General features: G+C 43.4%; 1 long non-coding RNA gene across 3 annotated transcripts; it reads right to left on the bottom strand.

Moving 5' to 3' along the window:
• Positions 1 to 32,480: 32,480 nt before the first annotated feature.
• Positions 32,481 to 48,727, bottom strand: LOC140465596 (uncharacterized). 3 transcript variants are annotated; one of them, XR_011955126.1, is made up of 3 exons: positions 48,675 to 48,727; positions 41,707 to 41,811; positions 32,481 to 33,214 (listed from the first exon to the last, which is right to left on the bottom strand). It is a non-coding gene; the product is annotated as an uncharacterized lncRNA (long non-coding RNA). The 3 variants fall into 3 exon arrangements; XR_011955127.1 differs by lacking the exon at positions 48,675 to 48,727 and adding an exon at positions 47,515 to 47,586; XR_011955128.1 differs by lacking the exon at positions 32,481 to 33,214 and adding an exon at positions 40,504 to 40,666.
• Between the last annotated feature and the right edge of the window lie 23,362 nt (positions 48,728 to 72,089).

Genomic DNA, 72,089 nt, shown 5'->3' with positions numbered 1-72,089 from the left:
GGCACTATAGACATGTGGAGACTGTTTAAGGAACAGTTGTTGCAAGTGATGAATAAATATGTCCCTCTGAGACAGGAAAGAAGTGGTAAGATAAAGGAACCTTGGATGACGAGAGCGGTGGAGCATCTCGTCAAAAGGAAAAAGGTAGCTTACATAAGGTGGAGGAAGCTGAAAATGTGTTGCTGGAAAAGCGCAGCAGGTCAGGCAGCATCCAAGGAACAGGAGAATCGACGTTTCGGGAATCAGCACTTCTTCAGGATAAGGTAAAGGAGCTAGGGTCAAGCTCAGCTCTACAGGATTACAGGCAGGTGAGGAAGGAGCTTAAAAATGGTCTGAAGTGAGCCCGGACGTGGCACGAGAAAGGCTTGGCAGAACGGATTAGGAAGAATACAAAGGCATTTTAAACTTAGGTGAGGAATCAGAGAATGGTCAAAGAAAGAGTAGGACCGATCAGGGATAGCATAGGGAATTTCTGTGTGAAGTCTGAGGAGGTAGGGGAAGCTCTAAATGAGTTTTTTGCTTCTGTCTTTACGAAAGAAACTAACTTTGTAGTGATCTAAACCTTTGAAGACCAGGTGTGCTTGCTGAAATGGATAGAGATAGAGGAAGCTGATGTGCTGAAACTTTTGTCAAACATTAAGATTGACAAGTCGCCAGGCCCAGATCAGATTTGTCCTCGGCTGCTTTGGGAAACGAGAAATGCAATTGCTTCGCCACTTGCGAAGATCTTTTCATCCTCGCTCTCCACTGGAGTCGTACCTGAGGAGTGGAGAGAGGCAAATGTAATTTCTCTCTTCACGAAAGGAAATAGGGAAATCCCCGGCAATTACAGACGATTCAGTCTCACGTCTGTCGTCTGCAAGGTGTTAGAAAGGATTCTGAGGGATAGGATTTATGACCATCTGGAAGAGCATGGCTTGATTAAATGCAGTCAACACGGCTTTGTGAGGGTCAGGTCATGCCTCACAAACTTTATTGAATTCTTTGAGGATGTGACTAGAAAAGTCGATGAGGGTCGAGCTGTGGATGTGGTGTATATGGAATTCAGCAAGGCAATTGATAAGGTTCCCCATGGTAGGCTCATTCAGAACGTCAGGAGGAATGGGATTCAGGGGAACATAGCTGCCTGGATGCAGAATTGGCTGGCCAACAGAAGACAGTGAGTGGTAGTAGAAGGAAAATATTCTGCCTGGAAGTTTGTGGTGAGTGGTGTTCCACAGGGCTCTGTCCTTGGGCTTCTATTGTTTGTAACTTTTATTAATGACTTGGATGAGGGGATTGAAGGATGGGTCAGCAAGTTTGCAGATGACACAATTGTTGGAGGTGTCGTTGACCGTATAGAGGACTGTTGTAGGTTGCAGTGGGACAGTGACAGGATGCAGAGATGGGCTGAGAGGTAGCAGATGGAGTTCAAACTGGATAAATGTGAGGTGATGCATTTTGGAAGGTCGAATTTGAAAGCTGAGTACAGGATTAAAGATAGGATTCTTGGCTGTGTGGAGGAACAGACGGATCTTGGGGTGCAGGTACATAGATCCCTTAAAATGGCCACCCAAGTGGACAGGGTTGTTAAGAAGGCATACGGTGTCTTGGATTTCATTAACAGGGGGATTGAGTTTAAGAGTCATGAGATCTTGTTGCAGCTCTATAAAACTTTGGTTAGACCGCACTTGGAATACTGCGTCCAGTTCTGGTCACCCTATTATAGGAAAGATGTGGATGCTTTGGAGAGGGTTCAGAGGAAGTTTACCAGGATGCTGCCTGGACTGGAGGGCTTATCTTTTGAGGAGAGGTTGACTGAGCTCGGACTTTTTTCTTTGGAGAAAAAGAGGAGAAGAGGGGACCTAATTGAGGTATACAAGATAATGAGAGGCATAGAAAGAGTTGATAGCCAGAGACTATTTCCCAGGGCAGAACTGACTAACACGAGAGGTCATAGTTTTAAGCTGGTTGGAGGAAAGTATAGAGGGGATGTCAGAGGCAGGTTCTTTACACAGAGAGTTGTGAGAGCATGGAATTGCGTTGCCAGCAGCGGTTGTGGAGTCAGGGTTATTGGGGACATTTAAGAGACTCCTGGACATGCATATGGTCACAGACATTGAAGGATGCATATATGAGGATCAGTGGTCAGCACAACATCGTGGGCTGAAGGGCCTGTTGTGTGCTGTGCTGTTCTATGTTCTTAGGAGCTTCTTATCAAGAGAAAAAAGCAAGCTGACTTAAAGTTGAGGAAGCAAGAATCTGGCACAGCTTCAGAGGATTACAGGGTAGCTAGGAAAGGACTCAAAAATGGACTGAGGAGAGCTAGGAGGGGCCATGACAAAGCCTTGGCAGGAAGGATTAGGGAAACCCCAAAGGCATTCTACACTTAAGTGAGGAATAAGAGAGAGGGTAGGGATGATTATGGAGGGAACTTGTGCCTGAAGTCTGAAGAGGTAGGGGAGGCCCTCAATCAGTTTTTGCTTCAGTATTCACTAGAGAGAGGGACCTTATTGATAGTGAGCACACCATGGACCAGGTTAAAAAAATTGAACAGATTGATATTAAGAAAGTGGATGTGCTGGAAATTCTGGGAAGTATCAAGATAGATAAGTCCACAGGGCCAAACCAGATGTATCCAAAGGTTACTGCAAGAAGTGAGGAATGAGATTGCTGCACCCCTGGCGATGATCTTTGCATTCTCACTCTCCACGGTAGTAATACCGGATCATTGGAGGGAGATGAATTTTGTTCCTCTGTTCGAGAAACGGAATAGGGAATCCCTGGGAATTACAGACCAGTCACTCCTACGTCGGTGGTAAGCAAGATACTGCAAAGGATTCTGAGAGATGGGATCTATGACTATTTGCAAAATCATAGTGAGCATGGCTTTGTGAGGGGCAGATCGTTCCTCACAAGCCTTATTAAGTTCTTTGAGGGTGTGACGAGACAAGTTGATGAAGGTCAAGCAGTGGATGTGGTACCGATGGATTTCAGTAAGGCATTTGATACGGTTAACCACAGTAGGGTCATTCAGGAAGTTAGGAGGTATGGGATACAGGGAAATTTGGATGTCTGGATACAGAATTGGCTGGTCGAAAGAAGACTGCAAGCGATAGTGGATGGAAAGTATCGTGCCTGGAGGACAGTGACTAGTGGTATCCCACAGGGATTTGTTCTTAGGTCTCTGCTCTTTGTAATTTTTATAAATGACTTGGATGAAGAAATAGAAGGGTGGGTTAGCAAGTTTGTCAATGACACAAAGGTCAGTGGTGTTGCAGATAGTGTCGAGGGCTGTTGCAGGCTACAAGACATTGACAGGATGCAGAGCTGGGCTGAGAAGTGGCAGTTGGAGCTCAACCTGGATAAATGCAAAGTGATTCATTTTGGAAGGTCAAATTTAAATGCAGGTTACAGGGTAAAAAGCAGGATTCTTGGCAGTGGAGGAACACAGTGATCTTGGGATCCATGTCCCTCAAAGTTGCCACCCAAGTTGATAGGATTGTTAAGAAGGTGTATGATGTTTTAACTTGCATTAACAGGGGGGTTGACTTTAAGAGCCGCAAGATTTTGCTGCAGCTCTATAAAACCATGGTTAGACCACACTTGGAATATTGTGTCCAGTTCTGGTCACCTCATTATAGGAAGGATGTAGATGTCTATAAAACCCGAATTAGACAACACTTGGAATATTGTGTCCAGTTCTGGTCACCAGGGTGCAGAGGAGATTTACCACGATGCTTCCTGGATTGGAGGAATTATGAGGTTGAGTGAGCTAGGGCTTTTCATCCTAGAGAGAAGGAAGAGAGGTGACATGATAGAGGTGGACAGAGTAATGAGAGGCACAGGTAGAGTAGATAGCCAGAGATTTCTCCCCAGGGCAAAAATGGCTGTCACTTGGGTTCATAATTTTAAGGTGATTGGAGAAAGGTATAGGGGAGATATCAGAGGTGGATTCTTTACACAGAGAGTGGTGGGTGCGTGGAATGCACTGCCAGCGGTGGGAGTAGAGTCAGAGACATTAGGGCCATTTAAGTGACTGCTGGACAAGCACATAGATGTCAGTAAGTTGAGGTGTGTGGAGGTTAGGTTGATCTTAGATGAGGATAAATGCTCAGTACCACATTGTGGGCTGAAGGGCTGTACTGTTCTATGTTCTATGATCTCATTGCAGACCCAGAGGTATTTGTCAGGTGAATGAGACGCTCAAAATTTTCCCACAAACCCCAAGATGTCAGCAGTTAGCCTCATGAGACAAACAAAGAATTGGAACAGTCAATAGAGAGATCTGCGGTGCACCAACCAAAGAAGGTGGTTAGAATCTTATCATGTGACTCTTACACCTATCGTGTTGTTTCAGATATTTGGTTTGTCTCTAATATTATCCTATTTTGATTTTTGTAATTATTATTGGATCATAAGTCATCCTTCACTTGCTAAACAGCTGTTGACACTTTTGATCACCGCAAAGATTTGTTTTTTTATTCTGTCGACACTACACTCACACCATTTGTATCTATCATTTGACACTCTTAATTAACTGGAATTTTCTGACTAAAATCTCTTTGCATAAAAATTCTCTGTCTGTGTGCTCCCCTCAACTTTACCTGACAAAGGAGCAACACTCCGAAAAGCTTCTGATATCAAATAAACTTGTTGGACTCTAACCAGGTGTTGTGTGACTTCTAATCTTACTCCCCCCCGCTCCCCCAGTCCAACATCGGAATGTCCACAACACTGCCACTATTCAATTGTGTCAGTAGGGCTCCACCTATTGCTCCAAAACCACAGTCAACTACGCTCCGTTGTGAGATAATACTGCCCCGAACTCAGCCTGAACTGCTCATTGATCCCAAGGTTTTCTGTTTGTTCATTGCCAGTTCAGATCTCCGTGTTTAGGCTGCGCAGGACAGGAATCAGCACTGGAGGTGAGGCCTCATGTTGTGAAGCTCAGTGTGTTCTGAAGACTTGGCCCAGTGCAGTCTGAAGGCTAGGTGTTGGTATGGAAGGACTGTAAATTCAATACTTTTTAAAATGTTTTGTTCTTATGTTGGATGTTTTCCTTATTATTCTTTCAAATTTATATCAAATACTCAAGTATTTGTATCTTGGTATCTTGTACCTACAATGGCACCTAAGTGGCGACATTGCAAGCTTTTCTCTGCACTCATTCGATGACACAGGACAATATAGCTAATTCAATTCAATTTTTCTGTCCACAGTTTCAAAAAAAATTATACAACACCAGGTTATAGTCCAACAGGCTTATTTGGAAGCACTAGCTTTTGGTGCGCTGCTTTTTCATCAGTTGGTTGTGGAGTATAAGATTGTAAGACAGAATTTATAGCAAAAGTTTACAGTGTCACACAACTGAAATTATACATTGAAAATGTCTCTCACCTCTTAGAATGACCATGTTGGTTTCAGTTCTTTCATAGGTAAACCACAGAACTTTTTTAAAAGTTACATTCTCAAGTTTACTTTAAAATAGGTGCCACATTAGCTCAGATAATGCATTAAAGGTGTGAGATGCCCTGTGTGAGGTTGTCTGTGCCCCAATGTTCAGACTGATTCTAATCTAAAAAAAGGGAATTACAGAATCTTACACGGATTCATGCAGTTTTTGAGCAAAGTAAAATTCATTCTGCAAGTACAAATGCACCCCACAAACTTTGTGTGTGTGTGTGTGTGTGTGTGTGTGTGTATGGGGGGGAGGCGGCAGGAGTGTCTGTGAGAGTGTACATGTGTGTGTCTGAGTATAAAGGGGTATAAGTCTGTGACAGGGAGCGTAGTGGCTTCACTGTGGGTGTGTCTGTGGAAACATATGAGAGAGTTGGTGTGCACAAACTCTCCCTCATATATATACATAGACACAAACACACAAAACACCCCCTCTCATAGACTCACAGTGCTTCGAAAGCTAGTGCTTCTAAATTAACCTGTTGGACTATAACATGGTATCATGTGATTCTTAAATTTGTACACCCCAGTCCAATATCGGAGTCCAATTTCGACACTTCCAAATCATTCCAAATCTGTAAACAGATCTGCAACTTTCATAACTCATGATAATCACCTTTATTTTTCAGGCAAAATTAATGATTTGGTCTCTGGATGAAAAGATTTCTGTTTGAAGATCGATTACCTGAGAATGAGTTTTTTTTGTTGAATGGGACAAAATTCAGAGATGTCTCCTTCTTTCATAGCTCGATGTTTTCCTCATTCGGACAGCTAATACGTCTAAGTGGATCAAAAGACGGTGAGCCAAAATCAAGATTCTACAGACACTGGAATTCTGGTCTCAAAACAGAATATGTTGGAAATACTCGGCAGAAGAACATTTTGTGGAGAGGGAACTTTAGTGAAAATTTCAGGCTGCTAACCTTTAGTCAAAACTAGATGATGTTGGGATTTAACAAGAACTATATCACAGAAAAGAGAGTTGAGGAGCAGGCTTGAGGGCAAATGGCCAAGTCATTAACTACCTAACATTTCTGCATCAGAGAATAACGTTTTTATGTGAAGTTTGCAGGCTAGAGTGACTAAATGACAGAGGAGATGATGGTACAACGCAACATTGTCTAATAATGAAAAGTTAATAAATAAATGGGACAGGAAGAGAAGCAAAAGCCAGGTCCAGAGGAGGGCCAAGTGTGAACAGCATTTCCAGATCCTGTTCTTTAACAGAATGGTAATCATGGTGATTGCCTCACGTTTTAGTTATGAATGAAGGGTGTGGGAACATCACCAGAAGGTCCAAATGTCCATGGACATGAAGGATTGAAAGTGACAGAAGATGCAGCAAACAAATGGGGAATCGTACGTAAGCTTTTATTTCAAAGGGGTTTGTAGAATTAGACTGAATTCCCCTGGAGTACTGTGAGTGGTTTTCAGGGTGATATCAGCTATGGGGGACCATGAGCAGTTTCCAATGACTGGATTGATATGATTTAGAGTGGGTGTAACAAAGGGCCTCCAGTCTAGTTCTTGTGAAAAGGAGATTTCTGAGGAGGAGAAATTGAGTAAACTGGACTTATACTCTGCTGGAAAAGATCAACGAAACCACAGTGCTACTGGACAACAGGACTCTCTCTCATTAGAGAGAGACAAGTGGTGGTGGTGGTTAATCTGAGGGGAGGGAAGAAGTTTTAGATTAGATTAGATGATTTACAGCGTGGAAACAGGCCCTTCGGCCCAACAAGTCCACACCGACTCGCCGAAGCGCACCCACCCAGACCCATTCCCCTACATTTACTTTGCACCTAACACTATGGGCAATTTAGCATATCCAATTCACCTAACCTGCACATTTTTGGACTGTGGGAGGAAACCGGAGCACCCGGAGGAAACCCACGCAGACACTGGGAGAATGTGCAAAATCCACACAGTCAGTCACCTGAGGCGGGAATTGAACCCAGGTCTCTGGCGCTGTGAGGCAGCAGTGCTAACCACTGTGCCACTGTGCCACCGTGCCGCCCACAAAGACCACACCTAAGAAGGCACCGCTGAGATTAAGAAAGAGAATCCTTCAGGGTAACACCAGTTGGTGCAGGAATTGGACTCATACTGTTCGTACAACCACACAAACCAGCCATCAGCAAACTGAACTAACCAACCATCAACCTGTAGGATATAGAGGATTGGAAGGTGATTGAATTGAACTATCTGTCTGTTTTAATGAAGACGTTTGTTAGGAACATTGCTGAGCAAATGGTTTTCCTGGTTCAGGAATCTATGAAACGGTTTCAGAATAAGGCAATGACCATTTCACACTGAGAGATATATAACTTATTCACTCACACAGCTGTAAATCTGTGGAATTCTCTATTCCAAGGAGCTGCAGAATCTCAGGCACTGACTGTTTCTAAATCAGCATTGATATTTTTTTATACAGCAGGATTTAAGGGAGATTGAGATAGTTCTGTCTTCCAAAACTGAGGTAGAACTGGAGGAACAGGCTCTAAGGGCTGAATGGATATTTTCTTCTCCTCTTTCCATTGTTCATTTAACCTCAATCTGAATCCCTCATGCTGATGTATGTGGGAATTCAAGTTTTTGTGAGAAATCACTAAGATATAGGCCTACAAAATCATGCCCTAGACATTGTTTACAATTTAGAGTTAACTGTGGGCAGACAGTTTCGTTACAAAGATGTGTGAATGCAATCAGAGTTATCCTGTAGTTCAGTTCTATTGGGGAGAGTGACTTCACAAAAAAAAGAACAAATATACTACAGATCAGTCAGTGATTCATTGTGAATCAGCATCAATGGATACTGAGTATTCACAGCAGGGAGTAGGGTCTGAGAAGATCAATGGTTAAGGTTCCTTGAAGAGGAATTCCTTAAATACCTGACAGGTATAAACACCCTAACTATCAAATAGGTCAGGGTGAGATTCTCAACATTGACACAGCCTCATCCGTGAATTACAAAACAAACTTTCTCCTGTCAATATATAGCTGCAGGATTAGAGTGTTGTAGTTTTATCAGTCACCTTCAATTCAACTTGATAACTGGCTGAAGAGAAAATATTGGTCTACATGGAAAAGGGAAGGGAATGGGAAGAGCTCCAGTGGGACGGCACATGATGACATCGCACACGGGACCACAGAGCATCTTGGTCTGTAAATCAGCACCAATGGACACTGCGTATTTACAGCAGGGAGTAGAGTCTGAGAAGATCAATAGTTCAGGTAAAAAACAGATGATCACACGCTGTGATGGATGGCAGTCTCTGAGAGGGGGCAGAAAAGCATTACCACAATAGGGAATGAGGCATTTTAGTTGTGAGGTTAGTTTGGACAGTTTGGTGGAGTTTTATAGAACTGTACAAATGGCCAGTCGGTAAAGAAAGTTTTTAGTTTCAATTATCGGAAAAGTAATACTGGACAGAGATTCAAGATTTTGAGGACAATCTACGGAGTAGATGAAAGGAACAAATTTCATGCAGCAAGTGATCATGAACTGGCTTTGAATACTTACAATCAAAGATTGACATAGCCAGGTCCTAGTGAAGTGAATGATTCTGTCAGATATTGATTTTTTTTTGTTGGAATTTGCTGATGGCAGATCTTTTGGAATATTCTGTAAAAATACAAAATCCACCATTGTACACCAGCACAAACCTTGAGAAAAGACAATTATTTCTCTGGATTTGAATTGTTGGGTATAAATCTTCCCCTTATAACAGCATGTGAAAGGAGGTACAAAATCCATCCTATCAGTCCAGAATATATATTTACAACACGCCCAGGACAGCATGAATCAGGAAAGACAGGATAAATATACACTACAGTCTGATTGGAAATGGAAGCAATAACGGGCAATGGCTCTTTCCCTGAGGAGAAACTGGTGTTCAATGTTATATAGACTCACTTCTGGTCATATGAGTATGTTTTTCCTCATGTTTGAAAAAACATTCATGAAATAAGAAGGCCTGAAATTTACTGACAGAGCACAATAGGAGAATTGTTTAATATTTTCACTGCAGACAGATTAACAGTTCATTCAGTCAGTGAGAGAAGTTAGTCAGTTTATTAAAGCAAATTTAGTTAGGCATCGACTCCAAGGGTGACAAAGAATAAGCTGGGAAAGAGTCGTGTAGAACAAGAGTAGAGCAGAGGGAGCAACAACACAGCTGGCAAAATATACAAACAGCAAGTACTGGAGAAACTCAACATGTTTAGCAGCATTTAAAGAAAGAAAAACAAGTTTAGATTCAATTCCAGTAACTCCATGTCAGAGAAACATTTTGATTTGTGTCTTCTGTCAATTATGAATGTCACTATTCTCCCATCCCCACGTCCAATCTTGATCATTGGTGCTATTGTCCTGACCCTCTTGTTTCTCATCTGACACTTCCTCCTGACAGACAACTCAGAACTCCCTCTCTCTCCCATGCTAACCTATTTAATTCTATCACAGACCATCTCCCTGATTTCTACACATATTATCTCGCTCATGAATGAACACTGACACAAAGATTCATTTAGAAACCCACCTAAATCTTCCTGCTCCACACACAAATTACTGCTGTGGACCCTTACTCTTTCCTTCTTGATCCTTTAACCATCAACGTACTTGTAAAACCACTGAGCATTTTCCTTTATTTTACTTGCCTGCATTCATTATCCCCACCTTAGCTCTCCTCATCTCCCCTTAAAAGTTCCCTCTTCTGCATTTACCAGAGTGTGTCTGCTCCTAGTGCGCTCTGGCTAAATCAGGTCTGAGCTATTAAAATCCACCAGTTTAGAAATTGGATTTCAGATCCACCCTTATCATTTGTCACACAAACATGAATCTAAAAGAATTATACCAGACTGCAACATGCTCCCTGACTGGCACTTCAACCACTGGCTTTGTTCTATTAAGTTAAACCCATGACGTTGTGATCACCACGTCACTTTAAAGGTTACTTTGATTTGTTTTTTTTTCTCAACCACTTGATCAAACATGGTCTCTGATAAGGCTACTTAAACTTCCTTATCTTTACTCTGATTTCTCTGCCTGCTATAACCTGTGGCTTTATGACCTTGTTATCACACAGTTAGGAAAAATCCCAGGATTTACAGAGGAACCTCGGTTATCCGAACGAGATGGGTGGGCACTATTTCATTCGGATAATTGATTATTTGGTTAATTGATTTCCTCCGGGGCTTCTGCTCCCTGCTCAGGAGACGAGACAAAACCACACCACATGCAAAACCCAACCCACCCCACCACCTCCCATCAGCTCCCACCCCCATGCCCCCAAATCCTTCCACTTCCACGCCATCCCCCCACCCACCCCGTTGCTTCCACCCCGTCCCCGTCGACTCCCATCCCGCCGTCCCCGAACACCATACACTCCCACCCCACGCCCCCAACCTCCACACGCACACACATGCATACAACTTTTTGACAGGTTCCACCTCTGCCCTGTACAGGACAATGTTGGAGAGATCATCTGGGGAAGGGGGGTTTAGGGTACACCCCTGTGTAGAACTCCAGGAAAAGTGTGGGGGAAGAGAGAGAGTGGGCTGGAGGTCAGTCATTTAGAGACGGTGCCTGGACTGTCCAGGAATATTCTCAGCAGCATTTCAGTGAGCCGAATTCATTTTTATTCATTGTACCTGGAAACAAAAGACGCAATTAGCGTTGAAACAGCTCTTAGATGTAATGTTTCTATCCGGACCTTGAGATCACCTTCGGATAATCCGATATTTGGATAATTGATATTTGGATAATCGAGGTTCCTCTGTACTTCCCATAATACTTCAGTTGCCTGATTTTCCACTGGTTTTTCAACCATAGTAGGCAGCACTCCTATCTGTGATCTAACTATATAGTTACCAAGGACAAATTAAATTCCTGGAACCGAGATTTTCTTCAGTAGGCCTTCCACCACTTCTGTACTTTTCACCGAACACTCCAACCTCACTTTACGTAATGGAATACTTCTTGTCTCACCATGAATTTCACATATTAAAACTTTTTGTGGCAATTTCCCTTCTGAATTATATATCTCCCATCTCTCATCAAAGACTGATCTGCTCCCATATCTCTTAAAATTGTAATTTCGTTATTTTTTCCTGCCATATGCAAGTAACTGACCGACGGAAGTAAATGGTTTAAGAAGATCTGAAACCTTCTCCTCAACCAACCCCCGACCAGATTGTACATTCTGATGCAGCATTTTAGTCTCCAGGGAGCTTTCCTTTACCACTTCATCAAAATTTACTGGCTTATCCTGTTTTCCTACATCGTCTTCTCAGTGCTTTTTCTAAACCACCAACACTGTGACTTCATTACAGTGAAAATACCTGAGCTTTCTAACTTCTCTTTCCCCTCCATGAGTTTCCTTTTAACCCTGTGGTAAAATATTCTTCAATGAGATCTACTTTTCCCTCACCACCTCACAAATTGAAATTGATGCTGGAAGCCAAACTTTTGATTTATGAACCAGCTCATAATCATCAGCCATTTCAGCTGCTATTCTTGCAGTTTTAACTCTCTGCTCTTCCACATGAGTTTTCACTACTTCAGCAAGTGAATTTTTGAACTTCTCCAAAGTAATCTTCTCTCTAAGAGCATCATCGGCTTGCTCTATTTTTAATGCCCTGGTCCACCTATCAAAATTACTTTGATCCTTTCAACTCAATGTATGTTCGACCAGTGTCCCTCCTGAGAGTCCTGAAACATTGTCTGTCAGCTTGTGGCACAAGCTAACATGCGCGCAATTTGGTATTTTTCACCTCATTACAGTCATCAGATATCTCCTCTGATTGTGATAAAAATACCTCACTAGCTCCAAATTCTACTTTCACCTCTGCCCTTTAAGTCAACTGTCATAATTGTCAACTTGCAAAGTGCAAATTTTCTGTCTTTCTGCTTTTCTTCTCTCTGTCTTCTGCAAGGGCCTTCCCCTCCTCCTTTTCCTTCCTTTTAATTGCAATTCAAACTGTTATTTCCCTTTCTCTTTCTTTCTCTTCTGCCAATGCTATTCCTTTCTTTTCTTTTCCCTCTAATTCAAGCTGCTTCACTTCCGATTTTAGCCATGTCCAAAGATTCAGTTTGCATTTCTTACAGTGTTAAAAGCTGCACAATTGTTTGGTTAGGCCACTGTTGGAATATTGCATGCAATTCTGGTCTCCTTCCTATTGGAAGGATGTTGTGAAACCTGAAAGGGTTCAGAAAAGATTTACAAGGATGTTGCCAGGGTTGGAGGATTTGAGCTACAGGGAGAGGCTGAACAGGCTGGGGCTGTTTTCCCTGGAGCGTCAGAGGCTGAGGGGTGACCTTATAGATGTTTACATAATTATGAGGGGCATGGATAGGATAAATAGGCCAAGGCTCTTTCCCTGGGATGGGGGAGTCCAGAACTAGAGGGCATAAGTTTAGGGTGAGAGGGGAAAGATATAAAAGGGACATAAGGGGCAACGTTTTCACGCAGGAAGTGGTGTGTGTATGGAATGAGTTGCCAGAGGAAGTGGTGGAGGCCGCTACAATTGCACCATTTAAAAGGCATCTTGTTTGGTATATGAATAGGAAGGGTTTGGAGGGATTTGGGCCAGGTGCTTGGCAACAACCCAGAATAAAAGACTTACCATTCGTAGAGTCACAGAGTCTTACAGTACACAGACAGGCCCTTTGGCCATAACTGGTCCAGGTTGACCAAATTACACATCCACGCTAACCCCAGTTCCCTGTATTTGGCCCATATTGTTCTAAACTTTTCCTATCCGTGTATCAGTCCAAATGCCTTTTAAATGTTGTTCACGTACACCCCTCAACCACTTCCGCTGGCAGCTCATTCCTTATGCGTACCACCCTCTGTGTAAAAACAGTGGCCTCAGGTTCCTTTTTATTCTTTCCCCTCTAACCTTAAACTGAAGCCCTCTAGTCCTCGATTCCCCAACCCTGGGAAAAAGACTGAGTGCAGTCACCGTTTCAGTGCTTCTCATGATCCTATACACTTCTATAAGATCCCCCCTCAGTCTCCTCCACTTTAAAGAAAAAGGTTCTAGCTTGTCCAACCTCTCCCTACCACTCTGACCATTGAATCATGACAACACCTTTGTAAATTTCTTCTGTACTCTTTCCAATAACAATTTTAATGATGATTTGGAAGTGCTGGTGTTGGACTGGGATGGACAAAGTTAAAAATCACCCAACACCAGGCTATGGTCCAACAGGTTTCTTTGGAAGCACTTTCCCATAGCAAGGTGACCAAAACTGAACATGGTAATCCAAATGCGGGCTCACCAACGTCCTGTACAACTGCAACATAACTTCCCAAATTCTAAACTCAATGCCCTGACCGATGAAGGCCAGTGTGCCAAAAGCCTTCTTCACTGCCCTGTCTACCCGGGACTCCACTTTCAGAGAACCATGTACCTGAACTCCAAGGTCCCTCTGTTCCACTACGCTCCTAAAAGGCCATATCATTCACCATAAAACTTCCACCTTGATTTGACTTTCCAAATTGCAAGACCTCACACATATCTATATTTTCCATTTCCCAGCCCACTTCCCCAGCTGATCAAGGTCCTGCTGCAATTTCTGAGAACCTTCCTCACTGTCCACGATACCACCTATTTTAGTGTCATCTGCATACTTACTATATGTGCCTTGTACATTCTCATCCAGATCATTGATATAGAAACCAAACAGCAGTGGGCCCAGCACTGCTTGTTGAGGCACTCCACTAGTCACAGGCCTCCTGTCCGACAATCATCCTTCCACTGCTTCTTACCATCAAGCCAAGTACATATCCAATTTGACAGCTCCCCTTCGATTCCATGTGATCTAATCTTCCAGAGTAGCCTACCATGTGGAACCTTATCAAAGGCTTTACTGAAATCCATATAGACTACTTCTAGCATCCTGTCCTAATCAACCTTCCCGGTCACTTAATCAAAAAAAACTAACAAATTTGGAACAGCATTCACTCCCCTCCAGTCTTTCAGGACCTCACTGGTGGCTAACGATGATGCAAAAATATTAGCCACACAATTTCTTGTCAAGCCTTTTGCAGTGTTCTTGGCTTAAACTGGTCAGGACCAGGAGATTTATCCAACTTCATACACTGTCATACATCTAACACCTCCTCTACTTTGATATCGACCATCCACAAGATATGACCATTAACTTCCCCAAGTAGCCGCCTTTGAGTGCAACAATCCTAAACCGAACTTGGAATTATAGATTTTTATCCTGACCAGAGCCCATGTTTGTTGTGAACCAGACCAAACCCCATTAAAATATTTTAACAAGGTAGCCTAGACCCTAACTTTTTTCTTACTTTAAATGTAGATGTGAAGACCATGTTCCAGATGCAATGCAACTTGTCAAACTACTTGATGTTAGGCAAAACAAAAAACATACTTTAGTTAAAATAAAACAATAGAAAGAGAAAATTAGAATAACTTAACTGTTGGAAACTTAACAGAATAATAAATACAGTACCTATCAATAATTAAATGTTCCAATACAGTAGCATTCCATAAACGCATCCCTTGGCAAAAAAACACAAATTTAGTTATAGATTCTTACAGGTAGTTTGCCAATCCAGGAGGAAGAAACAGCAAGAGAAAATTCAGCGAGTGGAGCAGCCAAGAAACATTCAATGAAGCTTTCAACTCTTTTGAGACTGAAAACAGCTTTTGCTGGTACTGCAAATCCAAAACCCAGAACTCTGGATCTGTGAGAGTTGGCCACATCCGTTGTAAGGCTTACAATGGCAGGGGACCTCAAACCCATGGCATGTGCCTCTTGCCTGATGTGGGAGCTCAGGGACATGGCTGACGTTCCTGACTCTTACACTTGCAAGAAGTGTGTCCAGCTGCAGCTCCTGTTTGATCGCATGATGGCTCTGGATATGCGGATGGACTCACTGTCGAACATCAGCGATACTGAGAAGGTCATGGATACCACATTTAGTGAGTTGGTGACGCTGCAGATCAGAATTACTGAGGAGACAGTGAATGGGTGATCAAAAGACAGAGAAAGAGTAGGAAGGCAGTGCAGGTGTCCCCTGCTGTCAGCTCCCTCCAAAACAGATATACTTTTTTGGATACTGTTGGGGAAATGGCTCACCGGGGAGGGCAGCAGTTGCCAGGATTATGGCACCATGGCAGACACTGCTGTTCAGAAGGGTGGGAAAAAGACTCATAGGGCCATAGTCACAGGGGATTCTATTGTAATGGGAGTAGAAAGGCGGTTCTGTGGCTGAAAATAAGTCTTCGAGATCGTATGTTGCCTCCCAGGTGCTCGGGTCAGGGATGTCACTGATCGGCTAAAGAGCATTCTGAAAGGGAAGGGTGAACAGCCAGTTGTCATGGTGCATATGGGCACCAATGATTTAAGTAAAAAATGAAATGTGGTCCTGAAAGCAGAATTCAGGGAGCTAGGAGAGAAGTTAAAGAGGAGGACCTCAACAGCAGTGATCTCAGGATTGCTACCAGTGCCACGTGCTAGCCAGCGTAGAAATGAAAACGAATGGATGAACACGTGGCTTGAGAGATGGTGTAGGAGGGAGGGGTGCAGACATTGTGGGACATTAGGACCGGTTCTGGGAAAAGTAGGACTATTATAAATTGGACAGTCTACACCTGAACCAGACTGGAACTAATGTCCTTGGGGGAGTTTTTGCATCTGCTGGTGGGGAGCGTTTAAACTAATGTGACAGTGGGCTGGGGACCAGAAGAGAAGACTACTAGACAGTGAGGTGGAAACTGGAGACTGTAAGTATTACCAAGGGGAAGAGTAGGCAGAGAGCAGATGAACGCAAAAGAACTGGTGGTCTTAAGTGCATATACTTTCATGCAAGGAGTCTTGTGGGTAAGGCAGATGAACTTAGGTCTTGGATTAGAGCCTGCGTGTATGATGTTATTGTGATCACAGAGACTTAGTTTAAGGAAAAGCATGATTTGCAACTGGATATTCCAGGATATGGACGCTTCAGACAGTACAGGGAGGGAAGTAAAAGGGGAGGTGGAGTTGCATTGCTGATCAGGAATGATATCTCGGCTGTGCTAAAGGAGGACATGATGGAGGGCTTGAGCAGTGAAGCATTATGGTTGGAGCTGAGAAATAAGAAGGGTTACATTGACAGGGTTGTATTACAGGCCTCCCAACAGTGAGTGTGAGGAAGAAGAACAAATAGGCAAATAGATTATGGAAAGATGTAGAGGCAACAGGATGGTGATGATGTGAGATTTTAATTTTCCCACTTTGACTGGGTTACATGTAGTGTCAGAGGTCTGGATGGAGCAGAATTTGTAAGGAGCATCTGCTGTTTTCTACAGCAATATGTTAATAGTGACAAGGAAAGGGGCCATATTGGACCTGGTGTTGGGGAATGAGCCAGGCCAGGTGGTAGAAGATGTTGATGGGGCTTTCTTTGTGAATTGTACAACAATTAGAATACTCATAGATAAAGATGAGACTGGTCGTAAGGGAAGAGTACTAAACTGGGCCAAGGCTAATTATATCAAAATTAGGCAGGAGCTGGGAAATGGGGATTGGACACAGCTATTTGAAGGAAAGTCCACATTTGATATGTGGGAGGTTTTCAAAGATAGGTTAAAGATAGTGCAGGATAGGCATGTCCTGTTGAAAGCAAACGATAGGAAAGGCAGGATTCATGAACCGTGAATGACAGGAGAAATCATGCAACTCGCCAAGAAGAAAATGGAAACGTCCATAAGGTCCAGGTAGCTAAGAACTAAATGGGCCTTTGAGGAATATTGGGAGAGTAGGGCCATAGTTAAACGAGGAATCAAGTGGGCTAAACGGGGTCATGAAATAGCTCTGGCGAGCAGAATTAGAGTGAATCCCAAAGCCTTTTATTCTTATATAAGAAGCAAGAGGGTAAGCAGGGAAAGGGTTGGTAAACTAAAGGACAAGAAAGAAGTTTGTGTGTCAAACCTGACAAAATGTGTGAGATTCTGAATGATTACTTTGCATCAGCGTTCACTGAGGAACAGGAGGTGATGAATACTGAGATTAGAGATAGAAGTCTGTTTAGTCTGGATCACGTTGACATAAGGAGGGAAGATGTGTTGGGTAGGCTAGAGGATATTAAGGTGGTTAAATCCCAAGGACGAGATGGAATCTATCCCAGGTTGCTGAGGGAGGTAAGAGAGGAAATAGCTGGGGCCCTGACAGATATCTTTATGGCATCCTTAAATACAGGTGAGGTGCCAGAGGACTGGAAGGTTGCTCATGTTGTCCCCACTGTACAAGAAGGGTAGTAGGGATATTCCAGGTAACTACAGGCCAGTGAGCCTGACGTCAGTGGTGGGAAAGTTGCTGGAAAAGGTACTGAGGGATAAAATCTATTTATATTTGGAAAAGAATGGGCTTATCAGTGATAGGCAACATGGTTTTGTGTGGGGTAGATCATGTCTTAGACTTCTTTGAGGAAGTGACCAAGTTGATAGATGAAGGCAGGCCTGTAGATGTCATATACATGGACTTTAGTAAGGCATTTGATAAGGTTCCTCATGGTAAACTAAAGGAGAAAGTGAAGTCACATGGTGTGCAGGGTGTTCTAGCTAGGTGGATAAAGAACTAGTTGAGCAACAGGAGACAGAGTAGTAGCTGAAGGGAATTTCTTGAAATGGAGAAAGGTGACCAGTGGTGTTCCACAGGGGTCAGTGCTGGGGTCACTGTTGTTTGTAACATACATAAATGATCTGGAAGGGAGCATTGTTGGTCTCATCAGTAAGTTTACAGATGACACAAAGATTGGTGGAGTAGCAGAAAACATAGGGGACTGTCAAAGAATACAGGAGACTATAGATAGACTGGAGAGTTGGGCAGAGAAGTGGCAGATGGAGTTCAATCCAGGTAAATGTGAGGTGATGCATTTTGAGAATTCTAATTCCAGAGCCAACTATACCGTAAATGGAGGAGTCTCGGGAGAAGTTGATGAGCAGAGACACCTGGGAGTTCAGGTCCATTGTACCCTGAAGGTGGTTTCACGGGTGAATAGAGTGGTCAAGAAGGCATATGGTATATTTGCCTTCATTAGACAGGGTATTGAGTATAAGAGCTGGCAGGTCATGTTAAAATTGTACAAGACTTTGGTTCAACCACATTTAGAATACTGTGTACAGTTCTGGTCGCCAATTACCAAAACGTTGTGGAGAGAGAGCAAAGAAGGTTTATGAGGATGTTGCTTGGTATGGAAGGTGCGAGCTATGAAAACACGTTGAGTAGGTTAGGATTATTTTCATAAGGAAAAAGGAGATTGAGGTCTACAAAATCATGAAGGGTATAGACGGGGTAGTTAGAGGTAAGATTTTCCCAGGGTGAGGGATTAAATAACGAGAGGTCACGCATTTAAGGTGAGAGGTAAAAAGTTTAAGGGGGATATACCTGGCAAGTACTTTACACAGAGGGTGATAGGTGCCTGGAATGCATTGCCAGCAAAGGTAGTAAAGGCAAACACAGTAGATTCATTTAAGATGCGTCTGGACAGATGCATGAGTCGGTGGGGAGCAGAGAGATACAGTTGCTTAGGAATTGGGCTATAGGTTTAGACAGTGGATTGGGATCAGCTTAGGCTTGGAGGGCTGAAGGGCCTGTTCCTGGGCTGTAAATTTTCTTTGGGAGGCAGGTAATCGAAGGAACCATTAAACCAGTGCAATTTGCAAAATAGGCAGCACTGGTTGTACCAATTGTGAATCCTAGTGACTCAGTTCACCTTTCTGAGGATTTTAAGCAAACTGTAAACCACTTCTTGCAGCTGAATAAGTACACGATTCCTCAGATATAGGACTTGTATACAAACTTTAGGGGGAATGAGCTGCCTTCACGAAGCTGGACATGAGCCATGCGTACCTGCAATTGCAACAAGATGAGGGGTCTCAGAACGATGTCACAATTAATGCCAAAAAGGTACACACTCTCATAATCTCTCAAATGCACAACCACACTCACACTCTCTCAAATGTGCACACAATCACTGTCTCAATGTGCGTGCGCACACACACACACACACACAAGCTCTCTCAAATGTGCACACTCTGTCTCTCACACAGTTTGTGTGTGTACGAGAGACTGAGGACAATTATTTCATTCAAGATGCTTTTCTGTCAAAATAAACCCATCCTCAGCTTAAAACATAGATTCAAAAGGGAACGTCACACCTAAAAATCGACAGTGTTGTGCTGGAAAAGCACAGCAGTTCAGGCAACATCCAGGAGTAGGAGAATCGACATTTCAGGCATGCGTCCGAAATGTCAATGTTCCTGCTCCTCAGATGATGCTGTGCTTTTCCAGCACCACACTCTCGACTCTGATCTCCAGCATCTGCTGTCCTTTTTCAGAGTTGATTCACACCTAAAGGTGTCTAACCTGAGATGTCACCTCTTGTACAATTATAAAACTTTAATTATCTAGGGACAAAGACTTGAAAGAACTCTGGATTTTGCATTTTAATCAGTAGTCCAACTCCTAACTAATTAAAGGATTCAACAAGGACAGCTAGTTTTAAAGTTATTAACATTTTGCTTATAAACCACTATATCTTATACCTCTCTATCATACCACACCTGAGGTAGGAACAGAGCTCCAAAAGCTTGCAATTTTAAATAAACCTGCTGGACTATAACCTGGTATTGTTTGATTTTTGACCTTGTCCACACCAGTCCAACTCCTGCATCTCCACATCCTTCTTGCTGTAATAGATTCCCTGAACAAAATTATCACATCTCCTCTTTTGTCATGTCCGCTTTCTGACATGAAGGCTTTGCTGGCAGCTCAATATTCTACGATACAATGTTTATGTGACAGCAATGCAGGCCCATCAGCCTTGAACAAGAAGAAAACCTTATTTCACTGTGCATAGAATTCCAATAGTGCGCAACATATTCAGCATTATGGGCTGTCTCTTATTCCTGATGTGCTTTCTGCGAACTACCAATTTTTTTTTCCTCGCTGGCCACAGAAACGTCTGTCTGCACCTCGGACTAGAGAGTTACCAAACACAATTGATCTCTTGGAACTCAACGTACCCCTCATTGCATTAGAGCCAGTTTCGATACCAGAAACTTGGCTATTCGTGCTACATTCTCCTGTGAATCGATGACCCCCAACATTTTCCAAGACAGCATTCTTGTTTGAAATGGGGATAGCCACAGACGACTCCTGCACGAGCTGTCTACCTCGCTCCCCTTCCTGGACCTCTCCATCTCCATTAGTGACGACCGACTTGACACTGACATTTTTTACAAACCCACTGACTCCCATAGCTACCTGGATTACACCTCTTCCCACCCTATCTCTTGCAAAAATGCCATCCCGTATTCCCAATTTCTCTTCTCTTTGACCTATCACCTTCATCTCCTCCCCCACTCACCCATTGTCCTCTATGCTACTCTCTCCCCACCCCCACCCTCCTCTAGCTTATCTCTCCATGCTGCAGGCTCACTGCCTTTATTCCTGATGAAGGGCTTTTGCCCGAAACGTTGATTTCGCTGCTCGTTGAATGCTGCCTGAACTGCTGTGCTCTACCAGCACCACTAATCCAGTATTTGATTTTCAGCATCTGCAGCCATTGTTTTTACCTTGTTGATTTTAACCCTACTGCGAATCCTCTTGCAAGGATGCCTGCTTGAAGAAGTTTTCCTCCTCTCTCTACAAGAATCTCTGGGAGTCCCTCTCCCGCTGCAACTCCCAGGTAATTTCCTCTGCTCTGAAGCTCTTCAACGATGTTGTGAAACAAACTCGGTACCACAGCCACATTTGCTTCCTCAGTGCTGCCTCCGTAACCAACTCATCCCACACGGACTCCAGACCACCTTTAAACCAGCAGAGTTCGGACCCGAACAGGACAAACAGTACAGACTACAGATTCAAAAACACCAGCAACAGTTCTCCTTCAGGATCCTCCGCTCCACGCTTGCAGCAATGCGCCGGCACCTAACCTCTCTACAGTCAGCCCTGCCCCAGCTGAGGGCCACACTCTCTCAGAATTGCAAAGGACCCACTCTGTACTACATCCTCAGGAGAATTCATACTCTCAAAAAACAGTATTTCAATTCCATCTCAAACATCAAAAACTGTAAGTACAACAAACTTTTATCCACCCACCTCCATAACCAGCGCTCCTCAAACATTCCAGAAGATTCCCCTGGCCTCGGAAACGCCATTAGCCATGCGGCTGACGCAGCTACCACCCCCACGCTGAGTGATGATGTCACTTCCGCCCACATCATGGCCACTCCCACAGCCACTTCCGCCCCTCACATCATCGCTGATGCCACACGCTCAGTGACTCCCGCCACCCCTACTGCCATGATCACCACCACTTCCGCCTCCACCAGCGCCACTCACAAGCATTCTGCTGACACACCCCCCACAGACCCCACTGTCACCTATCCCCACACCCCAGAACCCCGAGGGCAACATCACCCCAGCTCATGCCTCCACCCCCATTCCCCTCACCATCACACCCACTCCAGGTACTGGCTCCGACCCCACTCCCAGCTCCACACCCACACCAGATCGCAGCTCCCGGCCCTGCCGAGTTTTCACCATCCCCCCAGACCTCCCCCTCACTGAGGACGAACGATCAGTCCTCAGCAAAGGACTCAACTTCATCCCCCTCCGTCCACGCATCAATGAATTTAATACACGACGTGACATCGAACAATTCTTCCGTCGCCTCCGCCTCCGAGCTTACTTTCACAATCAGGACTCCCGCCCACCTTCCGAGGACCCCTTCGCCCACCTCCAACACACTGCATCCACCTGGACACCCCGCGCTGGCCTATTACCTGCCCTCGACTTCTTCATTTCCAACTGCCGCTGGGACATTAACCGCCTCAACCTGTCGTCCCCCCTCCCCCACTCCAACCTCTCACCCTCACAATGCGCAGCCCTCCAATCCCTCTGCTCCAATCCCAACCTCACCATCAAGCCAGCGGAGAAAGGGGGCGCAGTGGTAGTCTGGCGCACTGACCTCTACACCACTAAAGCCAAACGCCAACTCGAGGACACCTCTTCCTACTGCTCCCTCGACCATGACCCCATCCCCCATCACCAAACCATCATCTCCAAGACCATACAGAACCTCATCACCTCAGGAGATCTCCCACCCACAGCTTCCAACCTCATAGTCCGGGAACCCCGCACTGCCCGTTTCTCCCTCCTTCCCAAGATCCACATGCCTGACCACCCTGGCCGACCCATTGTCTCAGCATGCTCCTGCCCCACAGAACTCATCTCTACCTACCTTGACACTGTCCTATCCCCCCTAGTCCAGGAACTCCCCACATACGTTCGAGACACCACCCACGCCCTCCACCTCCTCCAAGACTTCCGTTTCCCCGGCCCCAAACGCCTTATCTTCACCATGTATATCCAATCCCTCTCCACCTCCATTCGCCATGACCAGGGCCTCGAAGCCCTCCGTTTTTTCCTCTCCAGATGTCCCCAACAGTACCCTTCCACTGACACTCTCATTCGTTTGGCCGAACTGGTCCTCACCCTTAACAATTTCTCCTTTGAATCCTCCCATTCCTCCAGACCAAAGGCGTAGCCATGGGCACACGTATGGGCCCCAGCTATGCCTGTCTCTTTGTTGGCTATGTAGAACAGTTGATCTTCCGTAATTACACCGGCACCACTCCCCACCTCTTCCTCCGCTACATTGATGACTGCATTGGCGCCACCTCGTGCTCCCGCGAGGAGGTTGAGCTATTCATCAACTTCACCAACACATTCCACCCTGACCTTAAATTTACAATTTACCTGGACTATCTCTGACACCTCGCTCCCCTTCCTGGACCTCTCCATCTCCATTAGTGACGACGGACTTGACACTGACATTTTTTACAAACCCACTGACTCCCATAGCTACCTGGATTACACCTCTTCCCACCCTATCTCTTGCAAAAATGCCATCCCGTATTCCCAATTTCTCCGCCTCCGCCGTATCTGCTCCCAGGAGGACCAGTTCCACCATTGGACACACCAGATGGCCTCCTTCTTTAGAGACCGCAATTTCCCTTCCCATGTGGTTAAAGATGCCCTCCAACGCATCTCGTCCACATCCCGCACCTCCGCCCTCAGACCCCACCCCTCCAACCGTAACAAGGACAGAACGCCCCTGGTGCTCACCTTCCACCCTACAAACCTTCGCATCAACCAAATCATCCACCTACATTTCCACCACCTCCAAAAAGACCCCACCACCAGGGATATATTTCCCTCCCCAACCCTTTCCGCCTTCCGCAAAGACCGTTCCCTCCGTGACTACCTGGTCAGGTCCACACCCCCCTACGACTCACCCTCCCATTCTGGCACTTTCCCCTGCCACCGCAGGAACTGTAAAACCTGCACCCACACCTCCTCCCTCACCTCTATCCAAGGCCCTAAAGGAGCCTTCCACATCCATCAAAGTTTCACCTGCACATCCACCAATATCATTTATTGTATCCGTTGCTCCCGATGTGGTCTCATCTACATTGGGGAGACTGGGCGCCTCCTAGCAGAGCGCTTTAGGGAACATCTCCGAGACACCCGCACCAATCAACCAAACCGCCCCGTGGCCCAACATTTCAACTCCCCCTGCCACTCTGCCGAGGACATGGAGGTCCTGGGCCTCCTTCACCGCCGCTCCCTCACCACCAGACGCCTGGAGGAAGAACGCCTCATCTTCCACCTCGGAACACTTCAACCCCAGGGCATCAGTGTGGACTTCAACAGCTTCCTCATTTCCCCTTCCCCCACCTCATCCTAGTTTCAAACTTCCAGCTCACTTACTGTCTCCTTGACTTGTCCGACCTGCCTATCTTCTTTTCCACCTATCCACTCCACCCTCTTCTCTTTGACCTATCACCTTCATCTCCTCCCCCACTCACCCATTGTCCTCTATGCTACTCTCTTCCCACCCCCACCCTCCTCTAGCTTATCTCTCTATGCTGCAGGCTCACTGCCTTTATTCCTGATGAAGGGCTTTTGCCCGAAACGTTGATTTCGCTGCTCGTTGAATGCTGCCTGAACTGCTGTGCGCTTCCAGCACCACTAATCCAGTATTTGATTTTCAGCATCTGCAGTCATTGTTTTTACTTTCCTGGAGTTAACCCATTCATGTGATTGCACCTATGACTTATCCCCCTTCCTATAACTGCCATCCATCAAATATGAGAGGATTCTGGGTAATTCAAGATGGAAGATAGGAAGATTTTCTGGCTGTAACAGCTGCTCCTTTTCTTGAGGGACCCAGGGAGATAGTGAGGAAAGAGATCAATCTGAGACTGGTAGAGAACAGAAGCGAGCCAAACAGTCAGGGACAAGGTGGGATTAATAAATTAAACTGCATTTATTTCAATACAAGGGTCCTAACAGGGAAAAAGTGAGGACTGCAGATGCTGGAGTACCAGAGTTGAAAAATGTGGTACTGGAAAAACACAGCATGCCAGGCAGCATCTGAGGAGTAGGAGAATCGACGTTTCGGGCACAAGCCCTTGTTTAGGAATGAGGTTGGTGTGCCAAGCTGGCTGAGATAAAAGGTAGGGGGGAGGGAATTTGGGGGAGGGGCGCTGGGAATACGATAGGTGGAAGGAGACGAGCGTGGGGGTGAGAGGTCTGAGAGGGGGTGGGGGCGGAGAGGTCGGGAAGAAGATTGCAGGTCAAGAGGGCGGTGCTGACTCCGAGGATGCGACTGAGATAAGGTGAGGGGAAGGGAAATGAGGAAGCTGGAGAAATCTACATTCATCCCTTGTGGTTCGAGGGTTCCGAGGTGGAAGATGAGGCGCTCTTCCTCCAGGCGTCATGTGGCCAGGGTCTGGCGATGGAAGAGGCAAAGGACCTGCATATCATTGGCGGAGTGCAAGGGGGAGCTAAAGTGTTCAGCCACGGGGCGGTTGGGTTGGTTGGTGCGGGTGTCCCAGAGGTGTTCTCTGAAACGTTCCTCAAGTAGGCAGCCTGACTCCCCAATGTAGAGGAGACCACATCGGGTGCAGCGGGTACAGTAAATGATATGTGTGGAGGTGCAGGTGAATTTGCGATGGATATAGAAGGATCCATTGGGGCTTTGGAGGGAGGTGAGGGGGGCGGTGTGGGCGCAAGTTTTGCACTTCTTGCGTTTGCAGTTGAAGGTGCCGGAAGTGGAGGTTGGGTTTGTGGGGGTGTGGACCTGACGAGGGAGTCGCGGAGGAAGTGGTCTCTCCTGAATGCTGATAGGGGTGGAGAGGGAAATATATCCCTGGGGGTGGGGTCTGGTTGGAGGTGGCAGAAATGACGGAGGACGATATGATGTATCCGGAGGTTGGTGGGGTGGAAGGTGAGGACCAGTGGGGTTCTGTCCTGGTGGCGATTGGAGGGGCGGGTTTCAAGGGCGGAGGTGCGGGAAGTCGGGGAGATGCGGTGGAGAGCGTCGCGACCACGTTGGAGGGGAAATTGTGGTTTTTGAAGAAGAAGGCCATTTGAGTTGTTTGGTAGTGTAATTGGTCCTCCTGGGAGCAGATGCGGCAGAGGCAGAGGAATTGGGAATATGGGATGGCGTTTTTACAGGGGGCAGGGTGGGAGGAGGTGTAATCCAGGTAGCTGTTTGTAGTCCCTAACAGGGAAGGCAGATGATCTCACGGCATGGTTAGGAACATGAGACTGGGATATCATAGCAATTACAGAAACATGGCTCAGGGATGGGCAGGACTGGCTGCTTAATGTTCCAGGATACAAATGCTACAGAGCGGATAGAAAGGGACGGAGTGGCATTTTTGATGAGGGATAGCATTACAGCTGTACTGAGGGAGAATATTCCCGGAAACACATCGAGACGTTATTTGGGTGGAACTGAGAAATAACAAGGGGACGATCACATTATTGGTGAGAAACAAATTTGTACGGGGATCTCATCTATCTGTAAGAATAATAGGATGGTTACAGTAAGGGATTTTAACGTTGCATGCATAGACTTGGACTGCCATAGTGTTAAGGGTTTAGATAGAGAGGAATTTAAGTATGCACAAGAATATTTTCTGATTCAATACGTGGATGTACGTACTAGAGAATCTACCCTTGGGAAATAAGGCAGGGCAGGTGACTTTGGTGTCAGTGGAGGAGCACTTTGGGGCCAGCGACCATAGATTAGTGTGGAAACAGGCCCTTCGGCCAAACAAGTCCATACCGACCCACCGAAGCGCACCGACACAGACCCATTCCCCTACATTTACCCCTACACCTAACACTATGGGCAACTTAGCATGGCCAATTCACCTAACCTGCACATTTTTGGACTTTGGGAGGAAACCCACTTAGACCCGGGGAGAATGTGCAAACTCCACACAGTCACTCGCCTGAGGTGGGAATTGAACCCGGGTCTCTGGCGCTGTGAGGCAACAGTGCTAACCACCGTGCCACCCACAATTCCATTAGATTTAAAACAGTGATGAAAAAGGATAGACCAGATCTAAAAGTTGAAGTTCTAAATTGGAGCAAGGCCTATTTTGTCGGTATTAGGCAAGAACTTTCAAAAACTGATTGGGGGCAGATCTTTGCAGGTAAAGGGACGGCTGGAAAATGGAAAGCATTCAGAAATGAGATAACGAGAATCCAGAGGAAGCATATTCCTGTCAGGGTGAAAAGAAAGGCTGGCAGGTATAGGGAATGCTGGATGACTAAAGAAATTGAGGATTTTGTTAAGAAAACGAAGGAAGCATATGTAAGGTACAGACAGAATAGATCGAGTGAATCCTTAGAAGAGTATAAAGGCATTCGCAGTAGACTTAAGAGAGAAATCAGGAGGGCAAAACGGGGACATGAGGTAGCTTTGGCAAATAAGAGTTAACGGGAATCCAAAGAGTTTTTACAAATACATTAAGGACAAAAGGGTAACTAGGGAGAGAATAGGGCCTCTCAAAGATCAGCAAGGCGGCCTTACTGCCCCACAGGAGATGGGGCAGATACTAAACGAGTATTTTGCATCGGTATTTACTGTTGCAAAAGACATGGAAGATATAGAATGTAGGGAAATAGATGGTGACATCTTGCAAAATGTCCATATTAGAGAGGAGGAAGTGCTTGATGTCTTAAAATGGTTCAAGGTGGATAAATCCCCAGGACCTGATCAGGTGTACCCTAGAACTCTGTGGGAAGCTAGAGAAGTGATTTCTGGGCCTTTTGCTGAGATATTTGTAATAGTGATTGTCACAGGTGAGGTGCTGGAAGACTGGAGGTTGGCAAACGTGGTGCCAACTGTTTAAGGTGGTAAGGACAAGCCAGGGAACTATAGACCAGTGAGCCTGACGTCGGTGGTGGGCAAGGGAGAGAATCTTGAAGGACAGGATGTACATGTATTTGGAAAGGCAACGACTGATGACGGATAGTCAACATGACGTTGTGAATCGGAAATCATGTCTCACAAACTTGATTGAGTTTTTTGAAGCAGTAAGAAAGAGGATTGATGAGAACATAGCAGTAGATGTGATCCATATGGACTTCAGTAAGGCGTTTGACAAGGTTCCCCAAGGGAGATTGGTTAGCGAGGTTAGATCTTATGGAATATAGAGAGAACTAGCCATTTGAATACATAACTGGCTCAACAGAACCTGACAGACGGTGGTGGTGGGTTGTTTTTCAGACCGGAGGCCTGTGACCAGTGGAGTGCCACAAGGATCGGTGCTGGGTCCTCCACTTTTCATCATTTACATAAATGATTTGGATTTGAGCATAAGAGGTATAGTTAGTAAGTTTGCAGATGACACCATAATTGAAGGTGTAGTGAACAGCAAAGTAGGTTACCTCAGGTTACAACAGGAGTTTGATCAGATGGGCCAATGGGCTGAGAAGTGGCAGATGGAGTTTAATTCAGATAAATTCGAGATGCTGCATTTTGGGAAAGCAAATCTTAGCAGGACTTATACACTTAATGGTGAGGTCCTAGAGAATGTTGCTGAACAGAGACCTTGGAGTGCAGGTTCATAGCTCCTTGAAAGTGGAGTTGTAGGTAGATAGGATAGTGAAGGCGGTGTTTGGTATGCTTTCCTTTATTGGTCAGAGTATTGAATACAGGAGTTGGGAGGTCATGTTGCGGCTGTACAGGACATTGTTTAGGCCACTGTTGGAATATTGCATGCAGTTCTGATCTCCTTCCTATCGGAAAGATGTTGTGAAACTTGAAAGGGTTCACAAAAGATTTACAAGGATGTTGCCACGGTTGGAGGATTTGACTTATAGGGAGAGACTGAACAGGCTGGGGCTGTTTTCCCTGGACTGTCGGCGGCTGAGGGGGGACCTTTTCGAGGTTTACAAAATTATGAGGGGCATAGATAGGATGAACATTTGTAAGTTTAATTTTTGATATGAAGTTGCACAATGGATAGTATGATACCTCCCATATGCTCTGACGGCAGTTGACATTGACACGTGCAGAACGAAGTGAGTAAAACAACACACGCTGGAATCACGTTAATGTGAACAGAAGAAAATACCACTCCCGAACTCTTCAGCGATGTTATAGCTAAATTGTGCTACCAGAACCCACTTTAAATGAGAACTACCCATACTGAGAAATTCATTGGTGGTTAACCAATACTGATGAACCAGGAAATTCCTTTCCACTGAGCAGATGGACAGTCTTACTCAGTGTAAATACTTTGATGTACAGTGACACTGATGTAGATGGGTAGGATAAATAGACAAGTCTTTTCCCTGGGGTGGGGTAGTCCAGAATGAGAAGGCATAGGTTTAGGGTGAGCGGCGAAAGATATAAAAGAGACCTAAGGAGAAACTTTTTCACGCAGAGTGTTTATACGTGTATGGAATGAGCTGCCAGAGGAAGTGGTGGAGGCTGGTACAACTGCAACATTTAAGAGGCATTTGGATCGGTATATGAATAGGAAGGGTCTGGAGGGATATGGGCCGAGTGCTGCTCGGTGGTACTAGATTGGGTTGGAATATCTGGTCAGCATGGAGGGTTGGATCGAAGGGTCTGTTTCTGTGTTGTACATCTTTATGACTCTATAACTGCTCACGTGAAGCATGAAGATTGTCTGTCTCATTTTGAGTGACAAATAAACTTCACAGATGCCTTGCAGTTCTTGGAAATAAAGACTGAGGAGATATGAAGATGGCGAGTTCGTCAAAATAAATGAGTCTGCTTTATCTAAAGATTTAATGCACACTAGTTTTAACAAAAACTATTTCCATCATATTTCTCCCAAATAGGTAACCAGACATATGGTGTGTATAAACATCATGGTTGCATAGTGGTTAATATTACTGCCACAGTGCCAGAGACCTGGGTACAATTCCAGTCTTGGGTGACTGCGTGAAAATTGCACATTCTCCCAGTGTCTGTGTGGGTTTCCTCCCACAGTCTGAAGACGTGTAGGCTCGATGGATTGGTCATGCTAAATTGCCCACAGTCTCCAGGGATGTGCAGGGTTACAGGGATACAGTAGGGGCATGGGTCTAGGTGGGATGCTCTTCAAATGGTCGGTGTGGCCTTGAGGGTCCAAATGGCCTGTTTCCAAACTGCAGGTATTTTATGATGATCTATGATCACGATAAACAAGCTCAATTAACATGGTTTGGATATCGGTAACATTAGTTTCAAAAACCAATCCCTATAGTTACAGGTAGTTCTCCTATAATCAAAGTTTGGGAGAAGATTTGTAGCTCGGGTGCTCGTTGTTGTGGTTCTGTTCACCGAGCTGGGAATTTGTCTTGCAAACGTTTCGTCCCCTGTCTAGGCGACATCCTCACTGCTTGGGAGCCTCCTGTGAAGCGCTTCTGTGCTGTTTCCTCCGGCATTTATAGTGGCCTGTCTCTGCCGCTTTCGGTTGTCAGTTCGAGCTGTCAACGGCACACCCATGGGCTCACCGAGATCTGGACTCAAAGCAGAAGCAGTAATGCAAAGGTTAGAACAAACAGTCTTACCACAAAGTCAACCCAAACTCTGGGTCAGATACGTGGATGACACCTTTGTAATCATTAAAAACACAGAAATAGAGAACACACACCAGATCATCAACGCCACACTCACAGGAATCCGATTCACTAGAGAGGAAGAAAAGGACACCCAACTCCCATTCCTAGACGTGATGGTACAGAGAACACCGAACGGAGAAAGAACCACAAAGGTTTACAGGAAAGCCACAGACACAGACTAAGTCCTAAACTATGAAAGTAACCACCCCAACACACACAAATGAAGTTGCATCAAGTCACTATTCAAAAGGGCCACAACACACTGCAGCACACCAGAAGTGCAAAAAGAGGAAGAGGAACACCTATACAAGGTATTCACCAAAAACGGATACCCTCGCAATTTCATCAACAGATGCCTAAGGGAGAGACAACGGAACGAGGACATGCCGCAACCCAAAGGACTAACCACACTACCATACATCAGGAGCATCTCTGAACTGACAACCAGACTACTGCGACCACTAGGACTCATATAAGCACACAAACCAACAGCCACGCTCAGACAACACCTCACCAGAACGAAGGACCCAATACCCAACATGAGCAAAGCTAATGTAGTGTACAAAATCCCATGCAAGGACTGCACAAAACACTACATCGGACAAACAGGAAGACAGTTAACGATCCGTATCCATGAACACCAACTAGCCACGAAACGACACGACCAGCGATCCTTAGTAGCCACACACACAGACGACAAGCAACATGAATTCGACTGGGACAACACTACCATTATAGGGCAAGCCAAACAGAGAACAGCCAGGGAATTCCTCGAGGCATGGCACTCATCCACAGACTCTATCAACAATCACATCGACCTGCACCCAATATATCGGCCACTAAAGTGGACAGCTTGAACTGACAACCGGAAGCGGCAGAGACAAGCCACTATAAATGCCGGAGGAAACAGCACAGAAGCGTTTCACAGGAGGCTCCCAAGCACTGAGGATGTCACCGAGACAGGGGACGAAATGTTTGCAAGACAAATTCCCAGCTCGGCGAACAGAACCATAACAGTTCTCCTATAATGCCGTGGTTGCATTCTCGTGAAACGTCACTTAATAGGAATAATGGGGCCAATCGGAAAAGTGGCGTTAGGAGGCAGACCAACAAAGAAAAATCACTCCTGATCACTGGAAAAATCACCCAAAAGCCAAAATATAGCACAACCTGAGTGAAGGTTTGATTCATATTTATTGACAAAAGTAAATTTAACACATGACATTGAAACAATATTGTTAATGCAGGGACAGAGAGTTATCATCATCACCTTCAGCTAAAGTTGTGGTTGCAGATGTGGACGGCTGTGGTCAGTTATCTTCTGACTGTTTCTCGGTGTGGTATGTACAAGAGTAATGCAGTCCTGCAGGAATTGTACAGGGCTTATACAAGAATATTTTTCTCTCAGAGGTACAACAATGAACATTTGTTAATTTAATTTTTGATATGAAGCTGCTCAATTGATGGTATTATACCTCCCACACACTCTAACGGCAGCTGACATCGGCACGTGCAGAACGAAGTGAGTGAAACAACACACGCTGGAATCACGTTATTGTGAACAGAGGTAAGCGTTCTCAAAAATACCATTCCCTAACTCTTCAGCCATGTCATAGCCAAATTGTGCTACTGGAACCCACTTTAAATGAGAACTACCCATACTGAGAAATTCAGGTTAACGAATCCTGATGAACCAGGAAATTCCTTTCCACTGAGCAGATGGACAATCTTACTCAGTATAAATACTTTGATGTACAGTGACACTGATGTACAGTGATCATTTCCAAAATCTCCCTTACAAATACACAACTGTTATGTACATTTTATCTACAATATCAGGACCTTTAATTAATAACATTAGCACAAACAGCCCTAAACCATGGATCATTCATTAGTGTGAGTGAAAGCAAAATCCTTCAACTGTGAATCTTTGTGAATTTGCTGGTGTGTTAACAGTTTGGATGACTGAGTGAATCCTTTCCCACACTCCGAGCAAGTGAATGGTCCATATCTCTAGTGTGAACACGCTGGTGCTCCAGCAGGTAGGAGGAATGATTGAAACCCTTCCCACACTCTGAACAGGTGAATGGTCTCTCCCCATGTGAACACTCTGGTATCTCAATAAGTTAGATGAGCAAGTGAATCCCTTCCCACACTCGGAGCAGGTAAATGGTTTCTCCCCAGTGTGAACTCTCTGGAGTATCAGCAAGGAATTTGAGTCAGCAAAACCTTTCCCACACACGGAAGAGTTCAATGGTCTCTCTCCAGTGTGAATTCGCTGGTGTATCAGCAGGTGATTTGTCTGAGTGAATGCCTTCCCGCATTCAGAACAAGTGAATGGTTTCTCTCCAGTGTGAACGCGCCGGTGTTTAAGTAAATTGGATAACTGAGTAAATCCCATCCCACAATCAGAGCAGATGAATGGTCTCTCTCTAGTGTGCACTCGCTGGTGTGTTCGCAGATTTGTTGACTGAGTGAATGCTTTCCCACAATTGGAGCAGGTGAACGGTTTCTCTCCAGTGTGAACTCGCTGGTGTATCAGTAGCCTGGATGGTGAAGTGAATCCCTTCCCACAATCAGAGCAGGTGAATGGTTTCTCTCCAGTGTGACTCCGTTGATGAGTTTCCAACTGGGATGGGTAAAGGAAGCCCTTCCCGCAGTCTGCACATTTCCATAGTCTCTCCCCAATGTGACTGTGCTGTTGTTTAGACATTTCAGATGAATCTTCACAAACTCTTGCACCCACAGAGAATATGTGTTTCTACCCAGTGTGAACAGTGCTCTTTCCTTCAATGTTTCAAAGTCCTGAGATAATTAGGTTGTGATAAACAGAATGACTGTCAGATTTGTATGCAAAACGGTTCAAATTCTCTAACTGCAAACCGACCTTTCAAACATAAAACAAAATCAGTGAGCGAGAAAGCAGAAGAACACACTCAGGTTGTGAAACTGAGAGAAATTCTCTGGTCACTTGTGGAGCTGGCACTTGCGGAAACTGCTGCATTATCATTAAAACCAAACTCCTTTCTAAATATTCTTCGGGAAGGGAACCTGTCACTGTTTGGAAAAAAATACAGAGAGAAGGAGTGATGGGAGAGCTGGGGAGGGGGCCATTTTATAGATGTACACCTCAACCCTGTTCCTGTTTTCTCCCAATGCCTTTCGATCCCTTTGAAGGCTAATAATGGAATAGAAATAAAACTGTGGAATTCTGAAATGAAAACAAAATGTTCAGAGTAAGAGTTGTACAGCATGAAACACATCCTTTCATCTAACTCATTCAAGCATAAATTAAACTGAATTAATCTAATCCTATTTACCAGCATTTGGCCCTTACTCATCCATACCCTACTTGATCATGTACCTATCAATATGCCTGTTAAATATACCAGCCTCCACCATTTCCTCTGGCAGCTTATTGTACACACACACCAGCGCCTGCTCCTTAAGTCCTTTTAAATCTTTCCCCTTCTCACTTAAACCTATGCTCTCGAGATCTGGACTCCCCTACCTTCGGAAAAAGACCATGGCTATTCACTCTATCCATGCCCGTCACGATTTTATAAATTTCTATAAGGTCAACCCTTAAATCTGATGCTCCAAGGATAATACCCCCAGTCTACTCAGCCTCTTCCCATAGCTCAAACTCTCAAATTCTTGCAACATTCTTGTAAACTCCTTCTGAACCCTGTCAGATTTAACAGCATCTTTCCAACAGCAGGGAGGCCAGAACTGAACACAGTACTCCAAAAGTGGCATAATCAATGTCCTATTCAGGATAACACGATATACCAACTCCCGTACTCAATGCACTAACCAATAAAGGCAAGCATACCAAACATCATCTTCACTACCTTGTTTACCTGCGATCCACCTTCAAGAAACAGTGCATCTGCACCCCAAAGACACTGTTCGGCAATACTCCCCAGCACCTTACCTCAAGTGTCTCAGTATGGCCTGATTTGTATTACCAAAATGCAACACCTCACATTTTTCTAAATTAACCTCCAACTGCCACTCTTCCACCCATCGGCCCATCAGATCAAGGTCCCATTGTACTCTGAAAGATTCTTCTTCACCGTCCACTACACCTCCAATTTGACGTCACCTGCAAATATACTAACCATTCCTCACATATTCACTCCAAATCATTAATATAAATAACAAAAAGCAGTGGATGCAGCACGAATCGAAGTGGCACACCGCTATTCACAGGCGTCCAGTCTGGAACAAAACGCCCTCCACCATGATCCTGTTTCCGACCTTCAAGCCAATCTTGTATACAAATAGCGAGCCTGCTCACCAGCCTACGATATTGAACCGCAATGAATGCCTTGCAGGGGTCCATATAAACATGTCCACTGCTCTGCCTTCATCAACCTTCTTTGTCACTTAGAGTCATAGAGATGTATAGCATGGAAACAGACCATTTGGTCCAACCCATCCATGCCGACCAGATATCCCAACCCAATCTAGTCCCACCTGCCAGCACCCGGCCCATATCCCTCCAAACCCTTCCTATTTGTATACCCAGCCAAATGCCTTTTAAATGTTACAATTGTGCTAGTCTCCACAACTTCCTCTGGCAGCTCATTCCATATACGTAACACCCTCTGTGTGAAAAAACTGCCCCTTAGGTCTCTTTTATATCTTTCGCCTCTCACCCTAAGCCTATGGCCTCTAGTTCTGGACTCCCCCACCCCACGGAAAAGACTTTCTCTATTTATCTTATCCCTGCCCCTCATAATTTTGTAAACCTCTATAAGGTCACCCCTCAGCCTACGACGCTCCAGGGAAAACAGTCCCAGTCTCTTCAAACTCACCCTATAGCTCAAATCCTCCAAACGTGGCAACATCCTTGTAAATCTTTTCTGAACCATTTCAAGTTTCACAACATCTTTCCGATTGGAAGAAGATCAGAACTGCACGCAATATTCCAACAGTGTCCTAACCAATCTCCTGTACGTCACAACATGACCTCCCAACTCCTGTATTTACTTCTCTGATTAATAAAGGAAAGCATATCAAACGCCTTCTTCACTATCCTATCTACTTGAAATAACAATCGGTATTAGTGTACAAAACAAACTGTAATATAACATCTCAAGACACTTCACTGGATTAATTATAAAAAACAATATTTGACACCAAATTACATGAGACATGAGGGCAAATGAGCCACTGTTTAACTCCAGTTCATAAACCGCTCGGAGTGAACTGTATTCACTTATTTAGATTTCCTCACAGTGAGAATCAAAATGCACCGAGAACAATAATGTAGATTAATAGCTAAAATGCATCACAAATTCCAGAAGAACAATGTACAATTTCAATTTCAAATACAGTCAAACTTTTTAGGTAGACTAACTCAACAAGAAGATTTTAACCCTACTGTGAATCCTCTTGCAAGGATGCCTGCCTTGAAGAAGTTTTGCTCCTCTCTCTACAAGAATCTCAGGGAGTCCCTCTCCCACTGCAACTCCCAGGTCATTTCCTCTGACCTGAAGCTCTTCAACCATGTCCTGAAACAAACTCGCTACCACAGCCATATTTGCTTCCACCTATCCACTCCACCCTCCTCCCTGACCTATCACCTTCACCCCCTCACCCACTCACCCATTGTACTCTATGCTACTTTCTCCCCACCCCCACCCTCCTCTAGCTTATCTCTCCACGCTTCAGGGTCTCTGCCTTTATTCCTGATGAAGGGCGTTTGCCCGAAACGTCGATTTTACTGCTCCTCGGATGCTGCCTGAACTGCTGTGTTCTTCCAGCACCACTAATCCAGAAAGAAGTTAACCCTGAACATCCCTAGTTGACAATGTTACGAGATGCTTTATAATTAATGTGGGCGGCACGGTGGCACAGTGGCTAGCACTGCTGCCTCACAGCGCCTGAGACCTGGGTTCAATTCCCGCCTCAGGCGACTGACTGTGTGGAGTTTGCACGTTCTCCCCGTGTCTGCGTGGGTTTCCTCCGGGTGTTCCGGTTTCCTCCCACAGTCCAAAGATGTGCAGGTCAGGTGAATTGGCCATGCTAAATTGCCCATAGTGTTAGGTAAGGGGTAAATGTAGATGTAGGGGTATGGGTGGGTTACGCTTCGGCGGGGCGGTGTGGACTTGTTGGGCCGAAGGGCCTGTTTCCACACTGTAAGTAATCTAATCTAATCTAATATAGTTTGAAATGGCATTTTGAAGGGTTGCTGAAAAAGTAATTTATTTAAAGTTTCGCAAGAATAATACACTTGAAGGCCTGGCATCTCTTTCGAATTTAAAAAGTATTCTCAAAACTCAGTCTAATACCAGCAGCAGTATGCTAAGTCAATTCTAGAATTCTCATCTTTGTTATCAAATCACTCGACTTATGCCCTCCACAACCCTGTATTCTATACCAGCTCTATAATTCTGTAGAATCTCCGCACTCCGCCGCTTCAAAAAAACTCAATCAATTTAGTGAGATAGGATTTCCCACATACAAAGCCATTCTTACGACCCCTAATCAGTCTGTGCTTTTTCAAATACTTGTAAATCCTGTCCCTCAGACTTCGCTCCAACAATTTACCCCACCACTAACATCAGGCTCACCAGTCTATAGTTCCCTCACTTTTCCTTACCACCTTGCTGAAATAATGGCACCACATTAGCCACCCAGTGGCAGTGACAATATAAACACCTCAACAAGGGTCCTAGCAGTTATTTCCCATCTTCCTCTTCCCCTGGATTTCATGGATACACTTGATCAGGTGCTGAGAATATATCCACCTTTATGCATTTTAAGACGTCCAGCACATTCTCCTCTGTAATAGGGGCACTTTTCTAGACATCACTATTTGTTTCCCTAACTTCCTTATCCTCGACTGATGCAAAATACTTATTTACGAATCACACATCTGCAGTTCCACACACAGACAGCCTTACTGATCTTCAAGGGGTCTATTATCTCCCTAACTGCTTTTTAGTCCTTAATGTATTTGAAGAATCTCTTTGGATTCTCCTTAACACTATTTGCCGAAGGTATCTCATGTCTCTCTTTTGTCCTCCTGATTTCCCTCGAGTATACTCCTACTGCTGTTATACTCCTTGAGGGATTGACTCGATTCCTGCAGTGTATTCCTGGCCTTCTTTTCCTTAACCAGAGCCTCAATTTCTCTAGTCATCCTACACATATCAGCCTTGCTCTTCACACGAACAGGAATATGCTGTCTCTGGACTCTCCTTATCTCATCTTTGAAGACCTCCCACTTTCCAACCATCCCTTTACCAGTGAATTGCCTCTCTCAAGCAACTTTTGAAAGTTCTTTCTTAATACCATCCAAGTTGGCCTTACTCCAATGTAGAACTTAATGCAACTGGCACATATCCCTCCAAACCTTTCCTGTTCATGCACTTATCCAAGTGCCTTTTAAATGTTGCAACTGGACCTGGATCCACCACCTCCTCTGGATGTTCATTCTACACATGAACCACCCTTTTAAAAAAAAAGTTGCCACTCATATCTATTTTTAAACTCTTTCTCCTCTCACCTTATAAATATGGCCCCTTGTCTTGAAATCCTCCACCCTAAAGAAAAGACCCTTGCTATTCATATAATCGAGGGACGTTATGATTTCAAAAATCTCTATAGGATTACTCATCAGCCTCCTATATTCTGTTGGAAAAAGTCCTAGCCTTTCCAGTCTATTTACATAATTCATGCCCTCTATTTCCCGCCAACATCCCTGTAAATCTATTCTGAACCCTCTCCATTTTAATAATATTCGTCCTGTAAAAGGACAACCAGAACTGGACACATTACTTCAGATGAGGCCTCACCAATGTTGTGTATAACCTTAACATGACCTCTCAACTCCTATACTCAAATGTCTCAGCAACGAAGGCAAGTATGCTAAACAATTTATTAACCACCCCATCCATTTGTGACACAAATCTCAAAGGATTCTCTGTTTTACATCACCCAGGAACCAACCATTAATTATATAAGTCTTACCCTTGTTTATTTTACCAAAAATGAAATACCTCACATTTATCCAAATTGAACTCCATCTGCCATTCCTCAGCCCAGTGACCCAATTGATCAAGATCTTTGCCAACTTAGATAACCTTCACAATCCACTATACTGCCAATTTTAGTATTATCTGCAAATTTACTAACCTTGCTTCCCATGTTCTCACCTAAATCATTAACATAAATTAGAAACAAAAGTGGACCCACTCACTGCTGTGCTGAAGGGCCTGTAGGGATTCTATGGACCCCCATACCGATGTCTGTGGAACAGTTGGTCACAGGCCGACACTACCATGCTCTGTCTCCTACCATAATGTCAAATTTGTTTCCAACTGGAAAGCTCTTCCTGAGTCCCACATGACCTCACTGTACATAATTAGTTTTGCCATGTGAAACCTTGTCAAAGGCTTTACTCTCACCCTAGAGATGCTGCAAATCTGTTCCAATTCCCCTGCCATTTGCCCATAGCCCTCCCAATCATTCCTTGAAAAGTTAAATTCCAAACCTCTTTTGAGAATAACTGCAGAATTTGCATCCAGCTGCTGTTCAGATTGTTCTAGATCTTCAGAACCTCGAATCAAATAATCTTCACATTTTCAACTTGCATTATTTGCCAATTATCTGAAAGTTGTGTTCTGTGGTTAACAAACATTGTCACAAAGTTAATAATTTCTCTATCTCTCTGCAAACTAATATCCTGGAAACACATCAACAACTCAACTAAATCATTGCTTAACCTATTCAGCTTCAAGGAGAGTTATCAGAGTTTCTGCTTGCTGTCCACAAAACAGGAATTCATCATATGTTAATTTATATATGGGTCTTTAAGTCATATTTGGTCTTTGTTGACCAGACTAACATTTATTGTCCATCTTTATTTGACTTGAAGAAAGTGGTGATGAACTATCTTCTTTAACTGCTTTAGTCTACGTGCTCTAAGTACACCACAGTGGATAATCTGCCCTCAAGCCACACCAACCTTCCGATCGTGGGAACTCCCCCCCTGCCACAGCCTCACTGCCCGCCCTATGGTGAGTATCACCCTCAGGCCTCACCACCCTCTCTGTCGCAGGAATCACCCTCGATTCTCAGAACTCTTACTATCTCTGTAAGAGTTCCTTCAGCCTCAAAACCCTCCCTATCTCTGTAAATTCCTCCAAGCTTTACAACCATCCTTCGTTCTGTAATTGTCTCTATCCTCATAAACCTCATCTAAGTCTCCTTCAGTCTTACAATCCTCCCTATTTCTGTGACCTCCTCCAACCTCACACCTTTCCTTATCTCTATAATCTTCGCCAGCTTCCAAAATCTCTGCAATACATACATTCCTCTGACACCATCCTTATGAGGATACTCCTTTTTAATTTCTCCACTTGATGGTGGCATTTTCGGATTCCTTGGCTTCAAGCTCCAGAATTTCCTCCTAAATTGCTCCATCTCTGTACATCACTTTCCTCCCAAAACACTGACCAATCATGTGTTATCTATTATAATATCTCCATCTCTCAACTGATTTCAAATATTGCTTGTCATATTCCTAAGTGTGTCAGAGGTCTACAATAATAAAAAGCACCATGGCCAATTGGGTCTGTGCTGATTAAAAACAACTGTTCTGATCCCATTTCCCAGCACTGCGCCCAAAGCCTTGCCTGCCTTGGCATCACCAGCTTGCAACTAAATACATCTTAAATATTATCAGGTTTTCAGCGTCTACAAACCCTTACAGCCAGTGAGATTCAGTGCAATTGTTACTGAAGACATCAAACGCAGCAATGCAGAGCATCTGAGTCTGTGCAAACCAAAGAGTAACAAACATTTTGAGGGAGAGCAGGGTCCCTGAGAGGGTGTAGAGGAAGTTTACCAAAATGGTTTGTAGGAAGAGTTATTTTATTTGCATGTTTTGGATTTTATTTTACATTATTCATTCATGTGATTTGGATGCTGCTCGTGCACGTCGAAAGTATAGGTGGTCTCTCCTTCTCAACCTTCAGGTTAAAACACCACCAGTCATCTCTCTCTGTAATGACAAAGCAGCCAAATGAGAGAGGTCTGGTCGGACAACAATGATTTTAACTTTTACACAGTGATGCCACTGTGCCCTGTTGGTAGAGAGAGGGAAGGTTGAAGGTGGCGGATGTGACACCATTCTGACACAGTGCTTTGTCCTGGATGATGTTCACTTTCTTTAATATTGTTTGGGACCACACTGCTGCAGGCAAATCGAGAATGTTCCAGCATAATCCTGATTTGTACCTTATAGAAAACAAACAGACATTGGGGAATCAGGGGTTTGGAGAAATGGAGATTGTTCTCCTTGTAGTAAAGGAAATTGAGGGGAGCTGTGACAGAGCTGTGATAATGTTTACAAAAGATATACATTAAGATGATAATACTTGTACTCATCAGCTGATCGTAAAAGGATTACGGACAGATATTGAAGATTTTAGGGAAGATCTACCAAGAGAACAAGGTGATTAAAGGTAGAAATTTGGTAAAGCAAGTAGGAATGACCTGGAACACAATATTGTCACACAATGCGAATGTCCAGGTCTTAATAAATTGAGTAAGTCTGTCAGAGTTTGGTGTTACAATTATTGAGATTCCCACTCGCAAGTCCACTTGTAATATCCTGTAACAAAAGTTCATAAAACCAATCACTATCAGTCAAGGATGTTGGAATATAGCATGCAATTCTGGTCTCCTTCCTATTGGAAAGATGTTGTGAAACTTGAAAGGGTTTAGAAAAGATTTACAAGGATGTTGCCAGGGTTGGAGGATCTGAGCTACAGGGAGAGGCTGAACAGGCTGGGGTTGTTTTCCCTGCAGCGTCAGAGGCTGAGGGGTGACCTTTTCGAGGTTTACATAATTATGAGGGGCATGGATAGGATAAATAGGCAAACGCTTTTCCCTGGGGTCGAGGAGTCCAGAACTAGAGGGCATTGGTTTAGGGTGAGAGGGGAAAGATATAAAAGAGACCGAGGGGGCAACGTTTTCATGCAGAGGGTGGGACATGTATGGAATGAGCTGCCAGAGGATATGGTGGAGGCTGGTACAATGGCAACATTTAAGAGGCATTTGGATGGGTATATGAATAGGAAGGGTTGGGAGGGATAGGGGCCGGGTGATGGCAGGTGGGACTAGATTGAGTTGGGATATCTGGTCGGCATGGACGGGTTGGACCGAAGGGTCTGTTTCCATGCTGCATACCTCTATGACTCTATGAAGGGTAGAAATTCACACCATCCTGTCCTCCTAACCGAGGATGACCATGCATTTTCCCTGTCGCACGTTACCTTTTGTGGATGCCAGCAGTCAATTCTGGGGAATATTATGTGGCTTTCTATGAGTTTCTGCCTTGGGTCTTCACGGGACTGAACAAATCAGCAGATCATTGACACCTGAGACAGGATTTCCCAAGAGTTACTGAGATGCAGACAGCAGGATTTCCTGCCTTTGCTTTCCTTCTGCGCTGTCCCTCTGCCTCATCAATAAGAGATTGGGTGTGAAAAGCTAACACAACTTGGTGGACAAGTTGTGTCCACTCTGAACAATCGGCCCCTTCCAGTAATTCCAAACATTAAACCTTAATCTTAAGCGATTATATCTGGGCCTTGCTGCTCCACGCTCCGAATTTCAAAGAATGAGGGAGGATCTCATAGAAAAGGTGCAACAGTCAAGTTCCAAGAGGGTTACAAACAGTTTGCAGAGAGTTATTTACATAAGTGGGCAACAAGTTGCAAGTGGAATATAATGTGGGAAAATGTGAAGTTATTTAGTTTGGAGGAGTTGACAAAAGAACAGAGTACTATTTAAATGGTGAAAATTGGAGAAAGCTGCACCACAGAGACTTTGAACTAACTGTGCAAGAAACACAAAAAGCTAGCACACGGGTGCAACAGGTAACCAGGAAGGGTAATGGAATGTTGTCCTTTATTTCAAGGTGCTTGCAGTATAAGAATTTGGAGTCTATGTCTTAGTGCAACTGTACAAGGCAAGTTCAAGACCACTTTGGTAGTAATGTAAGCAGTTATGGTCCCCTAATTTAAGGAAATATATCACGTTGTTGGAGGTGTTTCAGAGAAGATTCACTGCGATGATCCCTGGTTTGGAGGGATTATCTTTTAAAGAAAGGCTAAACAGGTTGAGAATCTATTCACAGGATTTTGGAAAATAGGAGATGATCTAATTGAAACATGCAGGATTCTTGACAGGTTTGACAAGGTAAGTGCTGAGAGGAGGTTTCCCATCATGGGAGAGTCTCAGACAGGGAATCAAGAGTCATGTTTCAGAATTGTCAAGTTTAAGGCAGCACATGCATAGGTAAGGGATTCAGTAGCAGGTGAGATGGATAGAAGGAAAATTTTAGAGATTGAAATTTCTGGTGTTTGTGATTGAGCAGATGCACCATCAGATGCTCACCTTGGGGTCAGAAATAAGAGCAATATTGTGAAGAGTGTCACTCAGCCTCAGGCAGTTCCCAGCAAGAGGGTGGGACTCAGCAGCAAGGGAAACTAATTTGTAATAAAAACTGAAAGCAATGGTTTAACCATCTCAAAGTTTTACTGGAGGAAATTTCAGCTGATCAAGTAACGGACATGTGATTAGCAGTTTGATAATTGAATAACAATGGAGCAACGCAGAGGAGTGACGGTGAGGTCGAGCTGAGCATTATCAGTGGATATGTGAAACCTGACACCGTGTTTTTGGTCACGATTACGTCCTGGCAATATGCAAATGAAGGGCCAAGAACTGATCCTTTATGAATAACAAATTCAGAAAGGAAAAGGAGAGTGGATGCGCAGCATGATTTTCCAAAAATGGTGAGGTCAAATATTGTTTTAACAGAACAGGTGAAAAAGACATAACCAGAAAAGAGAGAGAGACAGACAGAACAAACAACAATACCTGTGAAGAGGAGGAGGAGAATTGGAAAAGAGAAACATAATTGGAATATTTGTAGTTAACCGGGAATAGGGTAAAAGGGTTAAGATGAACTCTGATAAGGCTTGACAGGAGACGTAGAAAGATGTGAGTTTAGGACTAAAGGGCTTTTGCCCGAAACGTCGATTTCGAAGCTACTTGGATGCTGCCTGATCTGCTGTGCTCTTCCAGCACCACTAATATGAGAAGCACCATGCGAGGCAGTTTGGCTTGGTGGGCGAGTGGAAGGAGGGATGCAGTCGAGGCTGCTGATCAGATTGTCTAAATCTTAATAACAAAGAACCTCCATCTATTCCTCACTCTTGTTATTGGAGGGGAGTAAGAAGGAGACAGGATGATGGACAGCATTTTGGAAATAAACAAAACCTGTGTTAGTGATATTAAAAATGAGTAAACAAACCTGATGTGTTTAAATTTTATCCAGAATATTAAAATATACAACAGAAGTTGGGGTTCGAATCGCAACTCAGCTGATGGTGGAATATGAATTCAATTTTTTAAAAATCAGGAATTAAGAAACTACTGATAGCCATGGAACCATTGTCAACAGCAGAAAAAATACCTAGTGTCCTTCAGGGAAAGAAATGTGGCCACTCACAACGGCCCAGCAAGTTACTCAGTTGTATTAATGACCGCAAAATCTCAACAAAGGAATGAAACTAGGTGTACTACATGACATCTACTAGCACACTAGAAAATATAACTACAGGATCAGCCCTTGTGACCCTGCAAAGTCTTCCTTTCTAACATCTGGGATCTAGTGCCAAAATTGAGGCAGCTGTCTCATAGACTAGCAACAGCCTGACATAATCACGAAATCGGACCTTGCAGACACTGACTGGAGATCACCATCACCATCCTTAGATATGTCTATCCTATCAGAAGAACAGACCAGGCAGAGGATGGACAGTGATGTACAGACAGGAATATTTACCTTGGGAGTACTCAGCATTGACTCCAGACACCAGGAAGTCTTATAGCTTCAGCTGATTTCCAAATACCATCCTGCCTCAGCTGATGAATTGGTACTCAGCTGAACAACACTTGGAGGTAGCACTGAAGGTATAATTGGTACCAAATATAATCTGGGCACAGGATTTCAATGCTCACAATCAAGAGTAGCTTGGCAGCAGTACTATTGATGGAGCTGGTCAGGTCCTAAAGGACATAGCTGCTGGACTGGGTCTGCAACAGGTAGTGAGGCAATCAACTAGAGGGAAAACCATACCTTACCTCATCCTTACCAATTTACCGTTCAGGACAGTATTGATAAGAGCAACCATTGCACAGTCCTTTTGGAGACAAAGCCTTGCCTTAAAATTGAGAGCACGTCATTGTGTTAAGTGGCACTATCACTGTGCTAAACTGGACAGACTTCGAACAGATGCTGGAACTCAGAACTGGGCATCTATAGAGGTACTGTGGGTCATCAGCAGCAACATTGTACTCCGGAACAATCTGAAATCTCATGGCCTTGCATATCCTGCATTCAACATTAGCATCAAGCCAAGGGATCAACCCTGGTTCAATGGATAGTACAGGAGGGCATGCCATGAGCAGCACAAGGATTAAAAATGATGTGCTAACCTGAAGAAGCTGCCAATCAGGACCTCCCTGCATGCCAAACAGCATAAGCAGCGAGAGATGGGCAGCACAGTGGCACGTTTGTTAGTACTGCTGCCTCACAGCACCAGAGACCCGGGTTCAATTCCCACCTCAGGTGACTGACCGTGTGGAGCTTGCACATTCTCGCCGTGTCTGCGTGGGTTTCCTCCGGGTGCTCCAGTTTCCTCCCACAGACCAAAAATGTGCAGGTTAGGTGAATTGGCCATACTAAATTGCCCCTAGTGTTAGGTGAAGGGATAAATGTAGGGGAATGAGTCTGGGTGAGTTGCGCTTCGGCGGGTCGGTGTGGACTTGTTGGGCCGAAGGGCCTGTTTCCACACTGTAAGTAATCGAAGATAGAACTAAGCGATCCCACAACCAATGGATCAGATCTAACCTCTGCAGTTCTGCCATAGCTAGTCATGAATGATGATGGACAATGAAACAACTCCCTGGAGGAAGCACACCAAATATCCCCACACGTACTGATGGAGGAGCCCAACCTATCCATGCAAAAGATAAGACTATAGTATTTGAAGTAAGCTTCAGCCAGGAGTTTCAAATGGATGATCCATCTCTGCCTGCTTCAGAGGTCCCCAACATCACAGTTGCGAGGTTTCAGCCAATTTGATTCACTTCAAATAATATCAAGAAATGGATGAATAGTGCAAAAGCTATTGGCTCTGCCAACATTCTGGCAATAATACTGATGACACATACTCCAGAACTTGTCCCACCAAGCCATGCTGTTTCAGTACCACGACAACATTGGCATCTACCAACAATGTGGAACATCACCCAGGCATGCTCAGTACAAAAACACAGGGCAAATATAACCTGGCTAATTTCCTCTCCATATGTATCATCAGAAAAGTGATGAAAGGTGTCGTCAACAATGCTATCAAGCAGCACCTGCTCAGCAATGTTCAGTTTGGGTTCCGCCAGGGCCACTCAGTTCCTGATCGTGTTACAGACTTGATTCACAAACTGACAATCAGCTGAATTCCAGAGATGAGGTGAGGGTGACAGCCCAGTCATAGAGTAATAGGGCCATACGGTAATAAGGCCCTATAGCCCATATCCCTCTAAACCTTTCCCATCCATGTACCTATCCAAATGCTTTTTTTTAAAAAAGTTGCTTGTGTACCTGCCTCAAACACTTTATCTGGCAGCTTATTCCATGTGCACAACATATATATAAAGAAGTTGCCTCTCAGGTCCTTTTTAAATGTTTCCTCTCTCACCTTTAGACCTATGCCCTCTAGTTTTCAATCTCCCATCCTTGGGAAATAAACTATATGCGTTCATCCACTCGAGGCCTCTCATGGTTTTATACACATCAATAGGGTCACCCCTCATTCTCCTACATTTCAAGGCATAAAGTCACCCTGTCCTGGCCAACCTCTCCCTATGGCTCAGGCCTATTTGTCCTGGCAACATCCTCGTAAGTCTTCTTTGCACTCTTTCTGGTTTAATGATATATTTCCTAAAAACAGGGTGACAAAAACTATGCACAACACTCCAAGTGAGGCCTCACCAACGACTTCTAAAACTGAAGCAGAACATCCCAACTCCTTTACTCAATGCCTCAACCAATGAAGGGTAACATTCTAAATGCATTCTTCACCAGCCTGTCTGCCTGTGACACTGCTTTCAAAGAACGATGTACTTGTCGTCCTGGTCCCTCCGTTCCACAGTTCTTGGGACCTTACCATTTACTGTGTAAATCCTATCTTGGTTTGAGTTTCCAAAGTACAACATATCACACTTATCTGTATTGAATTGTTTTTGCTAATCCTCAGCCTACTTCCCCATCTGATCCCTCTAATTTTTTGGTTAACTTCTTCGGTATCAACAATACCTCCTAATTTTGTATCATCCACAAAGTTACTAATCGTGCCTTGTACATTCGCATTCGGATCATTTATGTAAATAACAAATAAAAAGTCCATTCCTTTGTTACATATCGATTTAACTATCCAAGCACACTCCCAGTCGGCCTCCCACATTCACCCTCTGTAACCACAAGAATATATAAAATTCTGCTGCCCACGTGTACCAAACGTTGTTCACCCATCAGCCCTGTATTCCCTGACCTACAAAGGCTCCCATTATAAGCAACAACAATTTAAAATTCTCACCCTTCATTTAATTCCTGGCTGTGATTATCCCCATCTCCCTGTACCACACAACCCTTAAGACCTCAACAATTCATTTCGTTTCAGATTCCAGAAACGAATGTTTCTTCATTATGATTTTTTTCATTAATTCACGATTGGCTGCTGCTTCTACAGTTGCCAAGGCAACAAAGTCTGGAATTCCCACTCTAAACCTCTCAAGTTTGCTTTCCTCCTTTAAGATATTCCTGAAAACCTGCTTATTTCGGAGTGCTTTTGGTAATCTGACTTAATATTTACATCTATTGTGTTATGTCAAAAGTCCCTTGATAATATTTCTGTGAAATTATAAACATTATAAAAATGTAAATTGCTCATAGATTTGGACATTTATCATTAATTCTTCACTATTGCTGGATGAAAAATCTAACTCCTTACCAAACCACACTGTGGGAGCACCTTCACCACATGAACAGCAACAATACAAGAAGGTTAAACATCATCTTTTCCACAGGCAACAGGGCGTTGGCAGTGATCACTAGTATCTGTGGAGGAAGAAACAGACTAACTTGTTGTTGCAAGGTTTGTAGCTCAGGTTGAGGTTTAGGGTATAGGTTTGCTCGTTGAGCTGTAGGTACAACAACTAACTGTTGTAGGAAGTGCAAAATGAATCACATGGAATGAAAATGTTGTAGAATTTGATGGCCAGAGATGGAAGGGAAATGGACTCTCTCACTAGAAAAATAACTCCTGACTGCAAAATATATTGCGGAAAATTTGGTAAGAGGGCAGCACATAGTCAGGGGTGGGCAGCAGTGGAAAAGTAATTTACAAAAGGTCTGTGAAAGTAACACTAAGATACTAAAGTGGGCGGCACGGCGGCACAGTGGTAAGCACTGCTGCCTCACAGCGCCAGAGACCTGGGTTCAATTCCCGCCTCAGGCGACTGACTGTGCAGAGTTTGCACATTCTCCCCGTGTCGGCATGGGTTTCCTCCGGGTGCTCCGGTTTCCTCCCACAGTCACAAAGATGTGCAGGTCAGATGAATTGGCCATGCTAAATTGCCCGCAGTGTTAGGAAAAGCGGTAAATGTAGGGGTATGGGTGGGTTGCGCTTCGGCGGGTCGGTGTGGACTTGTTGGGCCGAAGGGCCTGTTTCCACACTGAAATGTAATCTAATCTAAACAGAGCTAAAATATACCCATCATTTGAAAGTGATGAAGTTAGATATTGACAGAGGTAATCAGGGAACACAGAGATGATGCAGTGCAATGTTAGCAGAGATAACCCCACAATCTGGAAAGGTATCCAGAAGATTTTCTCTTGTTTTGAAATTGCTCTGCCTCATCACCCTCTCCCTTTGGAGGCTGCGCATGCGCCCCGCTGCTGTTCGCACGTGTCCCGCGAATCATTGCCCCCAATAAAGATGGTGGCGGTCACTCGGGCCTATCGCCATCTGAGGCGTATTTAAGTTTCCTGCAAACATGGACATGGAAGTTTCAAGTTTGTGTTTTCCTATATGCACCAACTGTTTGTAAAACTTCTCAGCCAATATTAACATAACTTCCCTCTCACTTTCTGCTGTTTTTCTTTCTTTACCTCACAGACCAAACCCTGGTCTGAGCGATACTGCACTGTCCGCGAGGACGATCACGTGATTTACACTACTCCCGCCTCTCATTAACTCTGAATGGTTGGAGGACCAACCACCGCCGGGTCTTCCAACTCTACCCCGTTCTCTTATTGGTCCAGCGCTGACATCAATCACCCAGGGGCCTCATGGGAGTTGGAGCATGCGCAGTGTTTCCTGCTGTAACGAAGAGAATGTTGTATTTTCAGTCCAGGAGATAAACAAAACTCGATCGGAAAGATGCCAGGTTAGAGATCCTGGGATTTTAAGACTTAAACGCTTAAAGGTAGCTCTTGACGCTCCTCTGTCAGCGATAATGTTGGTGAAATAAATGTAATAAATATTTGCTGTCCCTGAATTCCAACCTCCTGTGGATTTCCGATCTTAACTCTGCCACTTTTTTCATCTTTGACATGTTTTTAGCTTCCAAGGCCATGAGCTCTTGAATTTATTGCCTAAACCTCCCTGATTTTCAAGGTCCCTTTGTTCAGAATACTCCTTAAAACCTATCTCTTCAGCACAGTTTTTGATCACTTTGCCAAATACGTGCCGGGTGTACATATGTGCCTGGTGTCAAATATTGCTTTATGACAAGTGTAATATGTCAAGTTGTTGCGTTGCATGAAAAATGTGAAAATGTACAAATTGTTCATCTGGACCTCCATGATAATTTGTTAAGTCTTTACCTAACAGCATTGCAGGCACACCATCACCACACAGACTGCAGCAGTTCAGGAGAGGACAAACATCATCTTCTCCAGAGTTAATGTTTCAGGACATGCTGAATGAATGACAGAGAATAAACATGGTGCAGAACTTATTGGTTCGTATAAGCTCAGAAGCAGAACAGAAAAGGACTGCATTAAGAACAATATCTGACTGAAACATATTGTGGGAAGATAAAGCTTCTCAATCCATAGCATATGGTCAAAGGAATGCGGTCGAAACCTCATCTAGACACAATTTTATCAAAAAACACAAGTGTTAAACAGACAGGCTCTCACATTATTAGAAACAGATGGATCTGAAGAGAGAGCTAAGAGCAGCAAGGAGGGGACATGCAAAGTCCTTAGTTGGTAGGATTAGGGAAAACCCAAAGGCTTTCTATAGGTATGTCAGGAATAAAAGAATGACGAGGGTAGGAATAGGTCCAGTCAATGATAGTAGTGGGAAGTTGCGTGTGGAGGCTGAAGAGATTGGGGAGACATTGAATGAATACTTTTCGTCAGTATTCACTCAGGAACAGGACATTGTTGCCAATGTAAATACTGAGTCACAATTAATTATAATGGACGGCTTTGAGGTATGTAGGGAAGAGGTGTTGGAAATTCTGGAAAGGGTGAAAATAGATAAGCCCCCTGGGCCTGATGGCATTTATCCTAGGAATCTCTGGGAAGCATGGGAGGAGATTTCAGAGCTATTGGCCTTGATTTTTGTGTCCTCATTGTCGACAGGAATAGTGCCAGAAGACTGAAAGATAGCAAATGTGGTTTCCTTGTTCAAGAAGGGAAGTAGGGATAACCCTAGTAACTATAGGCCGGTGAGCCTCACATCTGCTGTGGGCAAAGTCTTAGAGAGAATTGTAAGGGATAGGATTTATGAACATCTGGATAGGAATAATGTGATCAAGGATAGTCAGCATGGTTTTGTGAAGGGCAGGTCGTGCCTCACAAACCTTATTGAATTCTTTGAGAAGGTTACTAAGGAGGTGGACGAGGGTAAAGCGGTAGATGTGGTGTATATGGATTTTAGTAAGGCGTTTGATAAGGTTCCCGATGGTAGGCTACTGCAAAAAATACGGAGGTATGGCATTGAGAGTGAGTTGGAGGTTTGGATTAGGAATTAGCTGGCTGGAAGAAGACAGAGGGTAGTGTCTGATGGTAAAGGTTCATCTTGGAGTGCCGTTACTGGCGGTATTCCGCAAGGATCTGTTTTGGGACCATTGCTGTTTGTAATTTGTATAAATGACCTGGAGGAGGGGCTAGAAGGTTGGGTGAGCAAGTTTGCGGATGATACGAAAGTCGGTGGAGTTGTTGACAGTGAGGAAGGATGTGTCAGGTTACAGCGGGATATAGATAAGCTGCAGAGCTGGGCAGAAAGGTGGCAAATGGAGTTCAATGTGGGTAAGTGTGAGGTGAATCACTTTGGTATGAGTAACAAAAAGATGGTGTACTGGGTTAATGGTCGGATACTTGGTAGTGTGGATGAGCAGAGGGGTTTTGGTGTCCATGTATGCAGATCTCTGAAAGTTGCCACCCAGGTAAATAGTGTGGTGAAGAAGGCATATGGCGTACTGGCTTTTATTGGTAGAGGAATTGAGTTCCGGAGTCCTGAGGTCATGTTGCAGTTGTATAAGACTCTGGTGCGGCCGCATCTGGAGTATTGTGTGCAGTTTTGGTCGCCACAATATAGGAAGGATGTGGAGGCACTGGAACGGGTGCAGAAGAGGTTTACCAGGATGTTGCCTGGTATGGAACGAAGATCGTATGTGGAAAAGCTGAGGCACTTAGGGCTGTTTTCATTGGAGAAAAGAAGGTTTATGAGTGACTTGATAGAGGTGTACAAGATGATTAGTGGTTTAGATAGGGTTGACCATGAGAACCTTTTTCCACGTATGGAGTCAGCTATTACGAGGGGGCATAGCTTTAAATTAAGGGATGGTAGGTATAGGACAGATGTTAGGGTTAGATTCTTTACTCAACGAGTCGTGAGTTCATGGAATGCCCTGCCAGTTGCAGTGGTGAACTCTCCCTCTTTATGGTCATTTAAATGGGCATTGGATAGGCATATGGAGGATAGTGGGCTAATGTAGGTTAGATGGGCTTGGATCGGTGCAACATCGAGGACCAAAGGACCTGTACTGCGTTGTATTTTTCTATGTTCAATGTTCTTGAACTTGCTAATCTGACCACCTATATCTTGCTCCAGATCATTTATATATATCACAAACAACAGTGGCCCCTGTGGAACACCACTGGTCACAGTTCTCCGTTTTGAGAAAGTTCCTTCCACTAGTACTCTCTGTCTCCTGTTGCCCAGCCAGTTCTCTATCCATCTGGCTAGTACACCCTGACTTCATTCGACTTCACTTCATCCAGCGGCCTACCACGAGGAACCTTATCAAATGTCTTACAGAAGTCCATATTAATGACATCGACAACCCTTCTCTCATCAATCAACTTTGTCACTTCCTCAAAGAATTCTATTAAATTGGTAAGACTTGACTTTCCCTGCACAAAACCATGCTGCATATTACTAATAAGCCCATTTTCTTTCAAACATAAATACATCCTATCCCTCAATATCTTCTCCAGCTACTTCCCGAACACTGACATCAGGCTTACTCGTTTATAATTACCTGGATTATCCTTGCTACCCTTCTAAAGCAAGGGGACAACATTAGTAATTCCCCAGGACCTCATCCGTGTTCAAGGATGCTACAAGGATATCTGTTAAGGCCCCAGCTACTTCCTGTCTCACTTCCCGCAGTAAGCCGGGATAGATCCCATCCGGTCATGGGGACTTGTCCACCTTAATGCCTTTTAGGTTAGAATCCCTACAGCGTGGAAACAGGCCATTCGGCCCAGCAAGTCCACTCCGACCCTCCAAAGTGTAACCCCACCCACACCCATTTCCCTCTGACTAAATTGCACATAACACTATGGGCAATTTAGCATGGCCAATTGACCTGCCCATCTTTGGACTGTGGGAGGAAACCAGAGGACCAGGAGACATGGGGAGAATATGCAAACTCCATACACAGAGTTGCCCAAGCCTGGAATTGAACCTGGAACCCTGGTGCTGTGAGGCAGTAGTGATAACCACTGTGCCGCAATACCCAACACTTCTGCCCTCCTTCTGCTGACTTGATCTAGAGTAATCAAACGTCTATCCTTAACCTCAACATCCGTTATGTCCCTCTCCTCGGTGAAAACCGACGCAAACTATTCATTAAGAATCTCAACCATTTTCTCTGATTCCATGCCTACCTTCCCTCTTTTGTCCTTGAGTGGGCCAACCCTTTGGGAGAAAGTGAGGACTGCAGATGCTGGAGATCAGAGTCAAAAGGTGTTGCGCTGGAAAAGCACAGCCAGTCAGACAATATCTGAGGAGCAGGAGAGTTGATGTTTAGAGCTTTAGCTCTTCATCAGGAATGGGCTACCCTGGATTATCCGTGGGCCAACCTTTTCTCTCATTACCCTCTTGCTCCTTGTCAATAAAAGGTTTTGGGATTTTCCTTAATCCTGTTTGCTAAAGAAATTTCATGACCCGTCTGAGCCCTCATAATTCCTCGTTTCAGATTGGTCTTACTTTCCCGATATTCTTCCAAAGCTTTCTCTGTTTTCAGTCGTCTTCGTTTTTCCTGTTAGCTTGTCTCACCATTTTACCTGTTATCCATTTTTTCTAATCTTGCTCCTTCTATCTCTCATTTTCACAGGGACATGTCCGTCCTGCACTCTAATCAACCTCTCTTTAAAAGCCTCCCACATATCAAATGTGGATTTATCCTCAAACAGCTGCTCCCAATCCATATTCCCAAGCACCTGCCGAATTCCCCCCCCCCCCCCCCCCCAACCCTTCAATTTCTTTAGGGCCAGTCTTATCTTTGTCTATGAGTATTCTAAAACTTATGGAATTGTGATCATTATTCCCAAAATAATCCCCTATTGCACCTACAACTACCTGGCCAGGCCCATTCCCCAACACCAGGTCCAGTATGGCCCCCTTCCCGAATTGGACTATTTACATACCACTCTATAAAGCCTTCCTGGATCCTCCTTACAAATTCTGCTCCATCTAAACTTCTTAACACTAAATGAATCCCTGTCAATTTTGGGAAAATTAAAATCTCCCATCACCACCACCCTGTTGCTCCTGCATGATTACATAATCTGTTTATATATTTGTACCTCTATTTCGCTTTCTGTTGGGATGCCTGTAGTACAGCATTAACACTGTTACCACACCCTTCCTGTTTCTGAGCTCTGGCCATATTGCCTCACTGCTCGAATCCTCCATCGTGCCCTCCTTCAGCACAGCTGTGAGGTGCTCTTTGACTAGTACTGCAACCCCTCCACCGCTTTTACCATCCTCTTTATCCTGCCTGAAGCATTGATATTCTGGGATATTTAGTTGCCAAACTTGTCCTTCCCTCAACCAAGTCTCAGGAGTAGCAAAAACATCATACTCCCGGTACTAATCCAAGTCCTAAGTTCATCTGCCTTACCTACTACACTTGTTGCATTAAAACAAATGCACCTCAGACCACCAGTCCCTTTGCGTTCATCATCTGCTCCCTGCCTACTCTTCTTAGTCACACTGACTTCATTATCTAGTCCCTTACAGGTTTTAGCAACTACGTCCTTACTGTCCATTAACCTCATCATTTGGATCCCATCACCCTGCCACATTAGATTAAACCCTCCCCAACAGCGTTAGCAAAAGCACCCCTTAGGACATTGGGTCGAGTCTGGCCCAGGAGTAGACCACCCAATTTGTAACATTCCCACCTCCGCCAAAACCGGTTCCAATGTCTCAAAAATCTGAACACCTCTCCCCTGACCCATGTCTCAAGCCATGCATTTATCCTGCCTATTCTTTCATTTCTACTCTCACTTGCACGAGACACTGGTAGCAATCCTGAGGATTACTACCTCTGAGGCCCTATTTTTTAACATGGCTCCTAACTCCTTAAATTCTGCTTGTAGGACCATCCCATTTATTACCAAATCATTGGTGCTTATGTGCATCAGAAAGCTAGCTGTTCAGCCTCCCCGTTCAGAATGTCCTGCAGCTGATCTGAAACATCTGAAACTCAGTTTGAAGGTGGATGGCAGGAGAGACTCAACAAAAAGAGGAGGGTGCTGAAAGGCAGAGGCAGATGGAAATGGAGAAAGAAGCCGTTTGATGAAGCGTTACTGGACCCGAAACATTAACTCTGCTTTCCTTCCATAGATGCTGCTAGACCTGCTGAGGTTTTCCAACAATTTCTGTTTTCGTTAAAGAAACGGAAGATGGGAAGACCGATTTTGAACCAATCAGCTCTCTGTGCTCTGGGAATGTTTGACTTCTCCATTCACTCAGATCGCTTCTGTCCCACACTGAAACCTCACAATCCTGCCTCTCTGTTACCGAGAATAACTATTTCATTGAGTGAACTCACACGTTCATGCTATAAGATAACTTCCCTTGTTTCTTGAGTAATGCTCAGGGAGAGAATTCTGGTTCAGCCGTATTAACATGGAGCCGCCACTGTCAGTGTCCCCAGGAAGTGGCCATTCTAATTCTGTGACTCTGAGCAGTTTTGTTGGCGCAGAGTTGGAGTGGAACCTGCCCCTTTGAATTTGATATATTCATTGTACATTCGGCTGCACCTACAAACGTACGTCTGGAACTTTCAGTACAGCAGAGACAGTTTTCACCCAGAAACTGGTACCTGAATAAAAGCAGCCGGAGAGATAGAGAGACCCTGTTTTGGGTGGTGACATTTTGGGGGAAGGGACCTGAGGTCCACCTCGGAAAGAGAACTTCCAAAAATGAAGGTGCCCAGTGTGTGGCTTGAACCCATGACCCTGAGATGAAGGGTCTCATGTTCTGCAGACTGACCTAGTCAGACCTGACTTGGTGCTGTTTATTTTCCCATTTTACATGAAGCCAAATCCACCTGGAACCATAATTCCCACGATTCCAGTTCATTCCTTCCAATCACAAAAAAAATCATTCACATCTTCCACTGCTCATCTGTTACTCCTTTAGAGCAATGCAATCCATTTTCAGCACTTATTACAGGATTTAAGGTTCAATGCTGATTAGCTTAGATTACTTACAGTGTGGAAACAGGCCCTTTGGCCCATCAAATCCATACCGACCCTCCGAAGAGCAACCCACCTGGACCCATTCCCCTACATTTATCCCTTCACCTAACACTACTGCCAATTTAGCATGGCCAATTCACCTCACCTGCGCACTGATATTTTAATTTTATTGCCTTCATCTTTAAGCAAATAGAGAGTTGATTTGTGTCTGTCATCACTGAAAAAGTTACAGAACATCTCTCAGAAATACTAGGTTGCAATAGTACCAAAGGCAACCTTAGTAACTAAGAAAGTCTCATGACGGGATGGCACTTGAAACGTAACTGGTAAATCAGTTGTCATAACTTTGCTTCGTCCTAGAGTTTTGCCAAAGTGGAAAGGAAGGTTATGGATACATTGGTTGTTATATTTCAAATTTTTCTAACGATATCAAAAGTTTTGGCTTCAGCCTGCCTGCATGCCTCTCTTCGTTTCTCAGTTTTTGCTCTCCGTGCAACCTATGTTCTTTTTTTTGACTGCATATCTGCATCAGCTGACTTCTGGTTCTGCACTTTAGCTTGAACTTCCGATTTCTGCTTTCGCTCTGTATTTCGGATCCTGGTTATTTCACTGATTTCTTTTATTGAATGCACAGTCATTTATTCTGAAATTCAAACACAGAGTAACTGCACAAGATTAAATAACACTCAAGTTTCATTCAGAACTGTGACCTCATACAGCACATGAAACCACAAATGTCCCGACTCATTTTCATAGCCCCTGAAACTGACAATGACGAATAGCAACATTGATTGGAATAGACTGGAGTTAGTGTCCTGCTGCTTTGAGTCATGTGCTGCATTGAATCACAAATTTTTGTTGCAAGTTTATAGTGTACATAAGCTGATAATTTATCGTAGACCTAAAAGCTCAAGTTAAACAAATCTCAGCTATAATTTTCTCAATTTGTCGGACATTGGAGCAAATGATCTCTGGATTGCTGGAATAAAAAAGGCTTTCTTGTTGCTGTCGCATGGGGACATTCAAAGCTGTATTAACAAAATGTTTCAACTAAATGCACAGAATGTAGAAATCAGTTTATGGAAGTTGAAAAGGGAAACACGGTTCACACAGTTAGTTCTTGATAAGAAGTGAGAATGAGCTAAAGTAGCAGATGAAAAGGATTTGAGTGTAATATAATGAGAGATTTTAAACAAGTCTCGAAGTGGACACATTGATGTGAAGGCAGCAAGTGGACTAAAAGTATCAATACCCAAACAGGAACAGAATGCAATGACAACAAAAGAATTTTGGCTTAAAGATTTTGAAAACTGGGCAGGAAGAGTCAAGACACAAATTGTTCTGAAAAGTTAGGACGGCGAAGCAAAATTGAGGCAGTTGGAACTATTGATTAAGAAATATTTCGATGTGTTGGAATAAATGAGTTCTTCGAGCAGCTCGTGTATTTGGGCGGAACAATGGCTCGGTGGTTAGTACTACTGCCTCACAGCTCCAGGAACCTGGGTTCGATTCCTGCATTGGGTGACTGTCTTTGAGGAGTTTGCACATATTCCCTCCCTGTGCCAGCATGGGTTTCCTCCCGATCCTCCAGTTTCCTCCCACAATCCGAAGATGTGCAGGAAAGGTGGATTGGCTATGATAAATTGCCCATAGCGTTAAGGGCATTAGTCCAGGATAAATAAAGGGAAGTGGAATGGACCTGGGTGGATTACTCTTCAGAGGGTCAGTGTCGACTTGTCGGGCCAAAGGACCTGTTTCCATACTGTCGGGAATCTAATCTAATCGTATCTTTCTAGATTAGATCAGATTCCTGACTGTATGGAAACAGGTCCTTTGGCCCAACAAGACCAGAAGACTCTCTGAAGAGTAATCCACTCACACCAATTACCGTATCCTATATTTACCCCTGACCAATGCACTGAGCACTATAAGCAGTTTAGGATGGCCAATACACCTGACTTCCACATCTTTGGATTGTGGGAGGAAACCAGAGCACCCGGAGGAAACCCACGCAGACATGGGGAGAATGTGCAAACTCCACACAGCCAGTCGCCCGAGGCAAAAATTGAACCAGAGTACTTGGCGATGTGAGGCAGCAGTGCTAACCACTGAGCTACCATGCTGCTCCATATGAGCCAGTTTGATAAAGTTAATACAAAGAAAGTAAGAATAAAAAGTTTCACATCTGAGAATTTGTGTGTGTGTGCGTGCGTGCGTGTGTATGCGTGTGCGTGTTTATGCATCTACGTGTGTTCTGTTTGTATGTATATCTATGAACCTGTGTGGTAGAGGGAGAGAACCACTGTGACAATGGTGTCACTCTAAAATGGTTATTTTGTCCAGGGTTTTTTTTTTGACGAGATTGTAAAGGCAAATGTACCATACTGCCTAGTGAGCTAGGACTTCTTAAAAGCAGTTTAACAATGGAAGAAGAGCAGCCAGTTCTCCCGGTTCATATTTACTTTATTTTTTAGGTGTAGTAGTTACAGGATTTTGGAGTTGCAAGCTTCAGTCAATGATTCCTAAGTGACTTTCTCTGAAATCTCTCTGGATGTTGTTCCCCTCTGCCTGTAAACATCTGTGTTTAAATTTACCACTTTGCCAAGGGATGTGTTTGTAGAATGTTACTATATTGGAACAGTTCATTAGTTAAGTTACAGTATTGAGTATTCAGTTAAGTTTTCCAATAGTTAGGTTTTTCTAAATTCCACTTTCTTTTGTTTATGTTCTAACTGAAGTGTTTAAATTAATTATGTTTTGCTTAAATCGGAGTGCTTTGACAAGCTGCATTACACCTAAAACACCCACATCACATCTACCTTTAAAATAAGAAAAGGTTAAGGTCGAGGCTACCTTTTTAAAATACTTTGAGCAGGTATGGCCTGGTGCATAACAGGTTTGGCACTCTTGTTGGGATCATTCAATACATTCAATTTAGGTTTAAGGTTTTTGGATTCAAAGGCAGCGAATGGTAGGTGTTAGTGTCTTTTGTGTCAGGTATTGAGTTTGTTTGCTTTAAACAGTACTTTACGTTTTAAATGCTCTTTTGGTCACTAGGAAATTTCTGGGAGTGGAAGAAGTAACTTTGGGGGTTTTACTAAAAGTGAGCAAGTCAAGGCTGTTGGAACTTTCAGACCAACTGAAGCTAACGTTGCCTTTGTCTGTGAGAAGAGGAGAGATAATTACAGCAATAGCTCGACATTAAAATTTACTGGAAATACCACCGGATTCTTTGCAAATGGCTAGAATTCAATTGCAGATGAAGGAGCTTAAACATGAAAAGGAATTGAAACAGTTTGAATAATGATTAAATGCAGAGGAAAGAAGAAAGGAAAGAATCGCCCTGGCAGAATAAAAAGAAAAGGAGAGGAAGGCCCTAGCAGAACAAAGGGAGAGAGAGAAGAAAAACAGAAATAGGGTTTGAAATTCTGACATTGGCTGTTAGAAAGGAAAGTTGATGTAAAGGATGGAGGTGAAGATGGAAAGTCGCTTTAGTGAGGAGGATGGTGATGATCAGCAACCCATTTAGAGCCAAAAGCTTCAAGCATTGTCTCAATTTGACGAGAAGGATGTCAAAGCATTTTTCATCTCATTTGAGAAATTAGCTAAACAAATGAAGTGACCAGTGACCACGTGGGCTTTGTTGATCCATACAAAGTTGAAAGGGTAGAGCAAGTGAGGTATTTGCATCACTATCAGAGGAGATGTGTGGCGAGTATGAGGAGATGAAGAAAGCTACCTTAAGTGTGTATGAGCTTGTGACAGAAGCCTACAGACAATTTTTCAGAAATCTCAGGAGGGATCCTGGTCAAACATCCACTGAGTTTGAAAGAATCAAATAAAGTCATTTTGGTAGATGGATAAGGGCATTAAAGATAGATCAAACATATGACGCCCTGAGATAGATGAATATTTTGGAGGAGTTCATTTCCTGACATAGTGAGAACTTGTGGAAGAGCAACGAATTAAAACAGCAAGATTAGCAGCTGAAACGGCTGATGCTTATGAGTTGGTTCATAAGTCAAAACTTAGCTTCCAACATCAGCTTTGATCCATAACAGATAGAAATTGTGGAAAACAGAAATCCTCAGGTGATAAGGGAAAAGTAGATCTCAGGTGAAGACAATAAAGATAGCTTACCACAGGGTGAAAAGGAAACCGATGAAGGGGAAAGAGAAATTAAAAAGCTCAGGTGTTTTTACTGCAATAAAGTAGGCCACATGAAGTCAATGTGTTGGTGGCTTACAAAAAGCACTGGGAAGATGGATGTAGGAAAACAGGAGAAGCGAATGAATTTTGTTAAATTGGTAAAGTAGAGCACAGTGGAAGCTAGAAGTCTGCACCAGAAAGTACACCCTGGTTGGAAGTTGGTTAAAAAGGAAGTGCCACATCTTCTTAAAACATTTACTTGTGGAAGTAAGGGTTTTTTTTCGCGTAGGTCAGGAGCAGAAGGTAAAGAAATTATAATATTAAGAGGCACTGGGTCATGTCAATCTTTGACGTTGAGAGATAAGGTGACATGTAATTCGGAATAACTATTGCCAGAATAAGTGCTAGTACATCAATTCATAGTGAGATAAGAAATGCTCTATTTTTAAAGAGAGGTTGGGGTGTCCAGTGAAAAGTGGAGAAGTGGTGGTAGGGCTACTGGAGAAACTCTTGACTTGGAATACAGTTTGACCTTGTTAATGATATAGCTGAATCACAGGTAGGACTGCAGCCTACTGTGATTGAAAAGCTAGTGGAAAAGCAAACATCTGAGGTATTGCAGGAAGTATATCCTGGGATTTTTCCTGAATGTGTGGTAACAAGGTCACAAAGGCACTGGTTGAAACAGGAGGAGAATCAAAAAATATAGATAAGAAAGTTGAAGTAGAATTATCAGAGACCAAGTTTGATCAAATGGTTGAGAAGTAAACAAGACCAGGTTAGGGACAAAGTGGAAATTTTTAGATCCAAGAAATTAACTGAGTTACAACAGAAATATGAAAAACTGAAGCAATTGTATCAAAAATTATACACAGAAGCATAATCTGAGTGCATTTTCAAATGTTTCTACATTAAACATTATGCCTTGATGAGGAAGTGGAGATCATCACAAATTCAGTTGGATGAGAAATGGGCAGATGTTCATCAAGTTGTATTACCAGTCGGTTATAGAAGGGAGGTTTGCGGGTAGCACATGAATTACCAGTACGAGGTCATTGGGGGGTAAGGAACGCTCAAGTCAAAATACAAAAAACATTTTACTGGCCTGGACTGCGTAATGATGTCATTGACTTTTGCCAGACATGTCGTAGATGCCAGGTAATTGGAAAACATCAGGCAGTAATAAAACCTGCATCTTTCATTCCCATTCCTGCATTTGAGGAACCTTTTACAAGGCTCGTAACTCATTGTGTTGGACCCCTACCTTAAACAAAAAGTGGGAATCAGTATCTGTTGATGATAATGGATGTGTCCACGAGATTTCCAGAGAGCATTTAGACAATATCACAGCTGAAAGGATTGTAAAAGAGTTATTGAATTTTTTCACTAGATACAAGACATCTCACAGAGATACAATCAGATCAAGCATCAGATTTTATATCACAATTATCCAGCTAAGTTATGGACAGCTTAGTAATAAAACAATTCAGATCCATTGTGTACCATCCAGAATCACAGTGACCATTACAAAAGTGGCATCAAACTTTACAAGCCATGGAAAGGGTTTATAGTCAAGACTATTCAGACAATGGGCATCCAGAAATTCTGTTTGATCATTTTGCCAGTAGAGATACGCCAAGTGAATTGGCTAAATTCAGTCCATTTGAATTAGCTTTTGGCCATGAGGTGAGAGAACCACTGAAATTAAAGAGAAATTAGTGAGTCAGGATTCAGTGACCACATATTTAAACAATGTCAAATTTGAGCGAACAATTAAATAGAGTGGCGGAGTTGGCAAGGCAGCATTTACAAGTATCACAACATGTAATGGAACAGGAAGCATTCAAGAAATTTCTAAAAATCGCAATTTTGCTCATGGAGATAAAACATAGAACATAGAACGTTACAGCACAGTGCATGCCTTTTGGCCCTCGGTGTTGTGCTGACTTGTGGAACCAGTTTGAAGCCGATCTATCCTACACTTTTCCATTTTCACACATGTGTTTATCCAATGACCATTCAAATGTCCTTCATGTCGGTGAGTCTACTACAGTTGCAGGCAGAGCCTTTCATACCCCTACTACTCTCTGAGTAAAGAACCTACCTCTGACATGTGTCCTATATCTATCACTCCTCAACTTAAAGTCATGTCCCCTCATGCTAGCCATCACAATCTGAGGAAAAAGGCTCTCACTAGCCTAGTTAACCTAGCTAACCCAGCTAATCCTTCCTATAATGCAGGGACCAGAACTGTATGCAATACTCCAAGTGCGGCTGCACCAGAGTTTTGTACAGCTGCAACATGATCTCGTGGCTCCAAAACTCAATCCCTCTACCCATAAAAGCTCACACACTGTATGCCTTCTTAACAACCCTATTAACCTGGGTGGCAACTTTCAGGGATCTATGTACATAGACACTGAGATCTCTGCTCATCTACACTCCCAAGAATCTTAACATTAGCCCAGTACTCTTTATTCCTGTTGCTCCTTCCAAAATGAATCACCTCATGCTTTTCCACATTAGGTTCCATTTCCACCGCTCAGCTCAGCTCTGCAGCTTATCTAATGTCCCTCTGTAACCTGCAACATCCATCGGTACTATCCACAACTCCAAGGATCTTAGTGTCATCCGCAAATTTACTAACCTATCCTTGTATGCCCTCATTTATAAAACTAACAAACAGCAGTGACCCCCAAAACAGATGATTACGGTACACCAATGGTAACAGAACTACTGGATGACCATTTCCCATGAACCACCACCCTCTGTCTTCTTTCAGCTAGCCAATTTCTGATCCAAACTGTTAAATCGCCTACAATCCCATGCCTCCGTATTTCATGCAGTAATTTACCGTGGGGAACCTTATCAAATGCTTTACTGGAATCCATATACACTACATAACCGCTTTACCCTCGTCGACCTGTTTGGTCACCTTCTCAGCGAACTCAATAAGGTTTGTGAGGCACAACTTACCCTTCACAAAACTGTGTTGACTATGCCTAATCAAATTATTCCTTTCTCGATGATTATAAATCCTGTCTCTTATAAGTTTTTCCAATACTTTACCCATAACCGAAGTAAGGCTCGCTTATCTATAATTACCAGGGTTGTCGCTACTCCCCTTCTTGAAAAAGGGGACAGCATTTGCTACCCTCTAGTCTTCTGGCACTATTGTAGACAATGATGACATGAAGATCAAAACCAAAGGCTCTTTCATCTCTGCCCTGGATTCCCAGAGAATCCCAGGATAAATCCCATCCAGCCCAGGACACAGATTTTTTTCACACTTTCCAGAATTGTTAAGACCTCCTCCTTGTGAATCTCAATCCCATCTAGTCTATAGCCTGTATCTCAGTATTCTCCTCGACAACATTTGTCTTTTTCGAGTGTGAAAACTGTTCCTACACGCGGTAAGCCCCTCTGCTAATTTAAATATACCACACAGGAAAGTTTACCTCGCGCCATAATCTGTTAAATCTTGAGAGGCAAAGACCTATTCCAAACAAGTTTCTAAAGAAATAATTTTAACAATTTTATTTTTAAATCCAAAATAGAAAATTAAACAACTATTTATAACTCCTTTCTCTTAAACGTACTTCTACCTCCCAATCTACAATACTGGTCTAATAAATTCCTTCTTAAATCAATTTCAAAAAAACAATTGTTGTCTTCAGATGTCGAACTTTCTCTGTCTGTCTCTCTAGGTCAGCTTCGGTGTTCTGCTGCACAAGTTTCTTCTGGACAGGTAACTTTCAGACAGTTATTCTGCTGGCTATTATTTTGGTGCTTGGCAGCTCTTTGCTGTTCTCCCTCTAACTGTTCACAATGTTCGATTTAATACTCCAAAACATCATATCATCTCATTAAAATTAAAATTCGATTGGATTTTAGTGTCTGGGGCATGATTGGCTGAATTGGAATTTGTTTTGTACCATGACACCGCAACTCCAGCTCTTTGTGTCAACCAAATGTTACACTTTTAAATCCTTCAACACAATCTGTGCCTGCCTGAAATTTCAGCTCCCTTAAAGGTACAGTACATGTCTATAACTTCATAACACTTCCACCCTTCAGAAAAAAAAACCTGTCATAATGAAAGGATGGCTTCATTTTTTTCATTTTGTTAACCACATTACCATGGCTTATGTAAACTTTAATCTAAGTTCATCTTAACATCTTCTGATATACCTTGGATAGATATCAATGTCATCGAAACTTTATTAGTTAAATCCGCAATAACAACCTGCAATTATGTTTTTATGACCCGCAGCATGTACGATTTGTAATTTAAAAGTCTGTAACGTAAGACTCCAACAAAATAATCTCATATTCTTGTCTTTAAAGTGTTCCAAGAATGTAAGAGGATTCTGATCTGTGTACACAACCGTCTCCCTCACATTGTTGTGTCATACGCATTCGAATGTTGTAAGGCCAGTACCAAACTCAATAGTTCTTTTTTGATCTTGGAGTATTTCCACTGATGGATGTTGAGTTTCTTCGAAAAGTAACCGAACTTGGCAGTTCAATCTGTAAGAAACAAACTCAATGAAATTATGCAAGACCACCAAAGCTGGAAACAAGATAATTTATTTTACGATCTTGCAAGAAAGGACCCCAATTGCAGAAAGCAATTGAAGTGATGATTATTCAAACTACTACACACTTATACTTTTGAGCTGCGTGAGGTCACCTCTCCCAACTCCTGCATTACCCAATCTCTCTTGGTATTTTGCCTCTGCCCATCTATGCTCCACGCCCATTGCCCCTTCCCCAGGTTGGCAACCTTCTTCTCTGTAAGTGGTGACACACATTATTTTGTCAACAGTACATCAAGATCTGGTTTAACATTTTGTATCAATTCTGCTGGTACATTCCATCCTCGGACATTTCATTAACTTGTATCATTTTGTATAGCCCAAGCATTTCGGTTATCTCAGCTTTTTGCTGAAAACATAATTTTTAAAAAGAACTTATTTGCTATAATAATTACACACTAAAGTTAGTATTTAATTAACCACAATTATACACTGAAAAGTAGAGATCCTCTTCCCTAAATACCTGCAGAGTTAATAGTTCTCTTGCTGTATCCCTTTTCTGAATGATTTTCCTATATCTGCAAAAACAGCACTTTTCCCCATTTCTAACAAATCCCATCATCATCTTCCTATCACAGTGCAGCTCCAACACCTATGTCACTAGCATCGATGGCAACTTTAAAGGATTTCAAAAAATTTGATGTAGCTAAAACTGGTGCGGTGGTTAATATTGATTTTAAATGGTCAATGCCTCCTGGCATTGTTCTGTCCACCGAAACTGTGTTCTTCTTCAGCAAATCTGTTAAAGGTGCCACTACACTGCTGAAGTTTGGAACAACCTTAAGATAGAATCAACTTAGTCCTTAAAATCTAAGCATCTCTTTCTTCGAGGTTGGTTGTAGAAATTCCTCGATTGCCTTTGTCTTTGCATTCCATGGGGTTAACTTTCTATGACCAATGTTATGTCCTAAGAACATCACCTCTGCATAGCAAATTCAGTTTTATTTAAGTTTATCACCAGTTTTACTTCTCTTATTTGTTCAAAGCACTCGACCAACTGTACCATTTGATAAGGGCGGCACGGTGGCACAATGGTTAGCACTGCTGCCTCACAGTGCCGGAGACCCGGTTTCATATCCCGCCTCAGGCGACTGACTGTGTGGAGTTTGCACGTTCTCCCCGTGTCTGCGTGGGTTTCCTCCGGGTGCTCCGGTTTCCTCCCACAGTCCAAAGATGTGGAGGTCAGGTGAATTGGCCATGCTAAATTGCCCGTAGTGTTAGATAAGGGGTAGATGTAGATGTAGATGTAGATGTAGGGGTATGGGTGGGTTACGCTTCGGCGGGGCGGTGTGGACTTGTTGGGCCGAAGGGCCTGTTTCCACACTGTAAGTAATCTAATCTAATCTAATCTTTCCACTAAAGATCACTACATCATCCAAATACACTGCACAGTTTGTTAACCCAGCCATAACTCTGTTCATGAGTCTTTGGAATGTGGCAGGTGCGTTCTTCATTCCATATATCATTTTGAATTGATATAGTCCATTTGGGGTTACAAACACTGAAGTTCCTTTCGTCGTCTCTGATAAAGATACCTGCCCGTGACCATGAGGTAAGTCCAACTTGGTGATGTAACTGGCTTGTCCAACTTGCTCTATACAGTCCTCCAATCTGGGAATTGGACATGAGTCCAATTTTGTAACAACTTTGACTTCCGATAATCCACGCAAAATTGTTGAGTCCCGACAGGATTGGGAACTAATACAATCAGTGAACTCCACTCACTCTGACTCAGTTTGATAATATCCTCGTTGAACATGGCCTCCACCTCCATCTGGTCACGTCTGGCTTTGAAAGGATTAAGCCGATAGAGGCGTTGTTTTATCAGAACAGCATTCCCCACATCTACTTAATGCACAATAGCATTAGTCCGCTCCATCTGATTTCTACAGATGTCCTTATACTGCAGTAACAAACCTTTCAATTATGTTCATTGTTCCTGAGACAGACAGTTCACTGACCTATCCCACTTCTCAAGGACTTCTTCATTTTTGAACATATTTTGAGGCACATCAAAATCCAAAACATCTGGGTTTGATTCCTCACTCTGCAGGGCAGTAACTAACATCTGTTTCTCCAGTGTTTTTTTCTCTATGATAATAACTCTCAGGAATCTCATCTGCCTCCTTTTTGTAATACACATCAACATATATATCTTTTTTCATCTTGTCTTTCTGTTGCAATCCCTTAGCCTTTCAGATTTAAATTCTTCTGCCTGTTTCCGTTTTTCTGGCACCACATCAAACAGGATGTCTGCTGACTGAACCTCAACTCCGTCATCTTTCTGTTTAGTTTTTTGCTTCATGCTTTGATTTATGATAGTGGGATCTTGTTACCACATAGTCTGGGAAAATACCAGGATATTTTTCTTTTAACTCTTCAGTTTTTTGGTCTTCCTTGGGTGTCTCCATAACAAGGGGTGTCACTCCCACTTTGGACCCTGCTAACTCATTCCCAAGAACAAACTGGATTCCTGGAAATGACACTCTGTCAATAACTCCCACTGTTACTCCCCAGTCTTGAGTTGGAACTCCAACCTGGTCTTACATATGGGAATGCTAAATTTCTGTCCATCTATCCCACAAATTAACACGCACTCAAGTAACAGATCAGAAACAGTCCAAATTCACTCATCTCTAACTGAAACTGGTGAGATCCTGTATTTCTCAAAATTATAACATTTTGTCCTTCTCTCCTGTTCTTTCTGAGTAAACTTGATGCACATTTAGCAAATTAGAGAACAAGCACTAATGTCATACCAGCCCCTGCCTAGGTTATGCACTCTTCTACAGCTGTTTGGTTCTTCTTGGGGTCTCCTTTACTACTTTCAGTAATGCCATTGGCTTAGCTTCTTTTCCCACATCTTACCCAGAATGCCTTTCTTTAACAACCAGCACTGTGACTTTACGCGTCCCACTTTACCACAGTGGAAGCACCTGAGGCCTTTCACCCTCTTAGGCTTCTTTTTTTTAATCTGTGGTAAACACTTACCAGTGTTCTCTACCCTTTGTTTCATAATGTAGGATCTCCCCTTCTCCCAAATTCTATCACTCATAGGATGAAATTCTTGCCAGGAATTTTTCATATGCACCACATATTCATCTGCAAACTCTGCTGCCCTTCTCACTTCCTGAACTTTCTCTTCATCCACATGAATTCTTATCATCTCTGGAAGTGAATTTTTAAACTCCTCCAGCTGAATAATCTTTATTAGATCCTCATAATTTTATCTAACTTTGAGGCCCACGCTCATCTATCAAAATGACTATATTTAATTCTTTTGAACTCAAAATAAGTCTGACCTGGTTCCTTCTTTAGCTTTCTGAATCACTGTTTATACGTTTCTGGTACCAATTCATAAGTGCTTAAAATAGCCTGTTTAACCTCTTCATAATCTCTTGACCCCTCATCTGACAGCATAGCAAATATCTCACTCGCCCTGCCTACCAGTTTAGTCTGAACTAGCATCACCCTTAAATCCGCAGACCTCTCCATCTACCTAGCCAAGTTTTGAAATGAAATAAAGAAGGCTTCGACATCTTTTTTATCAAAATGTGGCTGAGTTTGACATATTTTTATATACCACTACCCCCTCTTTTAATCTCCATTTTATTAACTTGATTTTGCTTACTAAGTCGCAACTTCTCAAGTTCAAATTCTGTCTCTTTTTGCTCATCTCAGTACCTTTTCTATCCTCTCTCACTTTCTGCTCAGCTAAAAACCTTTTCTCTTTTTCTGTATATTCTAACTCCATCTTCCTCAATTGTAATTTAAGTTTTTCTAACTCTACTGCACTTGTCTGTTTCTCTGACACACCTAAATATTTGAGTAATGTTCTTACAATTTCAGCATTACTTTTGTCCTTGGTTAAATCCAAATCTAACTTATTTGCTAATTCTAAAAGTATGGCCTTTTTCTTTCCTTCCAAGCTTTCTTGGCAAATTTGGGAATCATCTTCAAACCCCAGAACCTATTTATAAATTTGAAGAGCCATTTCTCTCACTTTTAATTTAACCAACCACAAGTCATCGAAATTAAACTAGTTCTTCCACTTATATTTTATTTAAAGATTGAGGACACTAAGCTGCAAGTGTTTAAATCTACTGGGCTTTTCTCGTACCCCAAATCTACTCAAATTTGTGCCAATCTCAGACTGGATCTGTCTAAACCTATCCAAATCATGAATCTGAGACCCAAACTCTTCAAATCCTGACGACAATCCCACAAACTATTATGACATGGGGTAAACCCCTCGGATAATTTAACCCCGAAACACAGTAAAGCTCACCTCGTGCCATAATCTGTTAAATTTCGAGAGACAAAGAGCTATCCCAAATACCATTATTTTTTAAAAAGTTTATTATCCATTTTATTTCTTTTAATTCCGAAAGAGAACATTACACAACAACTATTTGTAACTCCTTTCTGTTAACCCTATTTCTACCTCCATCTCTGCAATACTGGCCCAATAAATTCCCTCTTAAATTTACAGCAAATAACTTTCAAAAAACCAATTGTTTCTTTGGATGTTGAACTTTCTCTGCAGATTTCTCTAGGTCAGCTTCAGTGTTCTGCTGCATCAATTTCTTCTGGACAGGTACCTTTCAGAGAGCTATTCGGCTTGGTAGCTCTTTGCTGTTCTCCAGCTGTTCAAAATGTCTGTTATTAAACTCCAAACCATCGAATGATTTCATTGGTTTGATGTCCTCAAAATAGTAAAATTCAAATTCGGGTGGATTTTATGATTGGGGCATAATTTAAACTGATTGGCTGAATTGGAATTTGTTTTGTGCCATGGCAATGCAGTTCCAGCTATTAGTGTCAACCAAATGTTACACTTTTAAATTGTTCAGCACAATTTGTGCCAGCCCGAAATTTCAAATCCCTTAAAGGTACTGTACACATCTAAAACTTCATAACAATACTGACAAAAAACATTCATTTCACACTTCTGCTATCGCCTCGGACTCTACGCACAACTTCCCACTGCTATCCTTGATTGGCCCTCATCTTACTCTCGTAATTCTTTTATTCCTGATATAGCTAAAGAAAGCTTTAGGTTTCTCTTTGATCCTATCTTCCAACAATTTCTCACGTCCCATCTCACCTGGAACATCCACTTCACATCACCTTCTTAAAATATGTTGAGGGGACCTGGCTGAGTCCATAACAATGCATTTGCGTGTGCCTGGTAAAGTACGATTCCCTTCATCTCAGAAACGTGGGTTAATGCGTGTTAATGTTATAACTTTATATTCTAACGTGAAGCCCAGCTCTTCATTTCTGTTACAATGTTACAACTCAGACTGATTTTTCTCCTGCTGCTTTGGTTCATATTTCAGTTGTTGGTTTCTGAGTGAAAACTATCTCCACTTTACGAGAAGTATCAGAGAAACATTTGCAGCTGCAGTCGAATGTCCAATGAGTGATGGCATTTTCAATGTGCATGAACCAAAGAGAGAAATTGCTGACAAATCTCAGCAGGTCTGACAGTCTCTGGAGAGCGGAAACTGAGTCAACGTTTCAGGTCCAGTGGCCCTTCTTCAGAACTGAACTCCCAAACATTCCAGTCCCCTGCTTTGAGAAGCTTTCCAAATTCTGTGGTAATCAAAATAGGGAGAAATTAACCCCAAATAATCAAGGCAACTTTCACTTTTTTAAGATGCTGGTAAGTTCTCTCTGATGTTCTGTGTGACATTAACAAAAGTGAAACTTATTTTTGTATTTATTGAAAAAAATGTTTCCTTTTATTTCACAAAAACAAAAAAACAAACAAAATTATAAAAGTACAAAAGTGCAGAAAAGTAGATATGATATTGTACTCTTGTTATATTACAGTAATGTAACCAATAAACTACCTATTATTCTCCAAGATACAATTGACTCATAGTTACTTAACTTAAACCAAATTAGCATGCACTCAAATTAAATAAAATAACACTAAATTAAATTACAACCCACAAAAATTAAATTATACTACATTGTATGATATTACATTACATTGCTCCACTCGTCACACCTCCATCAAGGCTCCTATCGATGGGAGCAACAGTAATTATACACATATTTGATAGGCCTTGCCCCCACCCCCACCCATCTGTGGTCCCTGCACCACCATATACGTCCTTGTGGCTATATAAAGGCCCGAATCAAATCACCAACAGATCCATGTCTATATAATTCAGAAAGATGACATCCTCAGTGCTTGGGAGCCTCCTGTGAAGCGCTTCTGTGATCTTTCCTCTGGCATTTGCAGTGGTTTGAATCTGCCGCTTCCGGTTGTCAGTTCCAGCTGTCCGTTGCAGTGGTTGGTATATTGAGTCCAGATCGATGTGCTTATTGATTTAATCTGTGGATGAGTGCCATGCCTCTAGGAATTCCCTGGCTGTTCTCTGTTTGGCTTGTCCTATAATAGTAGTTATAATAGTACTACAATTATAGGACAAGCCAAACAGAGAACAGCCAGGGAATTCCTAGAGGCATGGCACTCATCCACAGATTCAATCAATAAGCACATCGACCTGGACCCAATATACCGGCCACTGCAGCGGACAGCTGGAACTGACAACATGAAGTGGCAGATTCAAACCACGACAAATGCCGGACGAAAGATCACAGAAGCACTTCATGGGAGGCTCCCAAGCACTGAGGATGTCACCTAGACGGGGACGAAACATCTGCAACACAAATTCCCAGCTCGGCGAACAGAACCACAACAATGAGCACCCGAGCTTCAAATCTTCTCACAAACTTTGAAATTCAGAAAGAGCCACCATGTCTTATAGAATCCCTCCGTTCCATGGTGTACCATACTTGCCAGGTAATCCTGAGGGACATGCTTTATCACAAGTCTATGCTACCCTGCAAGACCTGGAGGCGTTTCTGATATCCAGTTCATTAGAATGTTGTTCCTCGCACAGTGCATTCGGATAATAAACAATCTCTTCCCGTGCTCATCCAGAGAGGGAAGATTCGGTAGTCCCAAGAGGAGGGACACCAGATCACCCCTTAACTTCCCTCCCAGAATCGTCTCCAACTCATTCACTATGGCCCCCAGTATCCATGGATCTTGTAACAGGTCCAGAAACAATGCATAAAGGTGCCAATACTGTTCTTACATTTGGGACATTTCGGGGAGGTTCCTTTCTTAAACTTTGCTAATTTCTCTGGTGTCATATGCGCCCTTTGGAGGATCTTAAATTGCATCACTTGTGCCTTATTGGATAGTGAAATCTTCTTTACATTCCCCTATATAATCCTCCCACGTTTCCGATGAGATTGCTTCTACTAACCCCTGATTCCAAATCTCACGGAGTCTCTCCATATCCCCCAAAGCATTCTCTCTCTGTAGATGGAATATGGCACTAATTCAGATAGCGCCCCACATCAGAGCACTCTACGTTCTATATCTGACTTGTAGGGCTGAGTCAAGAGCGTGGTTCTCTTCTGTATATAATTCCTAACTTGGAAATATTGGAAAAGATACATGTTAGGGATTCCGTAATTCTGACCTAATTGGCTAAAAGAAATCAAGACCATCCCTCAAATAAATCTCCCAGACAGGAGATACCTTTACCCTCCCAAGCTCTGAAGCCGGAGTCCATTGACCCTGACCTAAATCCTGGGGCTCCCACTAATGGGGAAAAGGGCTAAGTCTTAAACAAATTGCCCCCAACCTGCCGCATCATCCTCCATGCTTTTACCTTATTTATGATAATTGGACTTGCACCGTGCTCAACTACCGACCTCATCTTATCCATGAACAGTAAGTTTATGAGGGGACACTTTGTCTGCGAGGCCTCCACATCTCGTCATATCGACT

This window comes from Chiloscyllium punctatum, chromosome 42 (assembly GCF_047496795.1).
Source record: "Chiloscyllium punctatum isolate Juve2018m chromosome 42, sChiPun1.3, whole genome shotgun sequence".
Taxonomy (NCBI): Eukaryota; Metazoa; Chordata; class Chondrichthyes; order Orectolobiformes; family Hemiscylliidae; genus Chiloscyllium; species Chiloscyllium punctatum.
This window is presented reverse-complemented; position numbering and strand designations above follow the sequence as displayed.